Here is a 56,114-nt window from a genome sequence, read left to right on the forward strand (position 1 = left end):
TGTTTGCTGTGGGTTGCCATTAATCAGGCTGCGCTCCACCATTTGAAGGAGGGAGGTTTGTCTGAGAAAGTAACGCATTTTGGTGGGAGAACAGTGTGAGTGGCAGATTTGAAAGGCTGGGAAATGTTGTGCAGAGGCCTTTCAAGTGAAAAAAAGGTCTTTTTTTAGTCAGCTCCACCCACGTGAGCACATGTACACACAATGAAACACACACAGAGGTGTCTGCTGTCACAACAAACAGCGGTGGGTGACCCGTGGAGTCGGGAGGCATCTCTCGAATCAGCTGTCTTTGTGTAAAAACAGGCTCCTGCTGTTTGTACAATCGGGGTCATTCCCAAACTCAGCCGCCTGGGTGGAAACACGAGCACAGAGACGTGAATTTCCACACAATCTGACAGATATCTCCACCCTCTGCGGAGTCTTTTCAAGTCTTGACCACTAACAGTACAATCTGTCCAAAACTAATGTGCCTCACTTACGCAGCTGTGATATGTGGGCAACTTTTTTTGCACAATGCAGATGGCCAACGCTGCTGTGATTCAAGATTCAAGATTTCTTTATTATCATTGAGCATGACATGTCAATGAAATTTGTATTACCCCCATGTTAGAAACAAAATAACAAGAAAAAAAGATTCTAAAATAAAATTAAGATACTAGAGTAAAATAAACCAACATGCAATAAAAATATTCGTAAATACAATTAAAAATATACCTGAAATGAAAATATACTAAGACAATGAAAATATACTAAGACAATAAAATATACCAGTGAAATGTACCAACAGCAGCTGAAAAATACTAAAATGTATATAAACACTAAACAATAAAGTATACCAATGAAATGTGCCAATATACTAAAATGTATATAATTTAGCTAAGTGTGTGTGTACTTAAATGTTATGTACACAGAAGGTGCAGGTGGAGGTGGAGGTGAAGGTGTAAAAGTGCGGTGCGCAGTGGTTCACAGTTCTCACAGTCTCTCACTGCAGTGGGGGGCTGCTGGGGGTGATAGCTCTAACAGCTCTGGGGAAGAAGCTGTCCCTCAGTCTGTTGGTGGTGGTGCAGATGTTCCTGTACCGCTTTCCTGATGGAAGGGGTACATCAGGATGGCTGGGGTCCGTGGCGATGGATCTTGCCCTCTTCCTGACCCGGCCTTCAGAGTCTAGGTCAGGAAGGGGACAGCCCACGATGCCCTGTGCAGTGTTAACCACCCGTGCCAGTTGTTTCCTCTCCAGCTGCCATACCACACTGTCACACTGAGGCAGAGGATGCTTTCAACTGTGGCCCTGTAAAAGTTGACGAGCAGCCGAGAGGAGAGTCCAGCCCGTTTCAGTTTCCTGAGGAAGAAGAGCCTTTGTTGTGCCTTCTTCACCAGGCGGGAGGTGTTCATGGACCAGGAAAGATCAGATGTGATGTGGAGGCCCAGGAACATGATGTTGTCTACACGCTCCACCACTTCTCCCTCCATGAGGAGGGGGGCGTGATCCGTCTTTCTGGACCTCCTTAGTCTTCCCTGTGTTCAGCACCAGGTTGTTGGCTGAGCACCACTGGGTGAGCTGGTGTATCTCCTCTCTGTAGTGGCTCTCGTTGTTATTAGAGATGAGACCCACGACTGTAGTGTCGTCTGCAAACTTGAGAGGGGAGCAGAGCTGGCAAGAGGCAAAAATTGATATTTTCTAAACCTTTATTTAACCAGGCACTTAACAATGAACAAATACTTGTTTGTATAACGGTCAATTATTAATCATTATGTTATGAATTTATTCTATAGTGTGGTTTAGTAGAGTGAGAGTTTGAAAAGCCAAATAAGTTTGATGTGGAGGACACCATCTTAGAGTCCACCATCAGTTCTCATGATCTAAACTTGGCCTACGTAGTGGCTCACGGATGAAGTCAATGATACGGTCTAAGTCTGCGAGCTCCATCAGCAAAGTCTATTGTCCATTGTGTGGTGAAAATTACAGCGTTAACTAAGTTCAAGCTTAGTTTTGAGTTGGCTGTGTGTGCATCTGAAGTGGGCAAGCTGCATGGCAGGAAGGCCAATTAATTCACAATTATCTCAGTCTATGGCCAGAAAAGTATGTTCATACTGGATTTCTGTGAAGGATTACGTTCAGTGCCAATGTTTTTATGTCCAGCGCCAACATTTCTTTCTTTTACAGTATCTGTGCATGTAAATGATAAAATGGTGAAAGCTGGGAAAGAAAAGATGAGGGGAGCGTCTGGTTGCAAACTAGGGTTTCTGTATAAAAGCTGGATGAATTACAGACCCATCCACCACCCCGAGAATACAGACAGACAGACAGATAGACAGAAACACGAATCAAAACAGAAATTACTCAGTTTTTAGCTCCAAACCAGGTCACACTGACAGCTTTAATGCCCCAAACAGGAGCATCACGGCTGGTAAAGAGCCTCCCCCCTCGACCCCTCGCCCTCCTGTAGACAGCAAGTCAACTGTGTCATTGGCCTGCTAATGGGAGGAATCACGCATGGCTGTATAACAAGAGCAGGACAAGCTGTCAGTGGTCCTCTGACAGGTGCAGCTTTCCCAGAATTCCCTGCAGCCGTGCCGCAGAGCGCCGTCGAAGCCCCCGACTCTCCGGCTGGTCTCTGCTGACGAGCCAAACGCGTCCGTCTCCCACAGACACAAGTAATTAGGTTTTCACCAGGGCCTTACACAGCAAACTGGGAGAATACTCTGCTGCTCCTTCGCTCTCACTAGCTCCCACTCCTCCTTTCTCTCCCCTCCAATCAAAGCACCGTCAGCTCTCACAGCGAAGAGGGCCGAGTGTGAGAGTCTGTTCGTGAGACACGAGGGAATCGCAAGGACAAAAACGGAGAGAGCGAAAGCCTGAGAGGACGAATGACGACGACGCACAAAGCCCCCACAGCTAGTAATGATTCTTTACAATAACTGCCAAAACATGTCATCGAGCAAACGAGTGTGGGAGTGGAGCCCTTGTCATTCAGTCGAGCCCGCTGAGCAAACACATCATCTCAACAACAGCTTTTTATTTACATAACAGACTTATATAATTGATATAAAGCCTAATGCACCACTGCAAGGCCTGTGCTTATCAGGGTAAGACCACTTAGAACAATCAGTCTGTGTATTTTAAAATCTGAGGTGCATTTCACCTCCCATGAACCAGCCCTGATCAGCTATTTTGCTGCTAAACCCAGTAATTGTACACTGTAAATGCTAGCATACAAATTAATTAAATGTCATAAGTGAACTAAACTCAGTTTTCATCAACCAGTTGTGAACACTACTTTCAAATAAGGAAGTATTAATTTGGGGCTGGAGAAATTAGAATTTTTTTTTTTTGTACCCAGTGTCCTTTGGGCGTTCTATCAGACATGCGCAGATCAGTCCGCCTCCACTCCGGCCAGATTGTCGACCAGTGCTCTTTCCAACACCTTTTTCAATTATTGTGGCGTTGGCATTACTTGTGCTTGGCACACTGATTTGGTTAGTAAATATTTTACTCTTTTTTTAAGCCGTCGATTTGTCTTGTTGTCCTGTAGTAGTCTACTGTGTGCTGCCAGGGAGGAGGAGTGTCAATTAAATCAAATATCACCGCTAGCTAGCATGCTATTTAACCGTGACAGTGACTTTTTTAGGAATAAATGTAGACTACAGTTTATGGTTGATTACTATTTGGCGTTTTGAATTCTTGGTCATTAAGTTGAGAGACAGGGCTAGTGCTTTTTTTAGGTGGCTGGAGAGATTTACTTTCCATTCAAACAGGCTAACGTAGCTGCCACAGTTGTTTAATTACAGAGACCAACATTTATTTTCCAAAATGATGCTATCCAGCCCGCGGTTAACGTTCAAAAAGCTGCAGGTGAATTAACCAGCTCGTGTTCCTCCACCGATATTACGGCGAAGTATGCCCGCAGAACACCGCAGCTCCGCTGGCTAGCGCTATAGCGGAAGTTAAAACAGTTACCGAGCAAGGGGAGGGCTCGGCAGTTCGCTTCCTGTTTTCAAAATAAAAGCACAAATTCTATCCGATGTGTAAAATGAGGTATTTAGATATTACGAATTACACTTACAACTTAAAGCCCTCTCTCTAATATAAGCCTGCAGGAGTAGCGGAATAACAACACATATTCCCCCCACCCCTCAAAATGCTACAAAGTACTTGACTTATACCTCTTCTCTCTCTGTATTTTTAGTTGCCAGATGTAACGGCACTTAGCTCTGTCGTCCTCAAAGGCCTTCCTATTGTAATTGGTGACAACTCCAGTGAAGTTTATAAGACTTGCTTTGTAAGTAACATATTGAAAGAAGAAAGAGAAACACTGACAAATCATATTTATTATATATTCCATATTATTGGAATATTAATTATTTATTAAATATTGTCAAATATTTAAAATCTAATTATTTTCAGTTGATCAGTGTCAGGTGGATTCTGTTTTCTCTCATAAAATATCAGAATTCCTAGTAAATTTCTTTATAGTACATAATGTAGCTAAATTAATTCTCCTATCTCACACTTTGAAAAGACATGTGAATGAATTTTGGGTTGCACTATGGGATTTTTTCCCCAAAAGAAGATGAGACTCAAAAGGTAGTTGTGTGTGCTTCTTTTGCAGGATACAGTGAAAGAAGAAGTACTCGCCTCAGTGACAGTTTGGGTGCTGACTGTTGTCAACGAAGATGCTCAGCAGCAGGGTCTGAATGCAGTGCACCTCCAGCCCATTTCCACTGCCATCGTACTTGAGGGAAGTACTGTCATGGACAATGTTAGAGACTTTTGTTTGTTTGGGCTCATGTATGCCTTTCACTTTGATTACCCAAAACACAGGGCAAACACATTCAGATTCATTCAAACAGACATGCTGGGATTGGGAAACAAAACACTCCCTCCAAAAGGCTCACTCTGAAAAACAAACTACAGGTGAAGGCCAGTTGATACAGTGCAAAAACTCAAAGTCTGACAAAGAATATTTTTATTATTTGTCTAATTTCCAAACAAAAATGTCAATACACTTAAAATAAGATGCATCACCTCTAAAAAGCATGTCATTCTTTTCACTTGTTTCAAGCAAAATCTCATTAGCTTGAAATAAGAAGAAAAATATGTCTGTGGAACAAATTTTTTTAGAAGCTCACGATAAATAAGTTTCTGTAATCTAATTTATTCAGATTTATTTGAGAAGTGTAAACTCAAAACAAACAAGTTACTGTAATCCAATTATTTAAGTTATTTGAGTACTGCACACTCACAATGATTAAGTTAATCAAATCTTATTCATCTAAGTCAACATAATTTTTTTTAAGGCAGCAAGTTTGCATACTTTTTTTAGTAAAGTCAACTTATATTTTACAGTGTACAAGACTTTGCCTTATTTGGGACGTGACAGTCAGTTTATGTCCTTTCAGCAGGTTTTCGTGCAAATGTAATACAAATTTTAACCAGATTGTGAGGAATTTTGTAAAAGAAAATGCTAATGAAAGTGAATTCTCTTCACTATTGTTTCATGGTTTGTCAGATAAACAGTAGGTGGCGCTAATTCCCCAGTCAGGTGCATTTAAACAATATGATGTAAGTAAAAGAGAGCCGATCAAAAGTGGAGAACATGAAATCTGATATTTCTGTGTGGTTCGTGTATTCATGTGAGGAAGGTTAGAGTCTCCTCATCGTTCCACACAGATCAAAATCTGATGATTTTTTCTGTTGACATTTCAAGTCACAGTCATGACTACTATATATTATAAAAATATTATAATTTAATATGACTTTATTATTACTATTGTTTGTAATGTTATTATTGTAGTTATTATAGCATTAGTATTGGCAGTAGTAGCATGCTGTTACCAACTCCGTCTCTTGGAAAATCCACTGCTTCACCAATCTGCCAGCCTGTTGTTAAGCTACTCTCTTTGCTCAGAGAAAGATCATAGTTTCCATAAAGTGTTGATAAAGTAAGCCACAGCTGACTTCATCTTTATTAAACATGATGATCTTTTCCTTACCTGCATCAGGTGTCTAAACACGACCACAAAAAAACGTACAAATTAGAAGCATATAAATGTAATTTATGAGAGACAGGGCTGTTCAATGTTCAAGTACATTTTTTTTGTTTAATCCCTCTATAGAAATTATTCCAATTTAAAAAAAAATAAAAAATAAAAATCTGAGAGGGAGCAGTTGGTCTGGGATTGACTGAATAATGAAACCTGACGAGGGGACACAATTAGACTTCCAGTAGCTAATTTTGATTGGACACTGACTGAAAAGCTAAGACACAAGAGGTCTCCTATTCTGCTGAACTGTAAGCCTTAAAAATGACCATGTGGACATTTATTGTCAAGTACAGCATGTTAATCGCTGTTTTCTCTAGAAATAAAACCAAGTCAAACTTCCACAAACCAGACACTGTTGTTTGGAGAGGCGTCTGAATTCCTTTGAGTGTCCTCTGGGTATCAAACAGTCGCCTCCTGGAGACTTAGAGGTGGCTCTGAATGGTTTTCAGCCTGCTCCTTCACATTCCTAGCATACAGATCAATGGCTGAAATTGGATTATGCTTCAGGAGTATTTTCTCTGGATGGTTTGATGCGTTCTGACTTTGACTGTTTAACTTGCAGTGACTTTGGGTCGCCATTAATATCCATAACGGCTGTGAATCCAAGCTGAATACAGCTGCCATTCTCTGCAAAGGAGCAAGCAAAAAAAACCTTCGGTCATAGTTTGTTGTGAAAATAGGGACACCAACTCTTGATGGATATTATACAAATATTCAGATTCAACTCTGATTCTGAATGCTTTTGTATACACAGCAGTTTTCTCTGTACAACAAATTCCTGGACATGGCTGAGACTTTTACTTGGCCTGCACACAGAACACAACAGTTTGAGCAGCTTGCTTAGCTGAAGCTGCAGAGGGAAGGTGTATTGAGATGGACAATATGGATCCCGGATGGCTGTTTATATTCTGACATACTTTTTAAACACCGGATAGAGAAAACAAGCAATATGTGTGTTCTGCCCCTTCCCTTTTTAAGGCCATTTGACAGAAGTAGGGCAACGGGAAGAGACACAGCATTTTTCAGAAGGATGTTTTGAACACACACACACACTTACAGGCCAGGAGTAATGTTTTTGATTCTGTCGCTGAAAAATGTGAAATGATACATCTCGCTGTGTGGATTTTCTAGGCCAGGACTGTGCGCCAGATTCACATCGAGTCCCGCCATGAAGAGGGAACAGATTTATCTTGGCACGTACTTTCCGGCTGCAGCAGACTGCAGGACGAGTCTTCGCTGCGTCTTCGAGCTGTCGAGTTGTTTCTGCACCGCGACAGAAACGGTGATTCTATCGAGCATGGAGTGACTCAGTCAGTGTTGTGTTTTGTTTGTGTGTGTGAAGTAAAGGAAAAGCAACTGCTGGTTGAGGTGGTTATCCTCCCAAAAATGTCTTAAAAAGTTTCCATTCACTCAACTTTGTGATATCGCAGAGTGAGAGATGACACATGTCCAGTTAAAACTTTAGAAATGTGAACTTTCCAGGAAGAAACCCATCTTGTCTCGCTCTGCACAGATTATCGAGTGGGTTTTTCCAAAGGTTGTTTTCAGTCCAAGGATGGTGAAACTTTGACATGACAAACCTGTGCCATGAAAATCGCCAAGACAAGAGTTAACCAGTTTGCCAGAGAAATATTCACAAGCTATCAGAGCCAAGATTCCTGGATACAAAAGGACCGGGAAGTTAGGAATTATGTTTTGAATAGTTTCAATTTTTAGTAGCAGTTGTTTAATATTTCCTTTCTTAAAGGTGGAGCAAGACTTCAGTCTCCTGTTTGATGACGGCACATCCTCCAGGCATTTGACATTTGTTTTTGCTTGCTGTCACAGCAGTTTGCAGTGACAGTTGTTTTATTAATCCTTATATATAATAAAGATTAAAAAAACGAGTACCTTTGACAGTCTCAGCTGTCTTTGTTTATTCTTGTGCATCTCTGAAACTCGATCTACTTTTGGAATAAATATAAGCAATTGATGGAAGACTTACAAGTCTTATGATTCCTCTCTGTTTTATTTTCAACTTAAAGAATCAAATTGGAAGACTTTTCAGTTAATTTGTGACATTTTTATATTCAGCCTATGACCAAGAAATGGCGTCCCTGTTGTTGGTGATACATCTCCTCCCGCCACCACCAGGCGGGCAGAAGTCTCCAAAAATCAGCGCAAGTGATGCAGCTGAGAGACTCGTCTTTCAGAAGGTAATTATATTATTAGGGTTATTGAAATATTTTTTCATGTCCTTCTTGGCTACATGTGTAAATAAGGGATGTTAGAAGTGAATTAAATTTTTTTAAATTCTTAATAGCATTTCAATCTTGCACTATTCAGGAAAATGATATGAGCTGAGGTTTTATAAACCTTTTGACATTCAAAGCTCGTACGATGTTTCCGATGAGAGATTGTACATATTACCTTCATTCACAATGTTTTAATGTTCAGTAAGAGGACAAAATAAATGTCATTTTTGAAAGAAATTTTGTTAATGGCATTAGTTCTTACAATAATTTTAACACTTTTAAGTGTAGATAGCCTGACACTGAAGCAAGTAAAGCTAACACTAACCAGAGTGTGAAAAGGTCAAAGTTGAAGGAGGAACTCTCACACAGTGTTATACAGAGCTATATAAACCCTGAAAAAGTGTTGAAATCAACTCTGTGGGAGTTAATTCAACACTGGACTTTTTGCTGTGTATTTGTCCTCCTCGTTTACATCAATGAGTGCAGGCTTGATGATATAAAGGTCTTCCAGTATGATGGAACACAGTTCAACAGCAGCACAAGCTACACAAACATCATATTATCAGTTGAATTAACACCTCTTTAACAGAATTTCATCAAAAACTGAACACTATAACTCTCATGAAGGTTGGATGGTTGCATTAGACTTTGTATTAGACCACATTAGTTTTAGCTCGATGCACATAATAAACTGAGTGTACACACAGCAGACACAAGGTGCTAACAAGCTACAGATAGCCTGTACGGTTTACTTTAGCTGTTTGGTGCAAATATGTGAAAAACATATGATAAAATGCTAAAATTAAAGGAAAACCCTAAAAAAGTGGGGAAAAAGAACAAATGCAGATGATTTAATATAAGAATAATATGCTACGACAATTAGGTCTCAACCCAGTTTAACACTTTGTGAGAGTGAAATGTTTGACAGCTTTTCAACATCATCATCAAAACACCAAATGAGGAAACATCTTAACTGGAGGCTCACAGCCGACTAACACCTCATTAAGACGCTCACAGCTTTATAGCCTCTTGTATAGTTTTAAAACTACAGATTCATTAATCATAAGATAAACCTGTTTTTGTAAAATCCTGAAAAGTTGACTTTGTGGAGACGCGATGCTTTTGCAGCAGCGGCCGTGAACACTGGAGTGTGAGGAGAATGAACGTGTGGAAAGGTAGAGGAGGTGCTGAGAAAAAGCCAGATCTGCCAGCTGACAGCCTCCATTAGAAGGAGACTGGGCTGCAGATTGGGGTTAACTGATGCAGATCAGGCTGATACGGCACACCAGCAGCTGCTTTCTCATTCACTGTGCAGCGCTGCTCGGGCTGGAGCTTTATTGTTAGAATATGAGACCATGCATGGCTAAAGAGCAACGGTTGGGACGTTAGAACAAGATTACATTAGAACCGCGACTGAGCAGCAGTAAGGTCATTTCTGCTTCTTTTTACATTGTGTTAATGAGTTAATCAGTTAAGGAAGCCCATTCCTGAAAAAAGAGGTTCAATTAGGCATAATGGAAATAAAACTACTCATGGTAAATCAATAGTTCAACTCACGAAATCAAAATGACAACATCAGAATCAGAATCAGAGCTGGCTTTACTGGCTCAATAAACATGTAAGGAATCTGACTCCTGTTTAAACACAGTGCAAGTTAAGGATAAGTTTACGCAGTAGTTAGTCAAAGGTCATAATCGTGACTTAGTAAATCCAAATTAAGGCTTATTTCCTCATAATTCTGACTTTGTGGGCACTATTTTGGCGACGTGGTGCAGATCACAGCCAAGAGATGCCAGATGCAGTTTTTGTACTTTTCGTGGCTTGGCTCACCTGGTGTGCCTATACTGCACTTGTACACGGGTGACTTCAGAAAGAATACATAATCATACATTAAAGGTGAGCATGTTGGAGGCTGTGACAGTTATGCCCCTCAGCTCAACCTGTTTGTATTTCCTGTTTTTTTTGGTGGAGTAGCAGTGAACAACAGCCCAACATGAGCAGTGAGTCAGCAGCAGACGCAGAAGGTGCCGCGATGTCAGGGCGTATGTGGTAAACCTGCAGCCTTTGTTACATCACATGAAATGAAAAACTTTCCTACCTCAGCCAAGTATAGAAACTTTTCATAATGTATCACTGAAAGTGCAGTCAGACATCTTGCCTTTCAGATTTATATGTTCATAAGGTTTGACCATGTCAGGCTCATGCTACGTCTTCCCAGTTCTTCTATTTATTCAAAACAAGCTGCTGTTTCTGTCAAATCAGTCACTTTATGAAGGCATTTCTGCTAAAGCGGGTTGTTACGCAGTGAAACTCAGCTACTTTAAGACCAAACCTTGGTAGGCAAATGAGCGTGGTGTGTGTGACTCATTACTCTTTCATGTTTATTTATGCAGATTTCAATTGGTCTCACCCATCTCTGTGATCCATATTTCAGTGCCTTAGATAGATAATTTCAGGCTATGCTGTTTCTATTTTTGAGGCCTCCTTGGACTCAGAAGGCCTAAAGAGAATATATGAAACCCAGTTTGAAGCCCTGAAGCCGAGTGGATGGACGCATGTGAAAGCAAAATTAGAAAATGCAACTTATGCTTATTTTTTTCTCCTGTAAAACATTTGCTGTGGTCATCAACAAGTATTTTTTGCTGCAAACCCAGATTCATATTTAATTTCTCAGCAAGCAGCAACACAATTATTTCAAGATTTACCACCTTGGAATAATTTTCTGCAGCTTTAAGTGAAATATGAGCAGATGTGGTGGAAATGAACTCCCACACAGCGCAGTGAACAAAGCTCTGTCTTTATACTAAGTACAGCTCTGTTGGAAAATCTGTGTCGAAATGAATTTGAATCCGCAGTGGAGGCCAGCAGTATCTCTTCAGGACAAACCCCTGACATCCATCTGTAGGCCTAATTGTTTCCCTGACTGAACTGATGCGGTGCCAGGGATGAAACGGTTTGCTCTTTTTTTCTCGTTTGTACAGAAATAATTCAGAATTGCCAGATTACTGCATGAAATGAAGTGGAATCACATCATCTCAGAAATATTTTTTTAAATAAACACACGGAGCCCTGAAAGTTAAAGGTTGTCTAACTTAATACATCAAATAGTGTTTTTAGTTAAGTAATGAAAATGAAGTACAAAAACAAATAAACCTCACAGCTATATACAATCAGTTGGTTAAAAAAATGGAAAAAGCTTCTTTCTTTTACTAGTTGATCAAATAAATTATAATTTATGGTACTACAAGGTTACTTATTCAGCTTATTCATTGTCCTTTTTCGTTGCTTTATTATGCCAGTAAAGCATTTTATTCAGAGCTTAACAATATATTTAGGGCTAACAAACAGTAACGTTAATTGAGATGATTATACTCACAATCCACACACACACACACACACCGTCCCAAAAACCTGTCCATTGACACAAACGCTACGTATACGTTTGTACTCATATTACATGCAGTTAGAAAGCTAAGATTCCTGTGAACTGACTGAACATTGAACATGAACATGAACTTGAACATTATGCAACTCGCTGATTACGTCTCTCAGTGATGCACAGATGGATCACACACCGACAAAAACTGTTTGGTGACATCCAGACAATCCACTGCAGTAAAAATATTTAGTCCCAAACATGATGATAATCCACAGAAAGAGGTTTTCTTCTTTAAAATCGGCAGCCGATGTGTTCGTCTTCTGCGTTGTCACCGTTACAACTTGCGGAAACGTATACAGACCCTCCGAATAGCCAATGAACACGCTGATCAGCCACTTTAGTGGGTTATTTGCAGCTCCAGACACCTCAAATCAAGGATTTAAGTCATTATAGTAATTTTACACACAATTTCAACCATGCATGTGCTTCAACTGGTTCAAGAACAGCTAATTTACTTTGGGTATGACTTCAACAGGCGTTTTAGGGTCATATTTAATGGACTGTTATGGGGTTAAAATTATTACTGTTGCATCTAAGATTATAAGCAGCCGCCACCCCTTCCCTCTTCTATGGCTGGTTATGTTTGACCACCAGCTCAACATTGCCGTCCATGCTACACTGAGCAGGGGTCACTCAGTCTCCTCCATGTCCCCTGACCCTCTGCAACACACACTACATAGAAAACACCTCACCTCCAGTGGTTATTGCCCCCCCACTGCTGTGTTGCATTTTTGAAATATTCTGGAAGAGAGGGCTCTATCTGAATTCAAGGGTGCAGTTACCCTTTAAACAGATAACAGGAGATAACGGGAGCTGCTGCGACTTGCAGCCACTCGTGCAGCGCCATCTTTTCATGCACCAAGTAGAAGCACTGATGTGACACGTCGAGAGCAGATTCTCCACGTGGGGAAACAGTAGTCTGTTGTGATGACTAACATCTCTTCCCTCTCTCGTTCGACCTTGGGCTTTGGCCATGTCGTACGTTTGTTTTGACTCCAGCGGATCAGATTCTTTCTGTAAGGAGACACAACTCTTTCCACATCTGCAAACCTCAAGAGAATTCACCTCTGGAGCCACTTCTGAAGCAGAGAGCAGGAAAGTTGTAGTCAACATTGAGTGATAAAATAAGAAACAGCAAAGAAGCTGTGCGTCACGAACAGCAAGGATTTCACAACAGCTTGCTTGATAAGCTTCTCACCCTTACAAAAAACAACAAGATGCAAAAAGCCCAGAAGGATAAAACAATGTAGGCTTTGTATATTCACTAGCGCACACAGAAATAATACATTCACACCTGACTATTATTAATATTTCAAGTGTTTTTCCTCCTTCTGACATGTGGAGACTGAGGGTCTTTTTAGAGAATGACTGCAGCATCTGTTGTTCACATGTTTGGCTTTTGTTCCAATCAATAAAGATTTTTTTTTCTCACACTGCTTATTGACTGAAAGCACTAAAGAGTCTAAGCCACCATCCAGATGGTCCAAGTGAAAGTCTTTGCTCCTCCTCCCGCCTGCCCAGGTTTAATTCAGCCAGGATTCAATGTCCCCCATCTGCAGGTAAAACAGGGTTCGCTCTTGGAAATTTACTTGTTTAGTGATGTCAGAAGGGTCCAGGTGGAAGGTGTGGATAAAAAAAGGCTTCGACAGGTAAATTTCAACTGGCAAAAAAAATCACATTACTGATTGTTGCAGTGCATTCATGCATCTATCTGTATATCCATGCATCCACCGTGTAGCTGTAATTGCTTCGCCTCCTCTATATATAACCAAACTGCTGCTGCCATGTTGGGATCTTGCAGGAATAACTTAAAAAGTTTAAGCACTTCACATTCAGCAGCAATATCACTGGAGATAATCTGTGGCTGTGCAGCAACAGTCTGCTTGGTGTGGGGTGGATATTGTACTCGGTGCACTCAGTAGCTTCATCCAGAGCTTTCAAGCACATTTTACATTCTTCATCAGCAGGTGAAAATTGCTGAGTTGTTGTGGAGTTGCTGGATCATTATTAGTATTATTATTGATAATAATAGCTAAGAGTGTTAATGCGTAAAGGTGATTGTGTCAGAGCTGTACAGTGTGTATCTGTGTACTTATCAAGACATGATGTACACACTCCAGCCAATCACAACTGAGTATTCCTGCCAGAAATCTATCTAGCTGTCACCACTACTTCTTTGAAATGATTGCTTTAAATTTTGCCTTTTCATCATGCGAATTGTGATGCATTGGAGGAATCCGCTAAGATGCAGTTCACGCTCTAACTCGCTCGGCCAATAAAACCTTTCAGCCATGTTTTTTCTCTCAGCCAGTGAAACTCGCGGACACCGAGGAGACATTAAAACTCTTCTGCATGTTAGCAGGTGGAAACATTTGTCACCTGAACTGACCTGACCTGAGCTGACCTCAGTCAGTTGCATGCAAATAACTGGACAGACGGGTGTGAATGGCTGCATGAGTCAGATAGTGTCAAATAAGTTTTCATTTACAGAGAAAGTGACATTCAAATACTTTTCCTGTTATTGTCTCAAATTTCTGGCACTCTTTGTATTTTGCTTTGCGGTCAACTCCACCCATGCAGTGTGAAGCTTAAAACAAGCAGAAAGAATGATCTGGATGTGTTTTGTGATGCAGGCGCCTCTCTTACTCGTATATTAAAGTGCGTTTTGTGAGCACACATGGTTCACTGGAGGAAGTCAGAACGTCTGCCCCGGGTTACGAGAATTACATAAAGAGACACCATGTTATAATGACGCAGGGACAAGTAATCGGTTAAACAGTACAAAGTCACGGCTCGTGCTTTGTTCTGCTCCACAGTTGGACCCATAGCTTTGCTTATTCTCTCTGAAACATCACGACCACGTCCATTAACCTCTAATATTCACAGCAGCTTATGTTCAGGTTCGGTGACACTGTGCCAGAAAAAAAAAAAAGATTCATGTCAAGATGTTTTTCGTATTCAATCCACCCCTATTTGCATACTTGAGTGCGGTAAAGTATTAGAAACACCTCTTGATATAAAACACTCCAATAAATCATCCCCACTAATCAAATAAGGCCTGAAAAATTACCATAAGGCTGAATCAACACCTCTAAGACTGTCAACAAAAACTGATTGCAGGCTTATCACAGGATTTACTGCAGAGGTATTATATTTCATTGGATTAGATTGAGCAGGTGAACCTACAACACTGATAATTCAGTGTGTTTCTACTCATGAAAACCTTGTAGATTTATTTCAGGGCCAAGGGGAGGGAGCAGTGCACCACCACACATCAAGCTCCGACACCTTGATAACACATAGAAGAACACAGCAGGCAGATAAAGGTGAGAGTTCACTCAATTACCACCAACACCTGCAGTGAAGAGGGAGGCCAGGTCGCACGCGGCATACAGCCAGCAGCATCACATTCTGGATGTAAAAATAAATACAGATATCAGAATAATACAGCCTTTAATGATTAAAACAGGATTTTTACATTCACAAGTGTTTGCCCGAGCGCAGCGTTAAGAGGGTTTGTGTTTACAGGACTGGTTCCAGCACTCTGTCCAAACAGATAAAGAGCCTTAAACAAAGCATGGAGCCAAACATAACGAGCCCTTTTCACTGCACATATTCTCACTTGTCATCCTGGAGGAACTAGCAGCGTTAATTTAAGTGTCACAGCGAGCCGGCATGAACACATAACTGACTACATGTAGCTGTTATTAATGTTATTAATTATAGCTGTGGGTGTCCTGCTATGACATGTCAACACCATTAAAACAACATGTTGATCTTTTAGAACAGAGCTCGTCAAATACATTAGCTAAGATATGTGCACAGTCGGGTCCAGGCTGTGTGAAGCTGCTCATCCTACTTTATTTTTATTTCAAATATTAAACTAAAAGGAGAAAAGGATTCATACCAAACATGCAGGTTGATTTCAGCATCGCTGCGATCACTGGAAGAACAATGTGTATTTATGTGTGCATGTGCATGTGTATTCATCATAAACTGCGGTCAAACTGTGTGAGTCTAATACGGAACACGGTAAACAGCAAGTTTTCTAAAACCAGTGACAAATTTTTAAAAGGGATATTTCACCATTTTTGGAAATATTCTTTTCTGTGAGAAGACTGATACCAACTCTCATGTCCTTGCATTAAGCATACATCTAGAGCCAGGAGCCCCTTTAGCTTAGCTTAGCATAAAGACTGGAGGCAGGAGGAAACAGCTAGCCTTGCTCTCGCTCTGAAGCTCATTGATTAACATGTTACAGCTTGATTTTCAGTGTGTGCACAAACAGAAAATTAAAAAGTACAACCCTGAGTGTTGTTCATTAAGACATGGTTACAGCAAATAACTAGCCATAAAACTAAAAAAAAAATGTTTACATTAAAGAAGATACAAGGTGTTATATAGTGAGCTTTACAACAACTAGTAGATGGATTTTTGGTATTTGAAAGAGTCAAGCTAGCGGTTTCCTGTCTTTATGCTAAGCAAAGCTCCAGCACACTTAACGTGCAGACATGAGAGTGATATCAATCTTTTCATCTGACTCTAGTTCACATGCTCTATTGTCTCACCTGCGTTGGGCTGTACCAAACTGCTGCGTTAAGGATTTCAACTTCTAAATTTTAAAAAAACAGTCAACTCTATACATGATATATAAACTGATGCTGCCAAATGTAAGTCTAATGCCTAAAATGACTGAGAGAAAACCTGAGAAATTCAGCTCTACACACACTCACCACTAACGAGCGCTAACGAGCTGAAGGGTTTGCAGGTGAGGGATTGCACTTCCTGCCTCACAGGGATTAATAAGTGGACAGAGCGACAGGCAAAACCTCACAGGGCAAACATTTAATAACAGAGAAGCACATTTTTGACAAAATAAAATAAATACATGACCTGATATTTAATAATTTAATATGTATGTCAGTTCAAGTTGTATGCAATCATCCAAGGCCCTTGAAAGCCAGCTGTTACTTTTAGCAAACTAGGAGCTCAGTGCTCCAGAGGATAGACCTGTTCTGCTCCTGTAATTCACTCCTCACTCACTGATTGAACTCGACAGGTACTTAAGCACCTGACGTGAAGTGGAGAATGCGTATCTTCCACAGCACGTTAACCCAGACGGGATCTGCCTGCTTGCAAACCAGCACACTGAATCCTGTCCTGCGTTTTGCTAATGGAGTCCGGCAGTTTTAATTGAGTTGTTGAGTGTCTTCAAACTGGCAATTTAATCCTGGTGTCGCTGTCAAAGGCTGGAACGGAGAGAGGAAAAGAGGAAAGAGGCTGATTTTAACTCAGCTGAGAGTTAATTACAAGTGATTATCATTCATAGGCTGCTGAATCCCTGGAGGTGGGCGGGTGAGGTTTTAAAGGGGAGGTCAATTTTAAATGATTAAACTACACAATATCTAAACAAATAAATAAATAAAAAACACACACAGAAAATAACATACTATCATCCAAGCTCTTCAAAAGGAAATGAAAGCAGCAGAATGAAGATCAGATGTTGTTGGTGGGAAATCACAGGTCTCATGTTTATTTATTCATTTATTTTGTTGGGCGTGGCTTGATGGAAGCAGGACAGCTGAAAGCATTTGTGGAATAAAGTTAGAATAGCATAGAAGTATAGTCAGTGAGTGATTTGTTCATTTTTTAAAGGGGGCATGGCCCAATGTGAACACCCCCTGCCCCCACAGCACCGACCAGCACACACACCCTCCCAAAGGTCAGTGCTGCAGGCCGTTAAAAACTATAAAATATCCCCTAAAACATGCTGTTACAGATACGGTTTGGTCTGGGTCTCGCATGTAGCAAGAAACTGAATGAGAAACGTGTTTTGCGCGGTCGTTAAAGGAAATAAAATTCTTACTTACAGGTCCTGACAGCTGCGTAAAAGACAAATGCATGTTTCATTTACAACTTTTTCACACAATTTCTGAAATTGACCAAATAAGGGACTGATGTGCATCTTGTGAGTTGAAGTTAATCAAACAGAGGCTCTGTTTTGGGTGTAATCATGCCTCATGGCCCGACATAAACTGTAACCTCAGAGTACACACCTTTTTTTTTCCCCCTCTTGTGGTCACTCCAGGACTCGGCGACGTCAACCACTGTCCCGGGGGAGATGTTTTTTCTATCGCTGGTGGTAAACCGACCTGTATTTGCATTTTGAGTGACACTCTGATGAACATTTACACTGCACAGATAATGCTCTTAAATCGTACTTTCCATGGTTACACCACTAATTACACCCTCGAAGCGAAAACATAGCCATAATTGATCTTGTCATGAAAAAGCAGCACTGAGGCTTTAATAAAGCAGCAGAAATGCTCTTGAATTATGGTGCAGTTAATTTGATACAGAGTGATCCCTCCCTGCTCGTGTAACTCTCCAGCATGGATTTCCTTTGGCTGTCCAGCTCCCAGATTGGATCTTTGGAGCCCACGGGGTGTTAGTGTTCTTATAAATGTGGCCAGTCCAAACCGGAGAGAATCGATCCAGCTGTGATCTGACCACTAACACATCTGTCCAGCCCTCCACTCTCCCTTCATTTTCCTCTGTTTCTCGGTAGGAGCTCATGTTCTTCATCTGTCCCTCTGCGTAGCCACGTTCACGCTCCATCTAAACACGTCTCATATCTGATGTTTTTCCTTCGCATGTGAAGCAGGTATGATGTTCAGTTAGAGTTCTGTTATATGCATCACGTATTCATTTTACATTTTGTGACTCTTTATTTGTACACTTCTTTTACAGAAATAAGCCCCTCAAGGTTCAGCTTTTTTCAAAGCTTTCAGCTGCATCCTCAGATTTTGGCTCTTATAATTATCTGCTTTATTTTTATTCTGTTTAATCATATTATGGTCTTATGGTGTTTTTGTTTTACTCTTTTCCCTGTAAATCTATTTGTAGCATCTGTTTCACAAACCATTTGCTTGCTTGCTTTTAAAATATCTTTTTAAAATGTGTGTGCTTCATTCATTTGGCTTGTTCTTTTATATATTTTGCATATTATTAAATCGTGGTGTCTCGTATACACGAGAATAAAATCAGTCGTCTCTATGCAGAAGCAGAAATGAAAACTCAGGCCTGGCTGTAGATCTGAATGCGATCTTTTACTCACCCCTGGACTCTCTCGCTTCCTCTCTCGCTCTAACCTCGGAGACACCTAATTGGCCGCAGTGTCAGGATTTCTCGCCCTCCTCCATGACGCCTGCCTGGTGGGCATACATCAGCTCAGGATTAACGGCAGACGGAGGTCAGCACATAATCACCCCCGATGAATATGGAGGAGGGCCTTTGGGTTTACATGGGAGGACTGCCAAAAATGATAACGACCCCTCCTCCACTACCTCCTCGGGGACCCATACGCTCTCATCTCAAGGTTGTAACTAAAACAGAGGCAGTTCCTTATGGGGGAGGGCAGCATTGGAGCTCTTTGCCTCTTAAGTCGTGAGCTAATGTGATATATATAAAAAAGCCTTGGGCATATTATGAAATGTGATCTGTGTAACATCATCTGCAAGTCAGAGCTTAAACACCAACTTGTGGTTCAGTAAAAACGTCACAATAAGTGGCACATGGACTGGCATGAGACGAAGCAATCCAAAATTCACACATGTAACATTAAATTGTCTTAAAATGTTGTTTTTATGATTCAAGCAGAGATCTTTTGCAGCAACAGAGAATTGTGCATGATTGAATTGTAATTTATTTCATTAATTTTGCACTATATTTCTCCCATTGGCCACAGGGGGCAGCAATGAGCTCATCCCACACTCAAAAATAAATCTAGACAAGCAAGACACAAAAGTTAGATTTATGCCTTATCTCCTCTAAAGCTTAATTTATCCCATTTTCCAATTATTCTGTCAGTTATTCAGATGTGTTAAAGCAATGAAAAATGATCTGCTGACGATATCAATCAGTCACCTCCTGTAGGCTTTGAAGGTGGCTCTGTAAAGTCTGTAGCTTGCCCCTCCTGGGAGGACAGCAGCTGTAGTCAAACTGGCAGCTCCACCTGATGAAGCTTTGGTGGAAGTTCAGTGAGGAAGATCTTTTCCCTCACACTTCTCTTTCTGTTGGGAATTCCTGCTATTTTGCTGCTTTTTCCGCTTCCATCGACTCTGTCGCTTCCATTTCCCCCTGCTGTCAAAGCCCCTTTCAGTCATTCCTGCTGTTTCTGTCATTCTGTCTTTCAGACCTACGATGGCACAGCCCACCTCAACACCACCTCCTCATCCCTCAGGATGATCCAGATGTTTCAGCTGAGAGGATCCTTCCTCCATCTGCTGGCTCTGCTCCACCACCACCAGCTTCTAGAACTCGTCATGGGTTTGAGCTCATTGAAACAGCAATAAAACACATCACTGAAGTCTATAATCAGCAAAGTCTTTCTCTGTTAACCTCATTAAAAGTCATGATACTCTTTCAACTGATCCCTTACTGATCATATCAATCGATCTGGGGTAGAAAGGTTATCGATGCAGCAAAATGTGACAAAATACAACAGAAACAGACTCAGTGAGTCAATGGTGATGATGCATGAAGCGTGTGACTTAAACATCAACTGAATCTTCTGCAGCGCCGAAGAGACGAAGCATCAGATCTGTGTGGAGCGATGACGAGGCTGTAACCTTCCTCACATTACAACATGAAACAAACAGAAGTACCTTATTTTCATCTGGTTTTATACATTTCTTTGAGGTTTGGTCTGCGCTGTTATGATGATGATCATCTCATAGTGGTACCTTTTTCTTTTTCTTTTTACAGCACCTGAATGGAGAGCTAGCGCCACCCACTGCTTATGTCAAAAAAACGAGTCCCAATAGTTGCATAACGGTAGTGGATGAAAATGTGCATAAATTTACATTTTCTGACACTTGGGTTTAAATTCACACTACATTTGGATAGAGATAAATCTTGAGTTGCCTTGCCTGCATGCAGCAATCTACAAACTCTTCAGAGCGCTATCAGTGTTTGATATTTAAAACATGGGCTTCAGTGTTTTCCTTTAATGGTGACTTATGCTTGTAATTCTCCTCAGAAGGCATCTCATCTGAACTCTGGTGAGGAAGCTTTTAATCTGGAGACTTCCAGGAACAGCTCCATCCAACCAGAAAGAGCAGCTGTTGTTCTTCATCAACAATGAACCGCAACAGTGAAGACATGGATACGGTTACTGAGTAATCATGATAATGGCTCTACTCTTGCATTGATTAACGTTGTTTTTTTTTGTTGTTGTTGTTGTTTTTGCATCGACATGCATTAGAAATCAGCTGATTAACGAGTAATCAATGTACAAATAAACAGGTTTTCATGAATGAATTCATGCGTACTGTAAAGTGCTTCCAGTCACTAATTTCAAAACACGAGAAAAAGTTTCTCCGTGTTTATTATTAAGATCAACAAAGTGAACCTTGAGGGCAGTCGCATCACAATTCCTGTTTCATAATTAAAGGACTCAAGATATGTTTTCTCATATAATTATAATCATATCTCATTATAATTTAACAGCAAGGTTTGCAATTGGGCCACAAAGTATTTGTGTTTGTAGTAATGTTTGTAGTAATGTTGGTTTGACCACAAGTATCACTGAAACAACTGCTGGTGCTTTTCATCTACGCTTAATTGATTTCTCATAAAACATAAAAATCCTCCCGTCCTCCCTAAAAACAACATATAGGTCGTCTGTACAAGCCGATTACCACGACCCGTATGTGTGTTTGTTATTCAGCGACAACCTCTAATGGCTGTAGTGATTATGACTGTGAGTAATTATGGGGCAAAGGAGGAAGTCAGGTGATGTAGTGGTGACAAAGTCAATTTACAGAGGAGGTTTGGGTAATAAAATACAGGACTATCACTCAGGAGGCTGCTGTTCAGTGTTGACTCGTACATAAATTAACTTATGTAACGCACTAGATTAATGGAAAGTACTTGCATCACATGACTGCTACTTATTTAAACTTCAGGTAGAGTGCATTTTACATCCAAGTAGAATTATAATAATGAAATAATGATAATGAATTATTTGGTTGCATAATTCTGTTATCTTAAAGAAACAGAACAACGATCAAAGAGTGAATTCACATTAGAAATTCAGGAAATGAGATCTGCAGCATGTATGAGATATTATTTAAATGCACTATTTCATCACAATACAATGAAGACCAACTTGCTTAAGAATCAAATGAAAATGATTAACACAAAGTCGTTTCTTGAGATTTTCCCAATCTGATTTTTTCCGCCGATCATATCAAAGAGGCAGGCTAACACACATCACTGCGTTGTTATTGTGCAGAGATAACAGGATCCCGAGATGTCGATAAGTGGCCGTTTCAGATCAGCTCATGAGTTATGGAGGCTAATTAATGTGGGCAGTGCAGGGTGTGACAGGCTGAAGGATGGCGTCTCTCAGCCACAGTCATTTCCCCTTATCTCCATCAGACACTCAGCAACTTCACCCTCCTCACTCACAGCCTCCCTTTAGCTGAGATGGGAGGTGTGTACAGCTGCATGATAATGGCCACTGGGGTCACAAACTGCTGCATTTAAAGAAACAAACATAATGAGCTCTCGGTGTGATCTGATTTGGAGACGTTTTCCAACGCTGGCGTGTTTTGAATGCTCAGCCCGGTTGGGTTTTGTGATATCACGCTACTGACAAGATACCATTCATTATTCATTCAGGAGTCCTGGAGGTGATTAGGAAAGTCAGTCCAGCCACTAAAAATAGACTCATGTTTTCTGTCAGCTGAATTTTTATCTGCTTTCTGAGCGGCTGAGCTCAGTTACAGGCTCAGCTTCTTCATGCTGTCAGAGAAATGTGAGGATCTGACAGATCCAGAGAGCAGGTGACTGAGATCTACAACCCTGATTCCAACAAAGCCGGGATGCTGTGTAAAACTCAGATACAATAAAATGATAACTTGTAGACCTTTTTGACATATACTCAATTGGAAACAGTACAAAAACCACTATATTTAATGTTTGACTTCATCAGCTTCATTGCTCATTCTGAATAGGATGCAGCAACAAGTTTCAAACAAACTGGGACAGGAGCAACAAAAGTTGTGAAACACTCCAGAAACACCTGTTTTCCACAGGTGTAGAGTCCTCGTCCTGTTAAAATTACATGTTACATACATGACGAGGAGGCTAGAATATTACAAAAAATGTTCAGATAAAAAGTCAAATACAACAATATGAGCCCAGAACAGTCATAAAGTGGAATCAACTGCAGTGCCAACTTTTTTGCAGGCTTATTTTATCAGATTTGCATTAAAATGCACAGTTGAAGCCAATAAACTGGTTACACAGTGCAGATTAACACTGCTTATAAATCGCTGGATCTTTCACATCTACCAGCAGAAATGGCAGCAGAGTTATAACATTAAAAGCCCCCCCTGTTAACCCAGAATCATCATGTATGAAACGGCCTCAGGTGTCAGATTTGAAAAAGTCTGACTGTGTCACCCTCCAGTGGAAGCATCAAAATAACACTGTGACGTCTGGATGGATCAAACCCACAGATGTGGGCTGAAACTGGGCTGTAAGCAACACAGACTGCACCAGTTTTCATTGTCTCAATCAAAAACTAAAATAAATAAATATAAGATCTTCTTACAATAAACCATTAATTGTAAATGCTAGCTGTGACTTGTGAATATTTCTCTATTGAAGCTCTCTGTACTTAAAGGATAACTTTCGTTTTTTACAACCTGGACTTTATTTGTAGCATTAATTACGACCATTTCGACACCCCGACAACTTTGGTGGCATTTGGAGTCATTTTGAAGAAATTAGCCCCAGAGGAGCGGCGCGTATATCCGTATAATGCGAGTTATCGGGGCACCCGTGCGTAGCCTCTATAAACGCATAATCTGCAGCGAAACTCGTTCATATTCCAATATTTTGTTAAGATATGCTGGTGCTATTCCCCTCTGAGCCCGTGGTGGCATGTTATCAACATCCAGCGTCTCTAGACAACTACCACGTTCTGACGTGGATGACGTAATTTTCGAGCGCCGCGCGCTGCGAGCAGCCAGCCACAACAAGGCTAACTGCGGCGGTCGGCTAGTTTAGCTGTAGTTCGCGACTGTCATTTTTCACAAAATGGATGATTGAAAATATTGGAATATGAACGAGTTTCGCCGCAGATTATGCGTTTATAGAGGCTACGCACGGATGCCCCGATAACTCGCATTATACGGATATACGCGCCGCTCCTCTGGGGCTAATTTCTTCAAAACGACTCCAAATGCCACCAAAGTTGTCGGTGACCAACAGCAACTAAGGAGGGGCATGACTGTGGATCGGTCAACAGCTTTAACTTAAAAAACCCAGAAAAAAGAAAAAAAAAAGATTACAGCATCATTATACTGCGTTATTTAGCAATCATTTCAATCAGAAATTGGACAACAACGATCAATGGAAACCTGTGTCTTCTGTCCAACAGATAAATGTGAGCTGACCCGTTTAAAGAGACTGCTGGGAACGCCCATTACCTCCAGTCTGGCACAGCTTTGAATCTTGCACCGCTGCCAGGCTAAATCATTTGTCTGCAAGGGTACATTAGCTATAATCCATTTTACACCAGTCAGCAGCAGCAGGGCATGTGAATGGCATCAGTTACAGATAACGCTCTTACAAAGAAAGCCCCTGTTTGGAAACGTGAGTTAATCTTTGCACAATCAAGTGGAGCATAAATGAATCTTAATTTCATATTATTTATATATTTACATGCATGTTATTCTGTACACTGACATCATTTCTGTGCCTCTGTTACTCTTCAGCTTGCAGCAAGACTGTAAATCAGTCTTCCAGACAATGCACAGAGCTGCTTTCGTGGTATATGTAGACCTGAATTAACCCTGTAAGGTCCAAATAACCCCAAAATCTGCAGGTTGTGTGAGTTCATGGCCTGATGGCCGGACTTTTAAACACATTTACCATCCCATGGCATTTCAGGGTTAAACAATAGGACCCATTGAGCCAATGGTCTTAAAAAAAAACATTTTTTTTGTTAGCATAGCTAAAACTGATGTGGTAATTTTGCAACATTGGGCCTTACAGGATTAAAGTGTCCTCAGCAGTGTTGTTATGTCTGAATTTTTCAGATAGATCATCAGGTTTGAAAAGAAATGTTGGCTGCTTCATTCTGAAAGAAAATGTTTTATTCAGGTTGGGTCAAAAATGATCAAATACCCACAAGACTAATGACATTTCCATCAGCTGCTGTATGTTGATGCTAATCTAAGATATGAATATGGTAAACATACCTGCATGTTTCTGCAATATTGTCATTGTGGGCATCTTAGTACCAGAATTTAATGGGAGGATGAAAATCTGCAGCGAATCAAAAGGCAGTCTGGACGGTTGATACTTGGCTCTGAGCCTAAATATCTGGGGGACTGATGGTCCTTATGTTCCACTCAGTCATTCAAATCCAAACACAGATGATTTTATCCAAAGAAATATTGATTTTATTAAATAAGGACATTCATGTCCTGAATAGTGAATATGCTCGAGGTTGTGTTTGTGCGTCCTGTAACTACTGAGTTTGCATTTCTGATATTTATAGTATGACTTACCTTGTACCTTGGCCATGTGACTCTGTCGCTTAGTTGACCTGAGTGGGAAGTTGATCTGTGGGAAAAGGGAACAGAAAGCACACAGGATGAAGGTCTGGAGCCTGAGAGGGAACCACCTCTCCGCGAATACTCTGCTTTGCTGGTGGATTCCAGTTTCCCAGTTTTGGCCGAAAATTACCTGAAATCTGAACTGAACATTTGTAAAGATCTTCTCAGACCAATCAGGGTGAAGTTTAAGTCAAACTTTTGATGACATGTGCAAAAGAAGCATCCTGTTTTCTGCACAATAAATAAAGCTGCACTCACATAAACATTCATTTTTGCTGGCAGCATCTTAATGTGAAAGCAGTCGTACTGATACTGACTTTACCCTCTCTGATCCGAGGTAAGTGCACGTTTAGAGACTTCTATTATACTACAAGTAAACATTCTGCAAATTCAACCAACTCTTAATCACTTTAACTGCAGTTTTATGTAAAGTGTTTGTATAAATTAGCCTCCCTGTAAAATTAAACGATCTAATTAAAACTTAAATACTCGGATTACCCAAGAAAGCCTAATGTTGCACACACTCCAACAGCAAACCACAAATGAGATTATAGATTTTGTCTTAATGCTTGCAAATTATTTAAAGGCTTCTTTATGTTCCCAGCAGTGTTTGTATTAATTAAACAGGATTTTAATGTAAATTCACATTTACGAGACTCTGTACTAACACAATGAAACAAGTAAGCACAAATAAGTCATTGGAGAATAGTTATAAATATTGATTTAAAAAGAGTGTAAAAAGTAAATGTAGAAGTCTTAAGAACTAACTTTTTATGTTTAGAGCTTAATGATGTATTTGTGGCTTTACAAGCATCTATAAATGTCTCCTCTGAACAGGAGAAACAGTGAGAGCATCATCAGAATGGATGCAATGGAAATCGATGATGACGTACATATGAATGGGAACCTCACAATGGAACGCCTCATTAACCAAGGTACAGTATCAACCTGCAGACATACGGACAGAACAGCTAAAAAAAGGTAATCCATGTGGCTTTGGAGACAAAGCTGCTAATCAAGTTTAAAGGGTCGTTTGTGCTGCTCTGGATGAGTACGTCATAAAACTTTCATATCTGGGTTTCTGAAGAAGAGGAAAAGGGTCTCTTAGGAATTACATTTAAGCGTTTTCTTCCTTTGATTTAGTGGATTTGAAGAGACGAAAGCAGCCGTCTAGATGTGGGACTGTGTGTCTTGGATTACTGTGCGCCGTCCTGTTGGCTGGAAACATTGGACAGATTATCTACTGTGAGCGATTTGTTTGCTATCACAAAAAATATTAAGAATTTATATAATTTAGCAACTGCAACCTGGTCTTTAAATGTTTGAAAAACCAGGATCAGCTGATAATTCTTTAAATTACAAAGGTGAGAAATAAGGTGAACTTTTAAAATTCATATAATCTAAGATAATATTGAACTTTTTTTTTTGCATTTGACAGATGAAATAATCGGCCATCACGCGTCACCTGAGCCAACACAGGCCAGTTACAACTCTCAACGAGATCGACTGCAGAGCAGCTATGATGCTTTAACTGCAGACCGAAAACAGCAAGAGGCCAGACTGACTAACCTGACCACAGAAAAAGAGCAGCTGCAGCAAAGTTACAAGTCTTTAGCTGCTGAAAGAGATGAGTTCAAGGTCAATTTCAACAATCTGAAAAACGAGAGGGACCAGTTACAAGTAAGCTGCAACACTTTCAAGCAAGAGAGCCATCAGTTACAGACGAGCTATAATGACATGCAGAGGGATTTTGAGGGTCTGCAGACCAATTACAATCATCTGACATCCAGTAAAGAGCAGCTACAGACCAATTACAGTAACCTGCAAAGAGGAAATGATGAGCTACAGACTACTCTTCATCAGCTACAGGGGAGTTACTCCTCACTAAACAGGGACAGGAACCAGCTGCAAAGCAGCTACAATACGCTGAATATTAGCAGAAATCAACTTCAGATCAGCTACAATTCACTGTGGAAAGACAAAGAGCGGTTGCAGAGTAGTTATAACGCACTACAGAGTGAAAAAGAGCAGTTACAGTCCAATTACAGCAGTCTGGCTACAGGTAGAGATCAGTTACAGAAGAAGATCGACAAAGTCAGAAGAAGTAAGATGTTTCTCCTGAAAGTTTCCTTCATTTAGTGCACAGTTATAGTCGCTGTTGTTGGTCTTCTTAGCCTTTCTGTGGCCTGTTTTCACTTTGCAGGCCTGTTCTGTCAGTCAGGCTGGAGTAAGTTTGACGTCAGCTGTTACTTCGTTTCCACTGCGAAGAGGAACTGGACGCTGAGCAGACGAGACTGCGTCTCCAAGGGAGCGGACCTGGTCGTCATAGACACCAGGGATGAACAGGTGAGTGACAGAGGAAGAACGGGGGCTACTGTAGGAATGATGCCACGGCTGAAACATGCACGGGGGTGAAACACCAACGGACTGTGAGCGTATGAAGACAGCAACTTGTCGACTTGCTTCACGCCATAAAGCGTAAAAACTTCAAAAGTAATAAGCGAAGAATGTTTGATATTACAGTAGAGAAGTCTAGTGGTGTGGTCAGAGCGCTGGATTTTAATGAGGTGGTGGATAGTTTTGCATACAGTAGAAACTGGAGAGGAGGAACCAGCTGATTTAATGACAGCTAACACTGTTCCTGTGTGGTTTCTAATTAAAATTGCTAACATTAGTCAGACTCTGTGATCAATCCTTCTCTGATCAGTTTCTCGTGGACTCTGACAGCTGAGAGGGGTGCCTGATTGATTGCTTTTGGTTAGAAAATGCAATTTGTGTCGCGTGCAGTCGGTTTTTTGATCTTGTTTGGCCCGCAGATAATTCTGACCAAGTCCTGGACAGACTTTTGCTGTTTAGTGATACATTTTGACTGTGAACAGCACGATGCAACATTTTCTTCACTTGTGCAGGCAAACAGCAGGAATTGTAATATGCTAACATATTGTCCTAATGCTTCTGTTACTTGTCTGAGAGGGGCTTCCTTGCCTTTAACCCACGCTGCCCCCTGCGATGGGGTGGGACCCTCTCACAGGTCATCACTCACTACCTGTAGACCTTGATTTCCAGCATGTTGCTTTATTTATATACTGTATATAGCTCTATATATAATCTATAAAGCTGCTGTTATAGCTAGCTTCATCTATCAACAGTTTGACTTTAAAGAATTTTGCATGTTTTAATCATTCTTCTCTTCTCTCTGTGTTACATTAACAGACATTTGTCAACAAGTTACTGAAATCAGGTCAAAATGCCTGGATCGGTCTGACCGACAGTCTTCAGGAGGGGACCTGGATGTGGGTCGATGGTTCTCCAGTCACCACAACGTAAGTTTTGACCGCATGAAGTCAGATATCTCACTGGGTCATGACATTAGACGACACTGCCATTGGACTGGTTCCTTCATAAATTCCTGCAGCTCTGCAATATTCAGTTTCTTTCACTGTTTTTATCCCTGAACTGAGCCAAATTTCTGCCAGAGTCTGTTTTGTTTTGGATGCTTCTTAAAAAAGTGCAGTCATAAAAAATGTGGAGGGTTGAAGGTTTCAAAAAAGTATGTTATAAATATGCTGTTTAACTGATTTAGCTGAATGTGTTCTGTGTGATTTATTAATATATGAAAATGAACATATATATTTAAATAATACATGTTAAAAATCTCATACTTACATTCGCATACGGTATAAATAATTTACTGATTCACTCTGTAATGATTACATGGTGACGGCACAAATCAAGAAATCAAGGCAGTGAAGTTGCACCTACAAGATAAGTTTTTCACATCGTCATCGTTCTGCACACTGAAGGTCAAACCTCTAAGAGAAGCAACAATAATTAAAAGACATTTTTGCGATTTTTTTTTTTTCGAGGTCACAGGACTGGACAGTTTAGTTTAGTTTATTACATTTAGTTGTCAGGGACGAGAAGGAAAGCACAATACAAGAATCATTAATGTCAGACAAAGAGAAGATGCCTCTGATTTCCATTGTCAGTCTCATGACACAAACACTGATTCTACTAATGCCATCAATAGAAATACAAGTTCAAAATATAAAAATAAAACATTCAACTATATTGTATTGAAATATTCACAGAAACCCAGCCCTAAGCGACATAAAGACTCTGACAAGAGACAGCTAACACTAGCTTGACCCCAGTTTGACTCAGAACGACATGAAATAAAGGTCACATTAGTGGGAAGAAGTGCTGAAAGAGGGAAGCCAGGCTGACGAGCTGCTGCTCGCAAAGTCGAAGCTAGTCGGCCTAGTTAGAGACTTGACGATGAATGTGAGCGAGTCCAGCTCTCAGACTGCCTCGGCCCTCTCGAAACAGCGCAGTCGTAGAAAATGTGGAGTAAGGCTTTAAAACATTTTCAGCACAGAGTACAGCGAAGCTCGACGACCTGGTCCGCTGAATCCGGAGGTGATGACCCGTCAAACGGAGACCTTACACAACTGCATCTGCAGAGATGTTGATTTCACTGATATTTGTTATCTCGTGTGAATGTGTTTCAAAACACGCGGGGGTGGTGATGCGTGAAGACCCTGCGTAGTACTACTTCTATGCAAATGAGTTTGAGTCAGAACCAGCAGGCCGAGGGCAGCTGAGAGGCAAAAAGTATAGGTGCTGGAAAAAGCTTCTGAGAGAGGAGTCAATTGTTTCTGCCTGTTATCGTGCTCACCAGGTTCTGGCAACCCAACCAGCCCAACAGCTTCAATGGGAACCAGGACTGTGGAGAACTGGTGCGCGAACCGTCAGGAGTGGGAGAATGGAACGATGACGGCTGCTTTGCTGAACAGATCTGGATCTGTGAAAAATAAGATCTCAGTGATTCACACTGTTAACAAGGTTCTAATGTGTATCTTCAATGTCTTAGTCTGGTCATAGGTTCATATATTAGCTTTCATGATTTTAGCTTTTAGTAAACTCTGTTAATAATTTCATAAATTTGCTGTTTAGCTGATTTAGCTGAATGTGTTTGATGCAGTGGGATATGAATTGGTTGGTTGTACAGAAACAGGTTTGTTGTCAGTGTCTTGTCCTGTGCTGCAGTATTCTGCCTTTGAAATAAATTCAGATGTGTTTGCAAAATGGCATCCGTGTGACTTATTAATATATGTAAATGAACATATATGTTATAAATAATGCATGCTAGAAATCTCATACATACATTTGCATAATGGTATAAATAATTAACTGATTCACTCTGTAATGATTACATGGTGATGGCACAAATCAGTGAAGTTGTAACTACAAGGTAAGTTTTTCACATCATGATTCTGCACACTGAAGGTCAAACATCCAAAAAAAAAACCCCACATTTTTGCAGCGGTGAGGTCACAGGGCTGGATAGTTTAGTTTAGTTCATTACATTTAGTTGTCAGGGACCAAGTACAGAACAGAAAGCATGGAAAGTTGAAGCCAATTGGAGACTTTATGATGAATATGAGCGTGTCCCCTCTCAGCCAACCTTGGCCTGCAGTAACTGCAGCGTCACAGTTTCCTGTATGCTTCCTTAGTCAGGAGAATTCACTTACTCTACTTTCAGATGTTTAATATGTTGCTTTGTTCTGTACTTGTACTTTATTTGAATACATTTGGTCATCAGGCTAATGCACATGCAACACCCTTTTAAACTGTTTTTAAACCGCCTGTTTTCTGCTCTGTGAGTCTAACCAGACCAACATGTCTGGTTGAGGCTCCTTGATCTTTTATTTTTAGTCAGGCGGCCCAAAGCGCAACCTCACCGCCCGCCTACGTCCCGGGGGGGAGGCCCATCTCGCCACCCAACCACAGACGGTTTGGATGGGACTCATCTCCAGAGGGAATGAAAGGCTAAGTCCGATTAATGGTTGAGACACCCCCTTCAAGAGCAGCCGCGCTCAATGGGACCGCCACCACACCCAAAATGAGGCACATGCCAGAGCATGGTGTCCCTGCCCGCTAAATACATCTGCTCTGTATACCGCTCACATGTCAGTGATTCGACAACGTGCTGCGTCCTTCTCTGTGTTATGTAACATGCACTCTGGCGGAGAGCACCGTCAGCACTTGCTGTGTGTCAGTGCCTTGTCATCTGTTCAGGGTGTAGCAGGGTGACGAGTGGAGGTGGACGCAGTAGCAACATCTTTATGATGTGACGCAATCCGATGCAAACAGCTCGGCTAAAAATGCTGCTCATCTTATTTATTGTGTTCAGTTTCTGATGCTCTTTGTCAGAGAAGTTCTGCTTGAACTCTTTTGAAAGGTCAGGTAGTTTTGCAAACTGTTGTAATAGTTTGTCCAACCCCAAACTTTTTTATTCTTTTTATTACATTTATTTTGACACATTTACGGCATTAATAATTAATTCAGCACAGTTTTAATAGTTAATCCTGTTGAACTGTATATACTGTATACTGAACAATATATTTTTAAACAGGGAAATACCAGAATATAAAGTTCTTAATGGTACATGATATTACATATACTTCATTTACTCACAGACAGTAGTGGAATGTAACTAAGTTCTGTACTTGAGTACAATTTTGAGGTACTTGTACCATGTTATGTTACTTTAGTCCACTGCATTTTGGAGGTGAATTGTACATTTTACTAGTTTTACTAGTCACTCTTAGTTACTATGCAGTTTTAGATGATTAATACAAAAATACATAAACTAATAAATTATGATGTATTATTGTGGATTACGATACCTGGTCGTATATTACGTAGTTGAAATTAGCCCCACCTCTGAAATAGGACATTCTGCATAATGAGTACCTTTTGTACTTTGTGTTTGTCCACGACTGCCAACAGACATCATCAGCTAACTTATGCAACTGACCCCCAGAAGAGACTTGAAGAAAAATACATGGAATGGTGTTAAAAAGCACTAGTGTTACAAATATATAACCAAACTGGAAAAAATAAAAGAATGGCAATTTTCCAGCATTTGCTGTCAGAAAGTTTGGCTGTGGAAATCATCAACTGTTCACACATTGTTGTTCTTCTGTTAGAATATGTTCATGTGGTCCTTAACTCATCACATCACCTCTGAAACTGACCTGGTCACGATGAACATGTGACCACATACATGTGGTCTGCAGGGGGAGAATTTATTTTGACAAATTCAGCGCATAAAAAATGTATTGTAGTCTTCATAGTGTTTGTGTTGTGTTTATTGGATGAAATCAGACCGTCCTCCCCCAAAACACGGGAGTATAGGTTGTTTCAGCAAGCAGCTTACGACCCATATTTACATTTATTGATAATAGGTGATGACCTCAAGCGGCTGTATTCGTTCTGACTGAAGCAAAGATGGATGTGGATGGGTGGATGGATGGCTCAAACCACCCAGGAGACTGCTGTTCCTGTCTTACATCAAACCAAAGATCAATTCCTACATAAGTTAACATACACAACTTACCTATTGTAACCCAATCCATGATATTAAACCTGACCAGGTAGTTCTGCTGCCTATACTGCTTCACAACATGAACCATGTGACGAAGGTCCAGTGTGCCGCTGGTACTCTCCAGTGGTCGTATGTTGCAGCTCTTGACCTGGTGCAGATTGTTCCGTTCGTCTGTCAGTAAGGAGTTTTTGGGGGTGAACATGCAGAGCTTAACACTGTCCATCCATTCCTCCACCCATGTCTGGCTTGAACGAGCACCCAGGACCTTCTGGTGCCTCTCTGGCGTCTCAGCCACCAAAACAGCCAACTGTGTTTGCCAGAAGCGGTTGCAACACGGGATCACCCCTGTGCTACTGGGTATCGAGCCTCAGCTGTTGCACCTTTAGTCTCTCTGGTGACGGGGAAGTGTTTCCCCCTTCACTGCATGTGCACATGCAATCAAAATGTCCAAAAAGAAGTAAACAAGTCTTTCCCATTTGCAGTATATTTCTTTAATCTTCAACGCAGAATGACAAGCACAAGCATCTCAGCAAATGCCTGCCTCTGTGTGCAGGCTTCGTTTCAAAATAACCCTGATTGCTGTGTGAGTCTGCAGATGGCAAAGGAGAAAGGAAATGTTTCTAGGCAACAGAGGCCCATTTTGCAAAGTGGGGTAAGCTGGGAAGTGTTGCCAGATTTGTCAGAGTGTGATCTAAACCTGGTTATTTTTTACCTGTATGTGACATCTGAGTGTTGACCCCAAAACAGAGATCACTAGAGTAAGATATTCTCACAAATATCCCCATAATACAAAGCCCCCCATGATTTATGTACCTGGCATTTATACATTCATTGTCATACATAGAAATGAATCACACAGGTGGCAGCAGTTTGGGTTTGTTGACAATAAACATCATCAGACACTGAAGAACCATATTCCAAACCCTCACGCCATCGTTATCTGTGGAAATCATCAGGATCTTATAGCTCACAGATATACGTTTGTTCACCAGAGCAGGCGTCATCGTTCCATTCTCCCACTCCAGATGACGTCTCCAGCACTTCCCCACAGTCCTGGTTCCCGCCGTGGCTGTTGGGCTGCCCGGCCTGCCAGTACCTGAGGATAAACAGAGACAGAAATGCCTCATTTCCACCAACACTATTAGTCATAAATGGATGTAGACATGACCTTAAACAACCATTTGCATATCAGCACTTGTGCCCACTCCACCGCTCAGCAGACCTTCCTCGCCGAGAGGCACGGCAAAGAAGACGAAGTGCAAAAGATTATCATCAGGTGACCTCTGTCTTCAACAAAATACAAAGTAAAACCACCACTAATCCTTGTAGAGAGTGAATGCTTAATAACTGTATGTAATGCGATGAGTTTGTAGTTTTATTTGCTGCTAGGATTGCAAACAGTGAAAGAAATTACTGTAAGAGTTCCTTAATATGTAATAACTGTAAATAAAAAGATAATTAATTAAGGAACATGTCCAATTACACTGTCTTCTAATGTCATGATCCTTTGAGTCATTTGCTTACGTCGTGGTCACTGGCGTCCCGTCCACCCACGTCCAAGTCCCCTCTGTCTCACTGTCAGTCAGACCGATCCAGGCATTTTGGCCTGATTTCAGCAGCACGTTGACGAACGCCTGTCAGCGTAGCACAGAGAGAGGACGAGAATGATTAAACGTGAATATGCAAAATTCTTTCACTCAAAATGCTGTTTGTTTTCTGCTGTCAGCCAGAAAACACAAAACGGAAACAAGTAAATCCAGAATTTTCCTCAGAGGTTTCTATTTGGCAGCTAACATAATATTTCTAAAACGTTCTAGTAACCACATGCAGTAACATGTTTTGTAGGGAAAGGCTTTCAGGTGACTAACCTTCTCAGAACATTCAGCCGTCGAACAACAACAAGTTTCATGTCAAAAAAACTCGCTGTTTTAATATCTCGAGGATTTTAAAAGGAAGCGTTCAAGTAACCTTCCCAAAACATGAAGGGAACCTAACTAAAACGTTACCTTTATGTCGGAAAAACATCCCACAACCAAAAAATAATGTTCCCAGAACGTTACTGGAACCATATTTTGCTAACTGGGTCTGTTCCCTCCATCAAACCTCCTGTTCCTCCTGACAGAGAAGTCCTTTTCCATTGGCTCTTTCAGCCATCCATCTTATTTCATTCTCTTTTGCAGTTAGGTTTAGAATCACGACACAAAGATACTCGCCTGTTTGGACATGCTGACCTCAGCAGCAAAACCAACCAATGGAAGTCTCTCACTTCACCTCTGAGAGAAGTACGGAGCAGTACGACAGGCAGGAGGTTGTGAATGAAGATCAGCTGATATGCGCATAATGACTGTGAAGACTTTGCAGTGAAGAGCGTGGCTCACCAGCGTGCGCGTGTCTCGCAATCACAAAAACTTCATCACAAGACGATGGAAACTTGATTTTCACCTTTGCAAAACCATCCACCACCTTGTAAAATCGACGGCTCTGACCAGGTCATTGCATTTCTGTGTCGGAATATTAAACTTTTTTCACTTATTCCTCCACATGTCGGTCATTGTGGTTTGCCCCCACACGTCAGCGTCTCACAGTGACATCACTCATGAACACAATTTTTGCATGAATTCTTGAAGACAACATGTTTTTTTTTTAATCTCCCTCCAGTTTGTTCTTCCTTTTCTTTTTTTCTTCTCACCTGTTCAATCCTGCTGTCTATGACGACCAGGTCTGCTCCCTTGGCGATGCAGTCTTGTCTGCTTGACGCCCAGTTTTTCTTCACTGTTGAAACGAAGTAACAGTTGGTGTCCAGCTTCTCCCAGCCCGTCTGACAGAGCATGGCTGCAAAGTGAAAACACGGAGACGGACAAAATATCACAAAAGGGCGAAGATACCAAAATACTGATTATACGGAACTTTTATGAGAAGCATCTTACTTCTCATTTTGGCGGTCATATTCTTGAGAGTGGCCAGGTACTGTTCGCCCAGCTCTCTGCAAACAGCAGCCAGATTACTGAAAGTGGTCTGTAACTGCGCTTTGGCACTCTGCAGAGCGTCATAGTTGGTTTGTAATTGTCTTTTCTCTTTCTGCAATGAATTGTAGTTGGTCTGAAGGAGAATTGCACTAATATTCAATGTGTTGTAGCTTCTTTGCAACTTGTAGTTGTCCACTCTCAGTGAAGAGTAATTGCTCAGTAGCTGATGAAGAAAAGTGTGTAACTCATCATTTTCTCTTTGCAGGTCACTGTGATTGGCCTCCAACCCGTCCAGATTCATCCGCATGTCATTGTAAGTTGTCTGTAATTGATCGTTCTTTAGTTTTAAGGTGGTGCAACTTTGCTCATATTGGTCTTTTTCTTGAGTGAGGTTTTTCAGTCCGGCCTCTAGCTGTTCTCTCTCTGCACAGTAAGTGTGTCGGCTGGCATCTGTGAAATGCAAAGACATTTGAAAATGAATGAAAACAGATTATCGGATTTTGAAAAGATTGTTTTTGTCACATTTGTATTTCATGTAATTATCTACAACATGAGCTGCACCCAGTTTTAAAGCTACATTAAAGCTATCCTATGCAGGATTTTCCTAAAGAAGGTAAAGACTCATACAAAAGTCATCCAAAAAGAAACGTTTGGGCAGCTGGTGTGTAGCCCCCAGCCAATAACAGCGCACAGACGAGACCAAGGCTTTATAAAAAGGTAGTGACCAAGTGTCAGACTGTAAGCAGCACGCATCCAAGAGGAAGCTACAAAAATAGAGGACACAGTGCTGAAAAAACACAAACAGAGCGAGGCCAACCGCCGGGCAGCTGAAGCTCTGTCTGAATAAGAGTGGATCTGGTTGGCTTGGGAGCACTGAAGGAGAGCATGAGGATGAAGAACGATGAGGAGTCAGCCTGATTTCTGTTGGACAAATGTGTGCTGGCACAGGGCTTAGTTAGCATGTATGCAACAAATGTATGTATGTAATGTATTGTGTTCACCAGGAACCAACAATTCTTGCATAGGATACCTTTAAAGGCCAGGTTGCAAAATTATCTACATTATTCTCTATTTGTAGTGAGGATAAGCAAATCACTTACAGAAGATCATCTGACCAATGTTACCAGCCAACAGGACAGCGCACAGTAATCCAAGACACACAGTCACAGATCTGAGCTGAAGCCGTCTAAACTGGATATATGCTAAATCAAAAAAAGTTGAACAAAGAAAAAAAACAGTTAATACGTGTTTAACATGTTCCATGTGCCGCAGCCTGAGGTCATACGGCTGTATCGACGTAAGGGCTCCATCTGGACAGTATTCCATTAAACCAGGGCATGCCATCATGTGACCCAAAATATAAGTTTTAAAATTATAATAAGAGCGAGGAAACATCTTCAGCACAACATAATTGGGAAAATAATTTAGCAATAAATATAAAGGTAATTTCTAAGAGGCAGCATTTCCTCTTTACCAGATTCTCTAGTTCCAAAAAAACCCATAAATACAATCTTTTTTTACGAGTGTTGGTACAAAGCAGCATGAATGACATTCATATGAAAAGTTCTAGTGGATTTCACTCTTTATCAGTAATTCTGAATATTCTGTCTGTCCGTATGTCTGCGGGGTGATACTGTACCTTGGTTGATGAGGCGTTCCATCGTGAGGTTCTTATTTATGTTTCTGTCATCATGGATTTCTATTGTATCCATTCTGATGATGGTCTCCCTGTTTGTCCTGGTTAGGGGAGACATTTATAGATATAAAAAGTTAGTTCTTAAGACTTCTACAGTTTTACTTTTTTTATTATTATTATTTTAAGTGTTTACTAAAGTGTGAATTTGCATTAAAAACTTTGCTGGGAACATATAGAAGCCTATAAATTATTTGCAAGCATTAAGCCAAAATCTTAAATCTCATTTGTTTGAACTGGAATGAAAGTGAATTAGAGTTGGATGAATCTGAAGAACATTTACTACAGTACAATATTCAATAAAATAAATAGTAATAATGATAAATAAAATAATAAAGTTGGAAATAGTGGTCCAAACATGCACTTACCTTGGATCTGAGAAGGTAAAGTCAGTATCAGTACGACTGCGTTCACATTAAGATGCTGCCACTGATTTATAACAAACAGCAACAATGAAAGTGAGTGCAGCTTCTTTACTGTGCAGAAAACAGGATGCTCCTTTTGCACATGTCATCAAAAGTTTGACTTCAACTTCACTTTGATTGGTCTGAACGAATCTTCATAAAATGTTCTGTATGCCCACAATCTCAGCTCAGAACTGAGTTAAGTTTCCGCCAAATTTATTGAATTCACCAGCCAAGTCTTCTTCCTTCCTCTTGCTGCTTGTTCTCCCTCCAGACTTTCATCATCTCTGCTTTCTGTTCCCTTTTCCAGCAGGTTTACTTTCCACTGAGGTAGAATGATTGACAGGGGTACATGACATGAGATGCAAGGTAAGCCTTGGTTTTGAACTGACTGACAAGAACATACGGATGGTGAGGTCGCTCCGTCTGACTCCCCCCAGCGTTTTGATCCAGAGCCAAATATCTACCAGGTTTGGTGCAGATATTCTTTCTCCCTGCAGAAGTTTAAATTGTCAGCATGCAAACATGCTCACAATGACAATCTTATAGTAACATGCTAATGTTTTAGTAGATATAAACACATCTTCACATCTTAGTTTAGTGTTAGCGTGCCAACTTTTGCTAATTAGCACTGAACACACAGTGCAGGTATTTGGGGAAAAAACAAAATCTGGTTCTGATCTGCCTGCATGAAAAGTAAGGGCATCACCCAATGTTTACAATTCATCCTGAGGGGAACATTAACGTCTGAACCAAACCTCATGGCAACCTGTCACCAAAGTCACCAGGGTTCATCCTCTGGGGACTATGAGTGTCTATATAAAATTTAATGGCTGTTGAGTTATTTCAATCTGAGCCAAAGTCAAAGTGGTGGTCCAACAACACCATAGGCAATAAACATAGAACGCTTTATTAAAAACAAGCCATTTGCAGGCTATCTGCACCCCTCGGCATGAAGATTTTTTTCGGATTCAGCTGTCGCGCAGACAGCTGTAGCAAAAGATGCAGAGGAACATGACCGCAAAAATGTGTCATTTGTCAAAAATTTCAAAATGACAGAAACGGTTGTTAAGCTGACATGTGCCAGACCTCCTAGCAGTTGATGTTTTGATTTTCCTCGCTGCCGCAATAGACATCCGGGGAAGAAGACGGGCTGTCAGGGCAGCTGCTGCGCTGTACTTAGGTATTGATCCCTCCCTCCATGTGGAGCACTTAGAGTCGGCTCTTAACTGTTGTTGGAAAAACTGAGAGCGTTTCTCTGGCAGACTGAAGTGTTTGAACTGCTTCCCAGAGATTAGATAGTGCTGAGCGCTGAATTAAAGCTTTGTTGTGCTTGATTTCAGGTCTGTAGCTACATATACCATGAAAGCATCTCAGTGGCTTGTCTGAAAGATGAACTGAACTCCCAGTATTGCTGCAAGTTGGAAGAGCGATGCAGCCACAGAGATAAGCAGGAAGAAAGAGGTTCACACAGGTTTTCTGTTTTGCCCTATGCAAACTTGCATAGATTCAGTTCTGCGTATGCCTGACACTTCTGATCCCTGATCACATATTCACCAGGAAACAGTGTAATTTGGAATTATTTCCAAGACAATCTCCATTTGTGAAAGTTGTCATTTTATGAGGTGTTCAAAAATTTCACCAAAAAAAAAAAAGGCCCATGATCATTGTAGGGAAGGATAATTTTTCCTTCATCTCTTTCATGCTCTGTATCAGTCTGCTAAATGTCAGTGGCTCCCAAACTGGGGGTCTGGACTCCCCAAGGGTCGTCTAAGATAAATGTGAGTTGTCACAAGAAAGTAAAGCAGATTTTTGTTTCACAAAATCATCATTTGTTTCTAACCTTTTCAAACTTTGGCTGTGTTTGTCAAATACGGGTGACTTTTATCTCTTCATTCACACAGAGACTATAACATGTCAAACTGCGACTGTATGCGACTGTCACAAATAAACTGTGAGTTTGTATTTTTTCCTCTCTTGTAAGGAAATCCATTTATCATAACTGGTCAGAAAAAGTTCAAAGAAAACACGCAAACAGAAGATGCGAAAATGCAAAGACTCTGTGAGGTCAGCCTTGCGAAGAGCAGTGCGATGAGCTAAATGCTAACATCGGTATGCTAACATGGTGATGTCAAGCACTTATGATGTTCACTATCTTAGTTTAGTGTGTTAGCATGCTAGTATTTGGTAATTAACACTGAAGTCCAGCTGAGGCTGATGGGAATGCCATTAGTTTAGCAGGTATTTGATCATAAACCATTGGACAAATTAAATTAATAATAATTTGGGAACTGATGATGGCGCTAGTTTAAGGTTCAGGGCTCACCAACATTATCAGAGGTCATCGTGGGGAACATTGATGTCTGCACCAAACCATTCAACAGTTGTTGAGATTGAGTTTATCAGTAAACGCCAAACATGTTGACCAGGTTGGGGGACATTAGTGTTCATCTTCAGGGGACAATATTTACTAATCCATTGGGTAGTTGGTGCAACATTTCAGTCTGGAGCAAAGTGGTGGATCAACCGACTGACTGACATTGCCATCATAGAGCTAACATGGCTAAAAGTGATAGCTGTCATAAAACTATAAACCTGGTCATTGAGTAGTCAGAAAGAAAAAGTGATATACTGCAGTTTATTTTTCCTTTATCTACCTACATTGATATTTAAACTCCTTTTTAAGAGTTTTGGCCACGGCAGCAGAATCCTTGATGAATATAAAGGTTGCAAACAAATAAAACAGCACCATATGCAAAAGCATCCATAAAATAAAAAATCTCATAAAAGCTGAGTGGATGTCAAAATGGAGCCCGTAAGGATTTCAATGGCACAGTCCAGCAGACTGAGGGAATCAGGGGCCAGCACCATATAGATTCTGGCAAAATGACAAATAAACTGCTCCTTATGGAGGCTGCCTTAAAATCCTTTATAATCACAATTCATTACCCTACCTCAAACTGTAGGAAGTGAAATATTTAAACCGCTTGACAGAAATACAAGTTCACGTCAGACGGGAGGCAAAGTATGACAGAATAAATCAGCTCCGGATCTGTTCACATGCAGCTATGCAATGACGGAGAGCAGCATTGTTTAACAGTAAAACACACACACACAGCTATACATGAGCACCAGAAACGCCGCCATGCGTGCAGACACGAACAGAAACTCCAGTCATCCTTCATGTTGTGAAAATCAAACTGAGGACAGACGGCAAAAATCTGATGTCTCTGCTTTGATCAGATCGGAGAGCTAATACAAATGATGAAATGTTGCATTTGCAACTGGACGTATGTATTTCTGACCTTTTTGGACGCGTCATCTTGATGCAATAGACAGCTTTCATCATGCATAAATTATAGCTGCTACTAATGATGATGATGAGCAGTATTTTCAGTACTCAGCCAATTCTGATTTTCCTTGTCTTTCCTTGTTATGTTCAACCAACAGTCCAAAACCCAAAAGTATTCAGTTTATAATCATACATTTCACAGAAAAGTATCAAATTCTGGCATTAATTGATTATAAAAATAGTTCCTGACTTGTGTACATGAGTAAATCAAATCATTTCCTGTTTACAACCCTGAATCCAAACATCGGGGATGTTGTGTACAATGTGCACAAAAACCGAAGCAATTCAGCTGCTCGACAGTCTGGGGTCTCTGTTGTTGTATTTCCTGTCACACATTTTCAATGGGAGAGAGGTCTGGACTGCAGGCAGCCAGTTTAGTACCTGCACTCTTTTACTACGAAGCCTCGCTGTTGTAGCTCTGCAGAAAGTGCCTTTGCATTCTCTTGCTGGAATAAGCAGGGACGTCCCTGAAGAAGACGTCACCTGGATGGCAGCATGTGTTGGTCGTAACCTGTGTGCACCTTTCAGCATTAACGGTGCCTTCACAGATGTGCAGGTTACCCATGAACTGGTCACGAAAACACCCCCATACCATCACATATGCTGGCTTTTGGACTTTTAGTCAGTTTGGCAGCTTGGTGAACGTCGCTCCTTCCTCGCTTGTGAACGACTGAGCCTTTCCAGGATGCTCCTTTCATACCCAATCTACTATCACCTGTTACCGATCAACCTGTTTACCTGAGGAATGTTAAATTCTGAAAATCTGATGGGAAGAAAAATAGAAAAGGGATGTGAACTATTCTAGTCCTTTTCCATCTGCAAGCTAAAAGGGAACTCCTCTTTAGCTCAAACCATCCCTTTAACTTCCCTTTTTTAAATTGTTGAATTCTTAGGAGGCTATTTTGAGCTACTTCTACCGCACTTCTGAAAAGAGTGAAGAGATTTCGATAATTAACTCTGCCAGTGACGGTCCTGTGTAAAAAAAAAAAAAAACTAAAAGAAAGAAACTGCTTCAAATGTGTCTTCATTTGTTTCTTGAAATAAATGAGCAACATTTTTCTTCTGATATTGTTTATCTTAGATCAGTCCAGAGTCAAATAATGTGGAACTACATGTTAATACTAAGGAGCAACAGACAGGATTTGACATATATAACAACACAGCTGCTGCCGAGAAGGAACAATCCACATTTACATCTCAAAATAACAACTTCTACGTCTATATTAAGTGCTATATTATGCTGTGACTCCTTTTTTTTTTTCTTGTACAGTATCTGCCACAGCGAAGGAAACGCTGAAGAAAAAGCAGCAGTGAAGGGAACGGTTGATGAGCTGAATGTTCAAACACACAGCGAACATCAGCAGGTCGTCTGAGGGTGAGCAGCAGCAGCGCAGAGCTGCTTCTTCACTGCCAGACAGCAAGGACACGAACCCTGCGCTCGATTTGCTCTCTTCTTTCATTACGCGAGGAGCAACGATGCATCACGAGGTGGCGTGACAGAGAGGATACAGATGGAGATATGATCAACCAAAGCAGACAGAGGGCAAAGTGTTGAGGTACAAAACGTAGTGTGATAAACAGAACACAACAGATCAAAGAGCGAAACAGAGATTGAAAATAACTGCAGTATCTTAAATGAGTCTAAACCAGAATGTATGGTATTAGATACCGTTTAGGATATGTTTATTATGTTTTTGCTGCAACATGTTGTATTTACACCACATCTCTCTTATGTCTCCGTCACGTCATGTCCACTAAAAAAAAGTCCCTTTGTACCTTCTCACATGCCCAGATTGTCTACAGCAACCTGCCACACAGGGTGGAGTCATCAGTTCAACCTGTTGTCCTCCCACCTTCTCATTTACAGTCAGGTTAGGACCCCTTGGCCTCACTTTTTAAGACCACCGTTCTCGCTACGTCAAATGACGTAGTATACAGAGCAAGAAAAGTCGACTTTAGGAGGAAGGTGGAGTGGTTGGATGGATCCAGCACAGGACTTTCACCCATGAGACCAGATTTCGTGTCACAAGTAAAACCAAAAGTGAAGACTGGCCATGAAACAACATAATATGAGTGTAATCGTAGCATTATCCTCCTTCCCTTGAACTTATGTCCAAAAATGTTGCAATGACCTCAACAGCAGCTACAGCCGCGGTGCTATTGAAGAGCAAGTGATGAAGCATAAATTCATCTGAGCAATCTCTCTTTCTCCCCTTATCAAAATTTTGAAAAATTGCATAATAACATTAAATAATATATTATTACACTGACAAGTTGCTGATTCCATCAAGGATTTTTTTTGATGCTGGTCTGTCTTATCTGTCTTATGCCTGCAGAAACAGAAAAAAAACTCTCAGACTCGCCAAATGAAAGTGCTCAAGTGGAACCTGAGAAGGAAGAAAGGTGCGCTGTAAGATGACTGAACAATAACCTCTGCTCACATCGCCTGCAGGCAGAAGGACCTGGCGTACGATTACAACTCCTAAAAAAACACAAAGCCGAGGCAGAGATAGGGGTGTATTTTCTGTCTTCCTCGCCTCCAGGTGTTACCTGCGCTGCAGCGAGCAGCTGAGCGTCTGATTCAGCCGTCACACTGCAGCTCCGGACGCCGTTCGACACGGCTCCGGCTCTCTGGGACCACACAGCCTTGTTTACCACATTCCTCTGGCAGCCGGGTCGAGTTTGATTGACACCTGTGGCCAGTGAGTCACAGGTACAGGCCCGGTCTCGGCCCCCTAAAGCCCCCGCCAACTACCACCAGCAACCAGCTGCCCTCACAAAGACGCCTCTAAGGGGGGTAAGCTAATCCGACAGCTAGCTATCCAGCCTTTCAGCCTCAGACTCCCCCGTCCTCCCTTCCATCCTCCTCTCCTCTCCTTCCTTTGCTGTTCTTTCTCTTCTCGTTTTTCACTCTCCTCCCCTGCATTCCTCTCCTCTCATCTCCTCTCCTGTCCTCTTGTCCTTTCTACCGTCATCTCCTCCTTTGTTTTCTTCTCCACTCACCCACTCCTTCTTTCCTTCCTATCCTCCTCTACTCATCTCACACACATAATATTTACTTCTTATACACCCACATCAGCTTTCATTGGCTGCATTCATTCCCTGACTCCATCTCATCAGTGTTCAGCGATGAGATTTCTTCTATTCCCTTGACTCAAAATCACCTCTTAAAGAAGTGACGACCGGCAAAATGTCCTCACTTTTTCCATCTTTCTGTCATACATACAATGTCAGGTTCAACGTCCCTTCAGCGAACACTGATTGTCCAATTATAGCTAGCAGCCATAAGCAGGTGAGACAGGTGTGTCAAGCTGTGTCGCCGTGTGCTGAGGTGGTGTGTGTCTGTGTGTGTGTCTGTGTGTTTATGAGGCTGTAAGCAGTGATACTGATGGTTGTGTCTTTTTTACACAAAAGACGAAGAAAGGCATTAAACGACATGCTCATGTGCTTTAACTTATGCTGCTAATATTAGCATGCTTGGCTAACTAGCTTACCCTCCACAGACCTAGCTGTAAATCCAAGGGTAGGGTTATTGTACATTATTTTTGGGGGTTACAGGTTTCATTAAAGCATTAAGAACTGGCAGCTGTGTGGAGGATGGTCCTGGATGCGATCACAGTGTTGTTAGCAGCTGTGTCTTGCTCTCTGTTCGATTTGTTTAAAGTCCAGGACCCGTAGCCAAACATACTAGGCTTAACCTAGATAGCATTAATGTTTACCAAACTAATCATTTACACCAAATAGTAAAGGATATATATATTATATTATAATAATAATATTATTATATTGTTTGAAATAACAATCATCAAAAATTACAATAAGGCATAAACGTCTGTGTTGCTTGTTCAATTCTGTTTTTCTAAAGTTAGCATCCAAACAGACTTAGCTTCTGATTTAAAGCATTATATGATCAATATAGCCTAGAACAACATCTTAAATATGTTATTCTAGGCTAAATTGATTATAATTAATGCATTTTTGCTTTGTTCTCATTTACAGACATTATGTTAAAAAGTCAAACTGCTTGAGTCAAACACACGGCGCTGACATTATCTTAAGCTTAGCTTTTAGCTTAAGCTTAGCGTAAGCAAATCTGCCATTGACAGTCATTTCAGCTGTGGGGTTTAGCAAAAGGTCCCAAATTTAGAAAATATGCACAGTATTTTGGGGTGTGCGAAGTAGTGGAAGAAGTATCTTTGACTTATTTTAAGTAAATGTACCAACACCACAATGTAAAAATACTGCATGTTATTCTTCCAAATAGCATTACTTATATTATTAATTTAACAAATGCTATCTACTCAGTACCAATGCAGAATTTTTCTGTTTCATCATGCGTCCTACAAAACACTCTCACAGAGAATCACAACAGTGTACAAATATTGCTGACGAGCTCCTGTAAGTATGCAGTTTTTTAGAGTCACACACGTGCAAACAGAGGTAGGCGAGGAATGGCGTGTCAGCACCACTTAGTCAACACTCATCTGTCCACCACCCTCATCATCCTGGGGGAGGGTGGAGGTGGTTGATGCAGGTGACCTGGCTCCCCACACGGTCCGTCAAGTCTCTGACACGCTGTGCAGCCTCGGGGGGGATCAAACTCAAAGCTCCCGCTCATCAACAAGCCCAATGTTCCCAGGAATCTGATCATGTTTTTGTGTAAACACCCTGAAAGCCTCTCCTTTAATTATATAAAAAAGTCAGAGATTAGTGCGCTGACAGTTACCACAGTGGAGCTTATTGTGAGTCATTTCATAAAGAAACAGAGTCGAAAATTACTGTTGGCTTACAGCCCAAACGTGTCCACTAAAGACAGCCTGGACCTGGTCTTAGTAATGGAGGAATAATCTGGCAGGGAAATAAGTCAAACAATGCAACACATTCAATTACATCATGGTCAAGAAAAGGAAAACCACGCCTGTCGGTGGTTCAAACATGATTCTTTTATCAATGAAACTCATATTGTTTGTCCAAGTGGGAACGGTAACGTTTGATTAGATTAGTAATATGTTAATCATTAGAAAGTTTGCCCTGAAGTCTTGTCAACGTGGGCTGCACAGGCTCGGAATAAGTAGCAAGCTAATAGAAGAAACTTTCAGTTAATTTCAGTGTTAATTTTCACAGCCTCTCCACCATTCCCTCGGATTATTGTGGTCTGGGGTTGACACATATACAATAAAGCATATTTCAAACAGCGGACATTCAATCACAGGGTAGTTGATTGCATCAAGGAATGGAAAAAAACAAACTTGGTTGTGTTTTTGTCTTGAAAACAAAGCCTTTGACTCTGACTGCCAGGCTCTGATCTTTCACTGTACAGCTGCTGAAAATGCCAGAAGCAGAAGGAGAAGATTGTCAAGTCAGTCCCAGGTTTCCCAAAATGTCTCCAAAATGATAAAGGAAAAGTCAGAAATTGAGTTTTTTAAGCTCCAAATCTTTTACCAGATATTCCGACTGCATTGCTGTTTCTTTTTAATTCATTCTTGAGTCTGACACACTGTGGCGTTCATATTAACCAATAGATGTTGGATATTTTAACATTTTGCCCTAACCAATCAGTAGTGACTGAGATATTCACCCGACTGTTGTCATTTTTATTAGACTCTGAAGCTGTGATGGAGCAGTCATCGTTTTTTATTATGATTGAGGAAACATGTCGATTTAAGAGCTTTTTTTTTATAAGCTGACTTGAAACAATGTGCTGCCAGTTTTGTGGCCAACATTTTTTGTCACGATTTGTGATTGCTGAGGCTATTTTTCTGGCTCTGGCTCAGGAAGGTGACGTCCCCATTCTTAATCCTGCTTACAAAGCCCTGATGGCTCTTTGATTGATTGTTTCTCTGACTGTGCAAACATCTGCCAATGCACACCACACCAGACTTATTTATATCACTGAGAGAATTGAGATGTGGGCTGTGATTCATAAGTCTGGAGCCAGACTACCAAAACTTGGCAAAGTAATTGCTGTAATTGATGCTGTCTCTTTTTGCTCTTAGAGTACTGCTTAATACACTATAAATAACCCAGGTCTGCAAACAGATGTATTTAACCATCACATAAAAAAAAAACACTGAAAAAAAACGCTGATTTCTGATTGGTTGGCAGGTGTCAAATAAAATAATGAATTCTGGTCAGGCACCAGAATAAAATGTTGACATTTTCCATTTCTGCAAACCATGGACAGGTTAAATTTGTACATTTCACACGCATCATATCAACGTTTCTGCGATAGGCATCAAAGTGACGTAGTTGAGATTACCGGCACATGAATATGAGCGTTTTTCTCATCAGGTGGAAGAGAGGATGGTGGTGGCGCTGGGATATTTTCTGCCCATATTTGTGCACATAATCACATAGAGTGATTGTTGGTGTAATATGGTGATTTCCCCAACACACATGTATATAAATCTATTTTCTGTTAGCTTAAATGGATTTCTGTCACAGACAATACAATTACAATTACCAGGGCACCTAATAGCAAATTTATGAGCTAAGCTCAGGACAGCTAATACTGTACCTGTGTCAATGCTTGCTGAAACTGTTGTGTTGGCATGCATCTGCACAGTTGTTTGCCTCCACCTACTGTAGCCCCCACAGACCACAATAAAATATTCTAGCTTGGAGGAATTGAGGTTGTAGCCTACATAAGCGTGCTTTGATTATTATATCACCATCAGACAAATCTGAAAAATATCCATGTCTGAAAAAAGGCACGTCTATATAAAAGTCTATATAAACCTTCGTTTCAAGACAGAAAACGCCAGAAAACAGAGGTAATAAACATGCTTTTATTGCAGTATGTGCATGTTTAGCGCTCTGAGACGGCCTCAGTCACAGATCATTTGCCGGGCTGACAACACAAACCCAAGTCCATCATAACAAGTTTGATAAACGGCCTGAGTTTGTGTACAGAGAAACACAGGATCCACGCTATGACACAGCAGGCATCAGGGCAGATGTGATAAACGCTGCATTTCCCTCACACAGTTTTTTTTTTTTTTTTTTTTTGTCGAAACAGCAATCTCAACAGCAACAGAGTGGAACCACACTGCATTATCCAGTCTGATGAAAGCTGAGATACGGTATGAGCTTGGCCAGCTTGTGGGGAAACGTATTCCATTTCCTTGCACATACTGTACAATCATTTATGGTGAAGAGAAGCACATGTTGGACCTGACGTATGATCCTAGAAAGGCTTTCAAAACGGCAAAATCAGAATGAATACTGAAAATTAAGGTGCGCGTCTATTATACAGTAATCCACCCTTAAGAAACACCATAGCTTAACATGGTTGTTACTACTCTATGAGACCGCTGACAAAGACGCATGATAAACCTGCGTCAGTGAACCATGCGGACTAATCACTAACTGGCTGCTTCTTAAAGACAGATGAAATATGAGATAAACGCTGAGTGCAAAACAATCCCTCGACCCTGATCGCTAAGACACTGTATGAGCAATGCATGAGATGGAGGAGATATCATTGGTTTTGTCTTTGCACAGTGAAACTTAATTCTGCTTTATAGAGAGGACATTTATCCTCAGGAATGCAGGAGCGATAAAACTGGATTTATGACGGCTATGTGTGCTGGGGGCACCGTAAGGCACACATTGTTGAAACCTAATTTACTTTCATTGTTAAAACATGTAACACGAGAGCAGCGTTTCACATATTGGTCCATTTTGTAGACAAATGAACTGAATTGTTCATAATCATCAAGTAAATTAGAGATGGTGTTATGGGCAGGGATGGATTACGGTGTTAGAAAAATAAAGCAGGTCCGTCTTATTGCTTTTCAACATAATGAAATATTGTTCAAAGGAGCCGATATGAACTGTAACAGTTGTCATGTCACTAATGTGAAAAGAAATGATATCAAATAGAGCTGAGGAGAAATGAGGGCTACGATCAAGTCGCAAAAATGAAGGCTTTCAACTGGACTTGGGCTTGTCTGCCATGAAGACCTGAGACTTGACTTGGCCAGATAGTGAGGACAGTTAACCTCAGACCAATACATTTAAAATGCTGTCCGCTGGCTTTTTCATGACAAACCTGCTTTTTTATTTGCAAGCCCATCATCATTTGACATTCGATTTGGACTTGCCCCATGAAGACCTGAGACTTGAGTTGAACCTGAACCAAAAGACTGAAAAACTGCCATGATATTCAGTGTGCAATTCCTCTAATCTACGGTTTGACTGAGATTCCTATAGTACAGATTCTAGCTGCTGTGTAGCATTGTGAAATAAGTGAAGAAGAAATCTGCTATCTTAATGCAAAACAGTCCTTTATTTCTCCAGCCAGTGCACAAACTAGCATCTGCTAACAATGTAATACAGCTTCACATAATAATCCCCCCCCAAAAAAGAAGAAATACTTAAGCTAGCTGCATTTTAGCAGATTTCTCATAAGGTGACGAGAGCCATGAAGATATCAAGCTAGTTCACAATCTTGTCCTGGCAGACGACTGTACAACAAGTCACTGCAAACGCTTTTATATAAAACATGATACCAATAAAATACACAGACTGAGGTGCTTTTTGTGCTACAGGATAGATCAGCTCAGCACAGGGGGAGGATACAGCAGACTGGCAATAGCTTTCGGGTCAAGTCTGCAGGTGTTAACAGAGTCTGTGTGGTCTCACCTGTCATACATGCAGCAGTTTAGGTTTGTTGGTTCACGGGTGGCCTCTGGTGCTGCTGGTGGCTGTGAAACTTTATAAGGGGTATGCTATTTTATTCTTTATTGTATATTCAATTAATTACAATGGACGCGCTCTGCTGTGGACGTGCTGCTGCACACGTCGTGCCGTGTCGATGCCCCGTGGATTTCGATCGTTGCTGTGCACCAAGTTACACATGGACCCACCACAAGAGGGTGCTCATGTCACACATGCACAAGACAAACCAGTCACAGTGTAATACACTACATTAGATAGTGATAAGTGATAGATGAAATAAAAAAGTAAAATACAGCAGTGATTAATAGATAAAATCAAACTGAATGATACAATGAGGAACACTACCAGCTGATCACGGTAGCTGTTGTTATGGAAATAAACCCCAAACAGCTCATGTCGATCAAACCCAGACTGGAGCTTGAAACCAAACAAAGAAATGTCATCAAGACATTAAGTGGTCCCCCTTTGCTGTAAAAATAGAAAATCCCCCTCCTCCCAATATTTCCACATGTTCTTTTGCACTCTGAGTATGAAAGGAGACGTCTGTTAGAGTCGTTTAGTTAAGATTAGACAAGATTGTTCAGCTGCATGAAAACTCATGTAGTCTGGTTTGAGCAGATATAGTTCTTGGCAGATATCGAGATTAACTTCGCAGGCATTAAAATTCCATGTAGAGCGTGTCTGGGGGTTTGTCACTATGCCGACAAACACAAACTAAAACAGCAGAGCGGAGAGAGGGAGGGAAGCTCACAAAGCAGGCTTTTTATTACCCAGAACCCCACTGTCTCCCAGGGAGCACATATTTAATTACAGACGTGACAAGGAAGACATGAGGGAGTTCAAATGCAGCGAATCTGTCATCCCCCGCCCCGAGTGGAAATCGCACTCTCACCACACAGCATGCTGTACAGATTAGCTCGGGGTCGGAAATTACAGAACATCTCCCAACCTCAGTGGAACTCTCTGCAGGAGCGTGCCAACTTCAGGACCAGCTTCCTGCCGTCTAATGAATCTCCCGTTTCCCTTTCAAGCTGGCTAAATAGCCCTTTCTGTACGAAGGTTGTTCCTAGCTTATCACGCAGCAGACGGACGTTTATTTTCCGTCATGCCGAGCACTGTGAATGTTATAAATAGATTTTTACCCTGATTCAACTGTTTTTCTAGCAATAGCTCAAGGCCTGAGTCTGAATGTGCCTTTTTATTCATACTTGAAAAGTGTATCCCTAAGCACTTCATAGGCAGCAGTGCATTTGATACCGGTGTAACTCAAGAAATGCTTACAATGTTAAACTTTGCTTAATGGGGTGCCTCAGGGATCCATCCGCACCTCTGCTCTTTCCCCCCCACCGCGACACCATTTATGATATGTGATCGCTGAATCGAGGGACACAAATCAAGGGATCCCCTCTCCCTTGTGGGAGGTACATGCGCGCTCGCCCACAGTCAGCACATTTCAACAGAGCTTTTCTTTCCACATTTCATGGGTGAACATAGCACTTTCAAAGCTATTATTTTCTGCCTTGACAAACTGCCTTGAAATCTATCCCCTGGTAATAATAGAACTGCGGGAGGCATTTAGAGAGGTGGCTCAATGTACAGTAAAAGATTTACGCACTTCTCCTCAGACAGCTTCTGGCTTTTATCTGTATATGAAGCACGGCTCTCAAATGGCCACAGAGGATAACATGCGGTACCGGACTGCACGGCGCTGCATGCTCCACATCTGTGGAAACGGATAAAAACGGCGCGATCTCCGCGGCATCAGACGTTTGTCTCACAATGCACAGCATGCAGTGGCAAAGACGTGCTCAGATCCTTTAATTAAATCTGCGCTAATCAATATTTTTCTATCAACAACAGATCAAGTAACAATGTGGTAGGGGTCGCTTGTAGCGACAAACCCACAGAGAATCATCCCCCAGCTCTGCAGCTCCACTCAGCTCTGCAGTTTATCGTCTCGCTTTCACGTTCGCCCTCTCAGTTTTTAAAAGGCAATAATGTGTTATTGTGCTTACAGCCTGTTTCAGCCCCCAAGTGGCTAAAAAAATAATAAAACTGCAAAAGTAGCACAATGTGCAAATAGTAAAATACAAGTAAAAGTCTTGCATTCAAAGCTCCAGCAAACAATATTCTTAAATAAATAACTGTGACAGTGACTAGCGACTTGTTAGCATCTCGTTTTTATGGTTTTATGATCATCAGTCCTGCTTCGTGCATCCACAGGAGGTGACTGATTATGTCAGTGTGTCAATGTTATGCTATCTACTGTGAAATTAGTGAAAGTGATTTGTAATGATGCACTCATCAGGATTTTGGAGTTTAATGTGCTTTATAACAATACATATTACAATAATACTATAATACTATAATACATTATATGCTTGTTATTTGTTTTTAAATGTTTTAATCTGCTAAGTAACAGGTAATAGCTGCCTGTCAAAACATCAACTTTGGATTAAAAAGCGCCATATTTTCTTCTGAAATATAGCAAAGAACAAACTGTAAGTCCAAGTGCATCAAAAAAGTATTCAAGCACAGTTCTTCAGTAAATGTACTTTGACACTTTCCACAACTGGCAGCATGTGCACTGTTAACAATTAGCAGTTTGCTGATGTAACAGTGGGAAAAGGTCACGCTGTTATAACCGTAATCCCCCCAATAAGCTTTACGATGATGCCATAGTCATCAAGCCTAGTGTTAAAATCTAATTGCAGAGATTCCTTTTGTGCCTTTTAGTGAGGATTATTTCCTCAGTAAAACACTTTTGAGTATGAAAGCCCAGTCCTGGAGGAACACAGTATTATCTGAAATCAAGACATCGTGCATCGATTCTTCACTCCGCACGAGGCAGCGCAGAAGACCTGAGGATAACTCTAATATGAACTCCTCTAAAGGGCCAGCAGGCCAGACTCAAGTGAATTACCTGAGCGTTTGAAAAGAATCCAACTAGTACTTAACCCAAGATGCCATCAGTCTGACAACAAACCCAGTGTGCCGTTCAGCTCTCCTATTAGCCTGTGTCATTAAACCACCTTCATAAACCCTCCTAAGTACAGTTTCCTGCAACTGGAATATTTCCACGGCTTTAGAAAATGGTGCCCCTGGTGATGTGGTACATAATATCTTCATTTCAGTTTTTGCCAAGTCATTACCTTTATTTGTGACGAGGGAGCTGGTTCATGATGTGAGGTACATCTTTAATGCCTCAGGAAAGTAGAGGAAGGACCTCACAGCTGTAAAGCTGTAAACATAAGCATTTCCTGATTCAGACAGAATAAGTGATTTTATACAACAAGGTACAGTGATCTGCAAAAGTATTGTAGAAAATTTACATTATGGCTGCAAACCACAGGACAAAAGAAGCCATATTTCAATCAACTTCACTTTTTCAAGTTTATTTGAACCCAGTTTCATAAAGAGCGAGCTCCTTTTCGCCAGTGACAGTTAGTTTAACAGTTAGCGAATAGAAACAGGAGTAAGTGCTGTTGCTCTGGATACCTACAGGTTGATATTATATGGCACATCGGCAGACACAACTGCATGTTAGATAGATAGATACAAAATGAAAGCCAATCAGTGTTGGGCTTTCTAAATGTCAACAGAGATTCAACGTGGAGGACAAACGAACATCAGAAATTAGTATTGTCTATAGCTATTGAATAATATTTTAAATTGTAGTAAATGGCTTCAAAAACAGAAATTCTGTTTAAATACTACTAAAAATAATAATCCTAAGAAGAATTTTAGGAACCATGTTGGAATTTGGAATGGAATGGAAACATGGCAGGTGATTGGATTGGAACCATCAGTCTATCATCGTCTATCACAGGCAACAGTTCTAATATAACTGATGCTATAGCAGAATAAGAGCCAGCATTGTTGTTTTTGTTGCTTCTCTGGTCTTGTCATGCCAAAACAACACCCATATCTGTCAGCAGTCCCTACCAGGATGCTGATTGGTGACTTAAAGCTTGGCGAGATGGATTCTCGGCTCGTGATCTCACGTGATCGCACGAATCCAGCTGCCTCGCAAGGTGATGGATTAGCTACGGCAGGTACATTCAGCGTAGTCGTGCTGCAACCCTTTAATGCACAACAGTGCCTCAGTCAGACATGACTTTGTGTTCCAGGTGTCTGCTTCTGTGTGTTTTATTCATTATCACATTTAATTTAAAACTTATCTTTGTAGATGAAAGATGGCGAAGCAAACGTAAGCCTCTCAGACTGTACTATCGTGTGATAGGGAGAGAAAGGGCTGCAGATTTCACATTTGTCTTGATTCAATTTGTCCTCTGCACCTCCGGGTGTTTGAAGAAACTCACATAAACTCTCAAAGCACAGGACTGTGCTTTGAAAGGGCATGAAGAAAGGGGGGTCCAGTGCTGGTGTGAAATAGAAGAAGGGGTCTAATGAGCAGCACCACACTCCACTCGCTGTTATTTGTCACTGTCCTCCTCACTCCTCCGCAGCCTCCGTGTGGAGATTCATATTAGTTTCAAAGGAATCAACGAGCTCAGTCTTCATTTCCTTATCTTGACTCAGGATCTACTGCATCAGCAAAGCAATTTGCAGGGTATGTATATGGTAGCTGGCCCGCTGCATGATCCCCATCTGTATCTATCACAGGTCAGATTGTTGTTGAAATGACTCCAGTTACTTCAGATTGTTTGCTTTGCATAACCTGCATCAGAGGATGTGAATCTCTTCCAGGAAGCCTTTTATTATAATGGCACAGTGAAAATTAATATAAAAACTGCATCATGCAGATATTTGCAGCTGATGAATGCAGACCTCACCTGAAACTTTATTTAGATGCTGTTTGTCACTGTCTAAATATTTGCTGTGTAGGTTTTGATTGATGTTTCATTACACCCATATATTAAGTAAATATATGACTTCATACTAGCTTCCAATTATGCCCAGTCAGACCAGGACAGTGACCACTTCAGCATCCAATATTCTGTGAAAATAAACACAACTTGGTAATTAACCAGGCTAATTATTCTTATGACACATGCCATTTCATTTTATGACTCACCGATTACAAAATTAATCAATTAATAATATTTGCAGTCTCTGTGCCGATGGCGCAACACATTGGCATCGCTATTTCGCAGGGGTTTATGAGACGAAAGGGCACAGAACTGGCTATTCCCCTCCAGACTGAAGCACAAATATTTTGGTTTTTCCAGATTTCCATCAGCATGACTCTGCTATAAACAGGCCTGTGTCCCGAGGAATAAACAGTTTTGGAGAAAAAAAAAAATGAATTAAAAAATTACATTCTGCTTTGCAATGTCCTCACTAATGTGGAGTGCTGATAAAGAGTTTTTTAATGATACAACAGTGACACCTCTGGGTGAGCTGGGGTACTGCAAGTAGAGGAGCAGGCATTTACTCCAGTGTTTTTTATTTTTCTTCTTTTTTCACTCAGAAATACCTTAAATTTATTTGAAAACTTAAAATAAATAAAGTCCCCTACCCTCACAATGTGTTTTGCACTGTTGCTCGCTCGGATGTTGGAACTTTACTGTGCAGAATAATAAACATGCAGTGTCACGAGTCCACACTAACAATGGACACGTTTGATCCAGTAGCAGTAGCAGCACATATTATGTGTTCAATCATATCTGGAGGGGATCTTGGCTTTGCAGATCAAAGGAATCATGAGTCATTACCTTCTACAGATTTTATTGAGCCCCAATAAACAGCTTTCCACTCTACTTCTTAATACATACGGATCAGCAGATGTAAACAATTCAGAAATTATAATGACTTAACAGGAGAAGTAAACAAAAGAAAGGACTAGGACATATACATGTTAGTTGTTGTGTCCATGAAATTAAATTGGCTGTTTAGTGTGAGGCATCTGTCCTTGTCACAGTTCACTTACTGTACAGTATGTTGGCAAAAGTATGTGGACAGCTGAACATTCCACCTGCACTGCAGACGATCACATGGATTATTAGAGATTAATTTGTTTTCTCAAGTTTGATGACCTTACTCCGTTACTTTTGCATCATAGATATTACACAAGAAGAGTTTACTTCAGTTAGTTACACTTTTCTTGCTTTTTTTTTCTTTCTTTTTTTCTCCAGTCTTGTGTGAAGGCTTTCCACCAGATTTTGGCTGCATGGGTTTGCTCACAGTCAGCAACAAGAACATTATTTTCTCACTCTCACACAAACCTTTTGAGGAATGAATGAACTTAGCCTGCGTTTTAAGCAGGAGAACCAGGGACTAAATTTTGTTCCTCACTGATACCGCCA

General features: G+C 40.9%; 2 protein-coding genes across 2 annotated transcripts; one reads left to right on the plus strand and one right to left on the minus strand.

Moving 5' to 3' along the window:
* The first annotated feature begins 26,200 nt into the window (after positions 1-26,200).
* On the plus strand, positions 26,201-30,379 carry LOC121611919 (asialoglycoprotein receptor 1-like). Its single transcript, XM_041944646.1, has 6 exons — positions 26,201-26,290; positions 26,499-26,600; positions 26,794-27,459; positions 27,559-27,701; positions 28,569-28,678; positions 30,037-30,379. The coding sequence occupies exons 1-6, from the start codon at positions 26,218-26,220 to the stop codon at positions 30,170-30,172; spliced, it is 1,230 nt and encodes a 409-aa protein (XP_041800580.1). The 5' UTR covers positions 26,201-26,217; the 3' UTR covers positions 30,173-30,379.
* Positions 30,380-33,708: 3,329 nt separating this feature from the next.
* LOC121611952 (C-type lectin domain family 4 member E-like) lies at positions 33,709-36,912 on the minus strand. Its single transcript, XM_041944688.1, has 5 exons — positions 36,815-36,912; positions 35,676-36,164; positions 35,438-35,580; positions 34,273-34,382; positions 33,709-33,844 (listed from the first exon to the last, which is right to left on the minus strand). The coding sequence occupies exons 1-5, from the start codon at positions 36,822-36,824 to the stop codon at positions 33,709-33,711; spliced, it is 888 nt and encodes a 295-aa protein (XP_041800622.1). The 5' UTR covers positions 36,825-36,912.
* Positions 36,913-56,114: the final 19,202 nt, after the last annotated feature.

This window comes from Chelmon rostratus, chromosome 9 (genome assembly GCF_017976325.1).
Source record: "Chelmon rostratus isolate fCheRos1 chromosome 9, fCheRos1.pri, whole genome shotgun sequence".
NCBI lineage: Eukaryota > Metazoa > Chordata > Actinopteri > Chaetodontiformes > Chaetodontidae > Chelmon > Chelmon rostratus.

What these genes read in the sequence shown, in the direction of transcription:
- LOC121611952 (XM_041944688.1), bottom strand. An exon ending in TATGACCGCCAAAATGAGAA is followed by an intron (nt 35,581 to 35,675) that starts GTAAGATGCTTC and finishes TTCACTTTGCAG; the next exon opens with CCATGCTCTGTCAGACGGGC. An exon ending in GGGACGCCAGTGACCACGAC is followed by an intron (nt 33,845 to 34,272) that starts GTAAGCAAATGA and finishes GTTTATCCTCAG; the next exon opens with GTACTGGCAGGCCGGGCAGC.
- LOC121611919 (XM_041944646.1), top strand. Translation starts at nt 26,218, where the DNA reads ATGGATGCAATGGAAATCGATGATGACGTACATATGAATGGGAACCTC. An exon ending in GGAACGCCTCATTAACCAAG is followed by an intron (nt 26,291 to 26,498) that starts GTACAGTATCAA and finishes CCTTTGATTTAG; the next exon opens with TGGATTTGAAGAGACGAAAG. An exon ending in CATTGGACAGATTATCTACT is followed by an intron (nt 26,601 to 26,793) that starts GTGAGCGATTTG and finishes TGCATTTGACAG; the next exon opens with ATGAAATAATCGGCCATCAC.